Genomic DNA, 72,089 nt, shown 5'->3' with positions numbered 1-72,089 from the left:
GAACGTTGAGAAATAATGACTAGCTCTCCGTCACACACAGGCAAAGCTTCCTGACTCTAAGGCCGACTCTATCCACCATATCAAGGTTGTCTCTTTATCTTGTGTATAGTAGGTGCTTAATAAATTTGTGTTCAATTGATATCAAATCCTTTCTCTTTTCTTTCCTTCCTTTCTGGTAATTCCCTCCTTTTCTTTCTCTCTTCCTTCTGCTTTCTCCCTTTCCCTAATTGACAGGCCCTCCCTCTTTCTGTCCCTGCCTTGACACTCCTCCACCATCCTCCAACCCGTCATGTGAGCTAGGTTTACTGGTTTTTCTTTTGTTTTTGTCTTGCGTGTCTATTTTAATTTTTTAGAAAGGCTTTCCTTGCCTCCAGTGATACCCATTCACCCTTAATGTTCTGTTGAACCGTTTAAAACAGGATGTTTCTTTAAATGCTAAAATTTAGAAGCGGTGGACTTTCCACTCCTTTGTTCAAAAAAGGGAAAGATGTCCGGGTCCCCAGCTTCTGCTGTGTGGGCGGCTAAAGTCGGTGGAACGTAGCTGATGGCTCTTTGCCCTTAGGGATGCTTCCCCCAACCCTGTCCTCTTTGCGCTTCCTGGAAATCAGGGCATGTCATGGGGCAGTCTGCGTGGGTGTCCCTCGGGCACAGGTATGGGGCAAATGAACCGAGAGATCCGTCCTGCCATCTCAACCACACTTCCGCCGTGCCCAGTCTGAGCATATCCCTACAACAACTGCTATCTTGGAGGCATTTCCCTGAGCACCCGCGCCCCCGGAATCCGTTAGTGCCCGGCTGGGCAGATGGAGGCTAGGAAACCGAGCAGATGCGGGGGAGCTAATCAGGCGAAGGCTCAGCAGGGAAACGAGGAGGAGCTCGCATTCCTAGCCCTTCATGGAGCTTAATTAAAGAGCTTTGAGCCTCCTTTTGTTTTATCTGTTGCCAGTGTTTTGTCTCCTATTGTGTCAGTTCTTTTAAATAACCATCAATTTGCTCTGATAATCTGTGAGGAGCGGGGACTAAGGAAGGATGCGATGCGGAGGTGTCTCGGGAAAAAAGGCAGAGAGTGTGGGCGCCAACGAGTTAAAGTGCCGCAGTGGCTGCAATTGTTGCTAGCCATCGGCCCACGGAAGTCGGCCCCCTGCCCTGGACCCCAGCGAGGAAGCTGGGAGCCAGTGAGCGGGGAAAGATCGGGGGAGGAGGGGGGGGAGAAAAAGAAGGAGGGAATGGGGAGGAAGAAGGGGGAGGGGGCGAAGAAGAGGGGAAGAGAGGGACAGGGGCTGAAGGAGAGTGAGGCGAAGGGAAAGGAGGAGGGAGTGAAGAGGGTGCAAAGGGAGAAGACTAGGATGAGGGAAAAGGGGGAGTGTGAAAGGAGGAAATGGGATGAAGGAGAGTGAAGAGAAAAAGAGGGTATGTCAAGAGAGTGACAAAGCGAAGTATGGGAGGAACGGAATGAGGGAGAAGGGAAGGGTGGGGGGCTGGAATCCTGAACATTCTCAGTCCTCATCTCTGAGCTGTCTTACGTGACAGCCCACTGCAACCAAATTTCCTTGAGGGAAAGATAACTAAATTATTGAACAGGCCATTAGCAGCAGGGAAGTGGAACGGGCATCTGCGGATTTCTACTTTGCACCTCAGTAATAAGAGCTGGGGGGTGGGGAGAGGGAAGGAAAGAAACCTGCCCTAGCCCTGACACTGGGGACCAGAAAGGGACTCTTCAGCCCAGGAGTCTTGAGTTTAAAAGCAGAACGCTCAATAAAATGCCATTTCCAAAGAGGAAGGGGGATTGGTAATGAGGAGGAGAATATCAGCACCTATAAATAACCAGGCTTCCTGCAGCTGAGGGATTAACCGTTAAAGCTGAGGAAAAATGCAGTTCCTGGGCATCAAGTATTAAAAGCTTATCTCAATCCCGTCTCTAGGATAAGCCAGAACGTTGCCTTGGTGGTAGCATCTCTAGCCTTTGGGATGTCATAAAATAGCCTAATGTAACCCAGAGATTTTCACAAGCAGTATTTGTGACAATAATAATACTAGCTACTATTAGTATAGTGCTTTAACGTTTGGGAAGTATTTACATGCTATCTCGTTTGTTTCAAAAACTTCAGTGTGTCTCACCTGAAAGCAGTTGAATAGGTTATTGTACTAGAAGGAGGGTAATTAATACTGGCAATCTTCTTTCAATTCAATTTCACAAACTTTTCTTAATTGTCTGCTATGTACCAGGTACTGTGCAGGTGCTGAGAATAAAAAGAAAAAGAAAAGGAAAACATTCCCTGCCTGTCCCTAAAGAACTTATATTTTGCTAAGGGTTACCACAAGTAACAGATGAGTAAATACAAGATAGTTTGAGCACTAACAACCAAGGGGATTATTCACATAATGCATATGAACACACTGTGGAAAGTATAAAGTCATATTAAAATGGGCTGTTGTTATAATCCTTGTAACTTGTGGCCCAGACCCCCCAGCCCTACATTTACATGACTGTTCAATTTTGGGGATGTCCCACAAATCATCCTATTTGGCTTGTGTTCCCATCCAGGATTTTCACAGGGAACACTAGAATACAGTTCATGTTTGGATCTGATATTAACAAAGGGCAAAGTCCAGGCTTCCTTCTCTATAATATATGACATTTTTCTCCTCCTGCTTCTCTGTTCCAGCTGTTGCTCCTGCTTGGTCCTGCTGGCATTGCTCTTAGAAAGTGAAATGAGGAAGGACTACTAAAGATTATGAATTGCAAAAAAATAAATAAGCCAGCAAAAACTACCATAATTTTATACCACTAAAATTTTGGGAATCTAGAGTATAATCCACCATAAAGTCTAGAGTGATAGAGTTAGGAGGCCATTCCAATTTTGGATAGCTCTGTTAGTAAAATTTTTCCCACATCAACCCTAAATTGTCTCCCTAGCAACTCCTACTTAATACTAGTTCTTCCCTTTAAGGTCATGCAGAAGTACTGTAGTGCCCATCCACTGGACACACCTCCTACTACTTAGAGATAGCTCTCCTGACCCTGCATTACCTCCCCCACCCCACTCCAAAGTCTACTGTTACTCTGAGGGCAGTCAGTACAACTTCCTATTCAGTTAGGAATTCCTTCTTGTATCCCTGACAGGTGGTCATCTAGCTTCTATTTTAAGTTACAGGAAGCTCGCTACCTCTTTAGGTGGCCCATTCCATTTTTTGACTTTTCTAATTATAGAGAAGTAATTCCTTATATGGAGCTGAAATCTTATCTTTGCAATTTCCACCCATGGGTCCTAATTCTACTCTTTGGAGTTATAAAGAATAAATCTATTCCCTCTTCCAAGTAAGAACCTTTCACATCTTCGAAGAGAGCTATCGTGTCCTTCAAAAGCTATCTCTTTTCTGGGTAAACATAATTCCTCAACAATTCTTTGTATCACATGGTTTAGTTTCTATTTAGACCCTTGATATCTTTACCATGTTGCTGGTCCTTCATTTTGTCAGTGTCTTTCTTAAAGTATAATCTCCAGAATTTGTAAAATATTCTAGATACTATGCATGACAACTAGCAACTGCAAATTTGACATAGGTATCTTCACCTTCCATAAGAATTATAATGTAGAAAGAACCAAAGAGTTTATGGTGCCTACCATCCTTAGTTCAATCATAATTATATATAGATACAACTATATATAGTCAAATCTTCTTCATTTTCAGGTCGATTATCTATCCAGAGCTTTTTATTTTGGTTGTGCTATGATGTGATCACTTGCTTATTATAATTGTTACTCACGTGCTATATTTCTTTTCCTTTCCTCCTTGCCTTTATGCAGGCAGCCCCCATGCCTGGAATGTACGTCCTCCTCATGTTGACTTTTTCAAATCCTTAACTTTCTTCAAGGCTCAGCTTAAGGGCCACTTCCTACATGAAGCTCTTCCAGATCCTCTCAATACCTAGTGCCTTTTCCTCTTATTTATCTTAAGTCGATTTTGTATCCATTATGCATGGTCCCCTCTGATAGACTAAACTTCTTTGGCGTATGTGTAATGCATGCACTTTTGTTTATGTACCTGAATCCCTTGGCACCATGCCTGGCACAAAGCAGGTGCTTGTGGACAAATTGGTTACTTTGTCAAATTTTATTTCAGTTATGACCATTGTTATTGTCCAGACCTGTGATTTCACTGGTGGAGGGAATCCTCAGGGAAGAAACTTCTGACTATACAATCTGCAACTATTCTTCAAAATTATAGTCTTAGGGAGTAGCCTGGGGCACTAAGATGTTAAGGGATCATGGAGGTACATACAGCCAATATACGACAAAGGCAGAATCTGAACCTAGCTCTTCCTGATTTGCGGGTGACTAGGCCATAGTACCATTACTATTGTTATTAGCTCACCTACTTATATTATATTTACCTGTAAAAGACCTCTGAAACAGTTTACCATTTTCCCTGCATTGAGAAAAGACTGCAATTATCCCTTCCACATCGAGGGGTTAGAGGCTCAGAGCCCTTGCATTCTGGAAAATCGGCATAAAATGTTTTGGCCCTCTCTTCATACCAGATAAGAAGTCTGAATTATTATGGAATTAAAAGATAAAGTAATGTTGATATTATGCAAGACTACGGATATATTTTATGCTTTCCTGAGTTTCTAAACCTTTTCTGTGTCATCTGCTGGCCTTCGAGTATCATCTGTGACTCCTGCAAAACTCCCAAAAAATTCCCATTTAATTTCTTATGCCAACCCTTGATATATCAAAGTCATGATGTGGAAGGGATAACTGTAATTTCAAGCCCATATCCAAGGTGTCCAATATCTTCACACTACACCCTGTATATTCTGGAACCCTAAATGCAGCACCCCACAGGGACCAAGGGCTCATGCTACAGACCTTTCTGCTCTCAGCTGTTCTATTCCAAAAAATCAAAAGTCCTTGTGTTTTATATCCTAGATATCAATTGGTACCAAATGACTGAACTGAAAACCTAATCAGCATTAGGTAATATGCTGAACCTCAGAAGCAAAGGATTAATTTAACCCGGTTAAATGTATTAAAAGTCTCCAGAAGGTTTCTAAGGATTGACTCTAAATGTGGACATTTAAGTTGATATCTGCCATGTGGAGTCTATATTTTTGATCAGATGGGACTACTCTGTCCAAATATAAGGAAACTCTAAGATCAGGGTTATGAGGAATCAATCACAACTGAAATAACCAAACAACAAAAACAATTCTGGATCACAAAATGTATTTCTTGTTTTAGGATCTATCTTATATAGAGAAAGTACAATAAACCCAAAATGATGATAGAAGTGTGTCTTCAACATTCTGGTTATATTGATTTCCAGTTACACCCTTGAGTTTACAGTATGCTAAAACCCCCATAGCATTTTTAGGTGAACTAGAGAGCAGTTCGTCTGTAAAAGATTCCAAGCATTTTAGTGGACTGCAAACTCAAGATGAGTCAAAAGTATGATATGGGAACCAAGAAATTTAATGTAATCTTAGGCTGAATTGAGACACATCCATTATTAGGGAAGTAATAGAACCATTATACTTTGTCCCCATTAGACCATGTCTGGAGTATTAGGTTCACCTCTGGTAAGCAGAAAAGCATTCAGAATAGGGCAGCCAGGATGGTGGAGGGCCTTGAGCCCAAGCCATATGAGGGTCTTTGGAAGGAACTGAGAGTATTTATTTAGCCCACAGAAGTAAAGACTTGGACAGATGTGATAGCTACTTTCAAGTATTTAGAGGGCTGTCATGGGGAAGAGGGAATAGGAATGTTCTGTCTGGCCCCAAAGGACAGAACTAGTAGCATTGGATGGAAATTTTAAGGAGGCAAAGTTAGGCATAGGTAATGAAAAACTCCCTCACAGAGCTATTCAAAATTGGAATGGGCTGCCTTGAAGGAAAGCATGTCCACCTGAATGGAAGTATTCAAGCAAAGGCTAGATGACCTCCCCTATACTGTTTCAAGCTTTGGTGGGGGGAGGAAGCTTATAAATAAGACTTGATATCTGTCCTCAAGTAGCTTACAGTCTAGTAGAGGTAAATAAGAGATGTGTATGTATAGGGAGAGTGTGGGGAGTAGTGTGATTCTTACATATACAACATGTAAGCAACTAAATCACAAAATAAATTGTGAAAAATGCTGAAGAATATTATGACGTTTTATACCTGGAAACATTATTTGCAGCTGGGGAATCAGGAAAGGCTTCATGAAGGAGATGACATTTGATCTGAGTCTGGAAGAAGGATAGCCAATCAATCTTGTTGTAGAATTATTTGTGTGTTCCAAGCATTTGACATTTGTATTCTTCAAGGGGATAAATAATTAGTTTAATTATTTCTTCTATATTTTCTGCCTCTTCTCTAAAGTTCTCTAAAATTATAAAAGAGATTTATTGTTTATTAGCTATTGATAACCTATAAATCACAGAAAATAGATTCATAAAATATACACTGCTAGTCCTGTATGTATTTTTATACATAGTTGTTTAGGCAGGATCGCATTTGGGAAACTGAGTAGTGTTTTCTTTTCTTTCTTTCTTTTTTTTTGTATTAAATGTTTTTTTTAAGATAATTTATTTCGATTTATCAGTAATCACTTCCACATGCTTTTGAGTTTAAAATTTTTCTCCCCCTTCCTCCCCAGCACCCTCCCCAAGATGGTGCACAATCTGATACAGGCTATGTATATGCATTCCTATTAAACATATTTTCACATTAGTGATGTTGTAAGTAAGAATTAGAACCAATAGGAGGAACCACCAGAAAGAGGAAACAAAACTCAACCAAAGAAAAAAAATAGCAAATAGTATGCTTCAATATGCATTCAAACTCCATAGTTCTTTCTTTGGATAGCATTTTCCATCACGAGGCCTTTGGAGATATCTTAGATCCTTGTATTGTAGGGAAGGGCTAAGTTTATCAATATTAGTCATCACACAACGTGGCTGTTATTGTGTACAATGTTCTCCTGGTTCTGCTCACTTCACTCAGCATCAGACCATACAAGTTTTTCTAGGTTTTTCTGAAGTCAGCCTGTTCATCATTCTTATAGCACAATAGTATTCCATTACATTCATAAACCTCAATTGATGGGCATCCTCTCAATTTCCAACTGAATAGTATTTTCAAAGACCCCTAGATACTCCCTGATACAAATACCCATCCTTCCAACATTCTTTTTGTGATTCTGTCAATCACTTAAAAGTGTGGGGTTAACAAGTCCAGAGGATTGAAGAGGAATCATGTCACCTTCCTGCCAAAGAGGTGATTGACTTAAAATCCAGAAAGAATTATGTATTTTTGGATATGGCCAACATGGGGATTTGTTTTGCTGGATTATATGTGTTTCTTGTGAGGTGTTGCTTTTTTTTTCCATGTTCAATGGGGAGCGAAAAGAAATGTTTGCAAAAATAAACAAATTTTTAAAAAGAAAAAGAAACAAATGGTGGAGGGACCCAAAGGACAATGTCGAAGTATCGGGAGGGGATGTAAGGAGGCTGCAATGCATTACCAAAAATGACCCACACAAAAGAAATGGCGTCAAAAGAGATGGGCTGGTCATGCAGCTTCAGTGCTGAATAAAGGACAGCCCTGATACTAAACTGGTGTACTCAGAATATTTAAAAACAAACAAACAAAAAAAGGACCCAAAACCTTTAGTAAGACCTCTTATGTGTTGGGCAGAACTTTTATGGAAGCTTTATCATAGGTTATGGACAAGAATTACACAGGATAAGTAGAGACATGTGGATTACAGTCTCCTCCAGTGGAGAGATTTGCACTCATGGATGAGACTATGGATCCATTAATGTATTTATGTGGGTTGCTAATAAAAAGTTATGTGGCTTCCCATATCCCCTTTACTGTATTTCCTTTTCAGTCTACCTTGTTGGATCATCACCTAGACCTCCAAACTGCAGGTATGCTCCAAAATGCAGTCCTGAACCCTCTTCTCTTATCCCTCTACCCTTTCTGTCTTGGTGACCTCAACAGCTCACATGAGTTTCCTTATCATCTCTATGCTGATGAATCACAGATCCCTTTTCTCCGAGTTCCAATCTTACTGTCCCATCACCAACTACCTATTGGACATATCCAACTGGATGCTCCTTAGTTAGCTTAGTCTTAATATCTCCAAAACAGAACTCAATATTTCCCCTCAAATCCACCTCTCTTCAAGTATCTCTATTTCTGTTAAGGGCACCACTGTCCTAATCCTTCTAGGCTCTCAGGAATCATTCTCAACTTCTGGCTCTTATTTATGTCATCTCTCCAATCAGCTGCTAAATCTTATTTATTCTATTTCTATAATGTCTCACACCTGTCCCCTTTTCTATACTTTACCACCATTCTAGTTCAGGCTTGCTTTTATCATCACTCACCTGGACTATTTCAATGGACTCCCAATTGATCTCTGGGTATTAAGTCTCTCCACCCACTCCAATTTATCCTCCATACAGCTGCCAACATAATTTTCTTTGAGCTCAAATCTGTCCACATTACTCCCTAACTCATAAACTCGTGACCCTCTATTTATTACATCTAAGAAATAGCTTACCCACATGGATTTGGGAAGTCTAGAACTATCCTAAAATGTGACATGAGGACTCAGCAGTCTAGTAGAGATTTTGTTAGACTGTCTGGTATGGCCTCACTGTCTCTCATCCCAGGCCTCATCTCCTGAGCAAATGTATTCTGTCATACCTCTCCACTTCCAAGCTTCTTATTCACAATCAGATTGAATTCAATAAATCTTCCAAAGGTTCCCTGCGCATCATAACAAAGCCCCAGGCTGATAACCAAACTAAGGAAGGGATAAAATATTTCTTCCAAATTAAATTTGATTGATTTGTTTTTAAAACTCCAGCAAACTTGATAGGTCCTGGGTATTTTAGTGTACAAATTCTCATTAAGCTGAGTATATATAATTGTATCGGTTGGTGTTTGTTTTTCTTAGTATTCAGACTTGTCGGTGAACTGGGGTGACCAAGAAGAAAGCAAAGGTGTCTCAAGCAAAGCTCTTTGGAAAGCTCATAGCTTTGGCTGTCACAGAAAGGAGAGATGCTATTTAGCTGCTAACAGGGAGGCGCTGGCACAGTTGCTTCCTGTATAGATATATTTGTGACTTAAATGCTATTGTCCTAATAAAATAATTATTTCACTTTATTATAACTAGGGGAAGCACCAACAGGCGCTTCTCTTGTCCTTGCTCTTTTACTGTATTACAATCCATTGCATGGGATGTTTTATATTAAGCTTAAACCTTACAACCACCCCTGGTGTAGAAGCTGCAGCTTTGATTATCCCCATTACACAGATGAATAAACTGAGGCTCAGAAGGGGGTGAAATGACATGCCGGGAGTCACACTAAGTGTTAAATTAAGGAAGAATTCAAACCCAAGCCTCTGCTGACTCTGTGGCTAGCCCTCCCCCCCCTTTCACACTGCCTCTCAATAGAGGAGCACTATTCAGTTCTTCTGAATCCAAAGTTCACCTTTTTCTTCCAAAATGCAGACACAGATTGGTCATTGCAGGGCAAACCATTTGAATATGTGATTTATCCTAAAGTGAAGAATTATATTAAGAATGAAAGTTTCAACTTTAGCCTTGGCACAGAGCCTGAGTTATGGGGAAAGTGAAATTCACACACACCTTGAAGATAGCATGAGCTTGTCTGGAAGTCTTGGCAGGAGAATGCAGCTGCTTGTGGATACTATAAGGTGTAACTGGGATGTTTTCCCATGAAGCTCTGGGAAGGGCTCATGTGCAAGGGTGAGGGAGTAAGGGGATAACTACTGAGCCATTTCAGATAAATTAACCCTTCTGATCAATGGGGTGACAGATGTCACAGCCAGATCACCCTCATCTCTAGTCTATGGGGCATGATTACAAAGACACCTGCTTCTCCCCCTCAAGACTCTCCAGGGACAGGCCCAGATGGAGTACACCAGAGAGGATATGGCCCCTTTATAGCAAAGGGAGGGGAGAGTGGCCTCAGATGGTGTCTGGAGATTGCAGCCAGGGCAGATTGAAAAAAGGGTGGGCCGTGATTGGTTCTCAGTACTTTCACCCAGAGTCCCTTGGACATAACTTCCAAGACTTCCCATAGCATGGCCCTTCCTGTTTGCAAGGTCAGAAATATTTTATCTGGCTGAACCCAATCTGACCAATTACTATTTATTTGTCTTCTTTCTTAACTAGGTTAAGTGGCAATTGGCACTTTATTTTTGTAAATTAAAGGGTCAAGCCTGTTACTGTTGACATGGCTCCAGCTAAGTCACAGAAGAGTGGAATTTTTTTTTTAAAGTTATTAATGTAGTTCTATGGTTTGCCAAACTTCTGGGCATTCTGCTTCTCTTAAGAGTGATCTGTTCTTAAATTCTGGCTTTACACTTAGGCTTGGCTGGTCCGCTGCTATAAAAATTAGCTGCTGATTATTGCTACTAAGCAAGTTTATTGGTGTAGGTAAAAACCAAGAGAAAAGGTTTGGCAACATGTCTTTCCTGGAGCTGTAGCTAGACATTTTTCCACCTTGAAGAAAAAAAAGATGAGATAGGAAAAGGACAGTGTTAGTAGTCTGACCGTGGGAACAAGAAGAAAGGTCAGTCTGGTTCTTACTCATGAGCTTGAGGTATGAAGGCAGAGGGATGCCACAGAAATGAGAATCTGGAGGTGGGGGACTTGTGCCATGTGGTAGAATAAATCAACAGACCACTTGAAGGTGAAGGGGTAGGACATTTCTCTCTGTAGAAAGGAAATTATGGATATTGACGCCCTGGGACAAAGTCCCATTTTCCCCATATTAGTTATGGCAGTGGTCTTTTCTTCCTCTCTCCTTTCTCCTTCTTTCCCACCTTTTCCCTCTCCTCCTCAACCAACTCAACTTAATGTTACAACTTGAGGAAGAATAAATATTGCACAAATTCTGAGTATTATTAGAGTAAAGTAGAGGTTTGCCCCAAGGAATTTGCTACACTTTTGATTAATTCATGCCCAGCTGGGAAGCAGAAAGGATGATTGGTGCACTCCCTTTGGTAAGTGATTATGTATTATATAGGATGCAAAGTCTCAGGACAATTTTTTGATGGCTTTCTTAGACTATTTGCTTCTCCTATCCATTGGCTTTTGTTTACCTCAAGGTCAAACAGCTCAGTGGCATTCCATTTAAGGGTAGTAGGAAGAAATTATAAACTATGTGTATCTTGTAATACTAGCATATAGGCACACAATGCATTCAAACTCCATGTTTACTAACGTATGATGTTTGGCTTTTCAAGTAATTTTATTTTTAAAATGTTTATACAAAATCCATTTTAAAATACTTATGTAAAATCCATTTTCTCAGTGCACACGATATCTCTGTGTCTGGAGTGGGGAGTGAGTGATATGTAACTACAACATTAAGTTTTAAAATGTATACTCATCCTGGTTATGAAATGCAAAAAGCAAAGTTACTATATTTCCAGACAGAAAAATACAGTATACTGTTTTGGGAGTAATTTTAAGCATTGTGACCACTGAAAAATTTCTACTTAAAGTTTCTCATTGAAACAAGAACGCTAGAGATATTTATTGGTGGTCACACATATACCCCACATAGAGCTGTGATTCTTAAACTGGGGTTCATGGATTGATTCCATGAGGTCCATGAACTTGGGAAAAATTGCATCTTTATTTCAATATAATTGTTTCCTTTGTTTATCCTATGCATTTTATTTTATTCTTTCAAGAACATTATTCTGAAAATAGGTCCATAAGTTTCACCAGACTATCAAAAGGGTCAATGACAGAAAGAAGGTTTAGAACTCCTGCTCTAGACTAACATTATAGCCTCCCTGCCACCCCTCCCCGCCCCCCGCAACCTAACAAAGGGAAGGAGTCAGTGAATGAATGACAGCCAGTGGCCCTAAGTTCTCTGATGGAAAGGATGAAGTAGGTTGGCAGCACCCACTGGTGATAACATTAATAAGTGGTCATCTAGCTTCAAAGTGAGAGGAAACACAGTGTCTTGTGAGGCAGTCTGTCCAACTTTTGGACATCTTAAGTTGTCAGGCAATTAATTTCTCCATGAATTGAGTATCCCCAGTGTCTAGCAAACTGCTTGGCAAATAATAATAAATTTATTGGAGTTTGTTGAATTTGAATTCTTATAAAAATCTTTTATCTGCATAGCACCTTATATAACCTCATCTGATCCTCACAACAATCCTGTTGGGTAACAGGATAGCTATTATTGAGTGGAAGCTCACAGAGTGATTTGCCCCAGGTTACACATCTAGTCAATAGTTGTAGAACAAATATGAAAAAAAAAACCAGTTCCAAAAAGAATGCTTTAAAAAGGCACAGCAGCGGGGGCAGCTAGATGGCACAGTGGATAGAGCACCGGCTCTGAAGTCAGGAGGACCTGAGTTCAAATACGGCCTCAGACCAAACACTTGACACTTACTAGCTGTGTGACCCTGGGCAAGTCACTTAATCCCAATTGCCTAAAAACTAAAAAAAAAAAAATTAAAATTAAAAAAAAAATAAAAATCACAGCAGAAAGAATGACTAGAAAGCAGATTACAGTTGATCTGAATGAGGGCATCCCCATCTGACAAAGTCCTGAGGTTGTAGCCAGCTAGTAACTGCTGAATCAGAATTAGAGTTTCTAGTAACATCATGGCTTGGTGAGTATATTAGACTGTCACAGCAAGCTGTATAATGTGATCTGAGGTTTGGAAACTCCTTAACTGTCATGTTAGATGTTTGTAAGCTTAGTTTTTTAAAAAATAAATAAACACATCAGCCAGGATTTCTTTCCAAGAGTCTAAGCAGAATGGAAATAGCCATGTCAGATTGAAATTAGTGATGGTAGAATTCTGCCACTTTTTTCAAGGCCATCAGGCTAGAGGCTGGTTTCCCCAGTGACTAGAGAGAAAGTTTTCTGTTCTGGCTTTTGGTTCCTCCAGGACTGGACAGAGTACCTCCTGGTTTCTGCTCTCAAATCCAAGGAAGAAATAATATAAAGAAAGAATTAGTTATTTCTTTATGTTTCCTATTTACTGAACCATGTAGTATGGTTTGCATTAAGAAAAGACTTCTCTAAATAGCGTGGAAAGCATTTAAAACAATGCCTTGACTTTTATGAAATAGGAGCCTGTGGCTACATACGGGTCCTCAAGTTGCTTATGAGAGCCGTATTGTAAAATGATCTTTCACTTGCCTAGGTCTTAATGGTGAACTAGGTTGAATCTGCATTTTTTAAAAATGGCACAATATCTTATGTGGAGACTGAGATTTTCTTTGTAACCTCACATAAAAGGAAATCATAGTGACTAAAAGTAGGTACATGTTGGCATGGGAGTGGTGAAATATTATCCATCTTAGACTACAGGTTCATAGAGCTACTTTGGTGATTATAATGTAACACCAGTTCTCTTTTCCTCTCTGACTCTGTCCCTGCCTGTCTCTGCCTCTGTCTCTCTCCTTCCCTCTGTTTCTCTTTCTCTCCTCCTCCCCTTTCTTCTCTCTCTCTCTCTCTCTCTCTCTCTCTCTCTCTCTCTCTCTCTCTCTCTTCTCTCTCTCTCTCCCTCCTTTTATTGAAGCTTTTGTTTTTATTCTTATATCATATTCGTTTCTGGATATATCCCTCCCTATTACTACCCAGCTGACCTTCTCTTGTGACAAAGAGAATTGTTTCTTTAAGTCCAGCAAAACCACTAGACAACATCTATTATGTCAGTACTCTCTCAGTGCTTTACAAACATGGTACAATGAGTGCTCACTGATACAATGGAGTGAAAGATGAAGGAATTATGCCTTGACGGTAACTGATGTGAAAACCACACCAGAGTTTCAGTGTTGTGAGCCAGCAATGTTATCTAGTAGAAGTTTGGGTCAATTCAATATGCATTTATTGGTCATTGCCCTTTGCTCTTGAAGAGGACCAAAATGACAACGCTATGTTAGAGTCAAGTTACAATGTGTCTGACTGTGGCTGATCAGGCCAGTACAAGCTCAGAATGTTCTACCACAGGTCGGGCACAAATAGTCCATATGAACATTTGGGGTGGATTCTCCAAATTTGCACATCTCAAGTTTCTTTTGAGCTACTTCAATTCTGCTTTGCTCATAGAGCACAGTACCTTCTCTGATGAGGGCACATCATGCTGGGCGGTCCTGTGCACTGGCACATGGGACTGTTTCCCATGTCATGCAATCAATTCCAAAGTTCTTAAGAGAGACCTTGAGAGTGTCCTTGCAATGCTTTTTCTGACCATCATGTGAGCATTTGCTCTGTGTGAGTCCTCCATAAATAGTCTTTTTGGCTACATTAGAACAATGTGGCCAGCCCATCAGAGTTGTACTCTCTGCAGTAGAGTTTGAATGCTTGGCAATTTAGTTCAAGAAAGGACCTCAGTATCTGGTATCTTATCTTTCCAGGTGATCTTCAGAATCTTCTTAAGACAATTCAAAATGGAAGTGATTCAGTTTCCTGGCAAGGCACAGACATACTGTCCACATTTCACAGGCATACAACGAAGTCAGCCCAAAGGCTCTGTAGACCTTCAGTTTGGCAGTCAGTCTAATATCTCTTCTCTCCTCAACTTTCCTTTGAAACCTCCCAAACGCTGAGCTAGCTCTGGTAATACGTAAGTCAACCTCATTATCAGTGTGCACATCCCTGGAAAGTACACTGCCAAGATAAGTGAACCCATCCACAGCATTCACAACTTCTCCATTTGCCATAATTGATGGTTTCATGTGTGGATGGTGTGGTGCTGGCTGGTGGAGAACCTGTGTTAATTGTTAGGCCAAAATTAGAACAAGCAGCAGAGAATCAATCCATACTTTCTTGTATCTCAGCTTCAGAAGCTGCACTGAGTGCATAATTGTCAGCAAACAAAAAAATCATGTACCAACACTCCCTCCACTTTCATATTGGCTTGTAGTCTTTTCAAGCTGAAGAGTTTTACCACCTGTGTGCTAGCTGACTTTGATGCCATGTTCATTTACCTACAAAGCATTGAGTGTGCCAAGACAAAACCAAAAAAACACTCTGTGCCCCTAAAGAAAGGAGAAAAGAGGGGACAGCCTCCATTCAAGACAAACAAAAATCTGGCACAAAAAAGTGAAGTATGTCAAAGATTTTAAATAAAAATAATAGTAGCTGTTACCGTGTACATTTCTTTTATCCCATCTTCTACTTGAACCTTTGTATTTAATTCTAGAGATCCTCAGCCAGATACTGAAAACCCTCCACAGTCTGGCTATCGGTATACCTTTCTAGTCAACTACTGCCCTTCACACATCTCTCCATTCCAATTAAATGGTCTGCCAGCTGTTCCCAATACATAGCATTTACATGCATTATTTAATTAAATTCAACAAATATTTATTAACATTTGTAATACCTATAATGGACATGGAGGAAAATGGAGTTTAGATAAGACACAGCTTCTGCCCTTCTCACAATAACTTTTTGAGGTAGACAGCTCAGGCATGATGATCTCCATTTTATAGTTGAGGAAAATGAAGTGCAGGGAGCCCTATACAAAGCCACACAGCTAAGAAGTGGCAGAGCTAATATATGCACCCAGGTTTCTTTCAAAATGTAGTGGATTTTCTACTACAGCTGGGATTCTTAACCTTTGTTGTATCATTGAACCCCTTCTAGTCTGGTGAAGTCTATGTATCCTTTCCCAGAATAATGTGGTTTATTTTTTAATTCATAAAGAAAATGCTAAACTTCAGGTATAGATTAGTGAAATGAAGACGTGATTTTTTTTCCCCTTCCAAATCAATAGACCTCCTGAAATCTTCCATCACCAGCAAAAGATTTCATGGTGTGGGAGGATCTATACCAATCCCTTAAAATTTGTCATTTGTATTAAGCATTACAGCAGGTAAACAAAGGAAGTCAGGAGCACCAAGAGACCAGGGAAGTTGGAATTTGTCCAGTAAGAGTGCTCTCAGAGCTGATATCCAAGGCTATATGGGCACAATAAAATACTTGGATTAATCCAAGATTCTATTCCTGAATCCATGGAAAACTATGTGGGTGAGAAGGGAAGAAACATTTTGTGCTGTTGGTTACCTTTTCATTTGCATGTCCTACATCCCAGTTTGTTGAAACCTCTTTGGGATTTAAAGGCTTTCATAAAAGAGGTCAAAAGTCCTGTGATGCTAAAAGCAATAGACTTTCATTGTGGGCACATTTTAACACACCCAAGGGAGAGCACAGAGAGCATAACTTAAGATATCCCGGGATTAGGGAGCAGGGACAAGCTAAAGGATTGGTTCAGGGCCAAAAATATATCCAGGTCTTAATCACCAGAGAGACAAGACAAGACTATAAACAGATCTCAGTCATTGGAAAAAGGAGGGGTGGAATGGGGAAGGGAGAGGTTATAATCAATGGGCACCAGGTGCACTGCTCTTTGGACTACAACAAGAGGAAGAAGTAGGCAAATCATCCTATTAGTGGTAGCCCTCTAGACTTGCTATTCCCAGGTTCCACCAAGCCTTCATCACTTTACATAATGTTAGGGTGCCTGATTTCTGTCTTTCAAGCTTCAGGGCTGCTTCCCGACTGCAAACAATGACCAAGGGTTTCAGAGGAAGGGTCAGAGTCTCACATGTATGCATATGACTTTTTTTCCGCCACACCTGATTTCACAAGAAGGGAAATTCTGGGGATCAGCCAGGGGAGGTCTCCACTGTCAATTATGGGACATGGAGGTTTCCATTCTGAAAGGTACCAGCTATAGAGGGTTTTAAAAGAAGGGGCGGGGTGGGATGTACCATATTTCACCGTATAATCATAGCTAATTTTATACCAAATTTTTTTTTTTTGCCAAAAAAAGTGTGAAGCTTTTAAAAATTTTATGCTGGTATTACTTAAAAGTCATTTATTACTAAACTGTCTTTAGTGCAAGATTAGGATGCATGGAATACTTGTGAATATATGTCAAAATTGAATTCTGACAATGCACATGTGCTGAGAATTCTAGGCGAGAGAGAAATGCTTATCCACATGCTGCTGATGAATACATTGCTGCTCTGTTTACCTTTTAAGCAGCATGATGAACAGAATTATACCATGCAACAATTATGTGATGAAAGGTTATGAACCAATTTTTGGACTGAAAAGATGGTGTGATGATTATGCAGTGGCAATGATTATGCAGTAAAATACTGTATTGGGCAGTAAGAGATGACATGTCTAGAGTAGAAGCCTTTTGCACACAAGTCATAAAAAGGGGGCCCCTCAAAACTAGAGGATTTTTTTTTATTATACCATATCCTGTCTCCTCAAGTAAATTACAAGCTTCCTGAGGGCAGGGACCATATTTTTTGCCTTTTTGTGTTGCACATTTTAGGTACAATAAATGTTTGCTGATGGATTGATTGATTACTACTACTGGGCTCAGGATTACAGGGAAATAGATTTGAGTAGGACAAATTAAAATGGCACCAGTGGCAGACTAAAACCAGAAATATAGAATTATAGAGCCGGTGTGAACCCCCTCATTTTACAGAAGAGGGAACTGAGGCCAGGAAAGGTTGAGTCACTTGTCCAAGGCAACATAGCTAGGTAGGCTGGTTAGGCTAATCGAGCAAACCAGGAGTGGAACTCAGATCTCTTGCTTCTCAGTCTAGCAGTCCTTTCCTCTATACCTACCATCTTGTCTATTGTGTATTGCCTGAAATTTTCACCATTACAGATTCAGTTCTTTAAGTTAAAGCATTCTTTCTCTATGTTGTGCCTTTTCTCAATGAAATGATTTCTAATGGAGTCTTCTTTTTTTAAATTTCACAGTATTTTTTTCTAATTACATGTAAAGATAGTTTTTAGCATTCATTCTTGTAAAATTTTGAGTTCTAAGTTTTTCTCCCTCCCCTCCCTCCTTTCCAAGACAGCAAGCAATCTGATATAGACCATATATGTATAATCATATCAAACATAGTTCTACATTAGTCATGTTATGAAAGAAGAATCAAAACAAAAGGGAAAAACCACAAGACAGTTAAAACAAAAAAAAGAAAAAAGTGAAAATAGTATGCTGTGATCTACTGTGCAGTTCTTTCTCTGGATGTGGTTAGCATTTTCCATCATGAGTTTTTTGGAATTGTCTTGAATCATTGCATTGCTGAAAAGAGCTAAGTCTGTCCAGGTCAATCATTGCACAGTGTGGCTGCTACTGTGTACAATGTTCTGGTTCTGCTCACTTCACTCAGCATCAGTTCATGTAAGTCTTTCCAGGTTTTTCTGAAGTCTGCCTGCTCATCATTTCTTATAGCACAATAGTATTCCATTATATTACTATAACACAACCTGTTCAGTGGAGTCTTCTTTTTAAAGGTAAATAGGAGAGAGCCTTACATTATCACTTAGTATGTGGATTGGCTTATCAAGAATTAGTTTATCAAATAAGTTACTTCTATACTTATTGAGGAAAGAAAAGACATGGAACATATGAATTTTGATTGGGAGAGCAAAAAAAGTCATAGATTTAGAGCTAGAAGGGGCTTTAAAGGTCATGGAGTCAAACTCCTCATTTTATAGGTGAAAAATCAGAATTTCTAGAGCATGTTGTCTGTGGAGGATACTGGTACACTTGGGGGACAGTGAAAGGGCTAGGTAGCAGAAAAGAGGAGGTGATATAGAAAATGGAAGAAAGGAGTTCAGAAAGGAGAAATGGCAAGTGAAGCGCAACATCCCAGAAACAGTCTCCATCACCTTTTCTCCCACTTTACCTCTTCCTGGCTCTAATCAGCACATCATTATTCACACTAAGCAAGGCTTATTTAGATGTTTCTCCTTTGCTAATGACACTATCTCTGATTCTCTGGCTTCTGGTACAGTTATCCCTGTGACATTATGGGGGTTGGAGATGTGGCACAATCTGAAAAATCCCCATAAATTTCTTTTGGCCCTCACTTCATACCAGAGAAGGTCTGAATTTTTTCTTTTTCTTTTGTGGGGTGTTTACAGTACCTTATTGTAAAATATGGCTTATTTGGTAGTAGGCTATATGTAGGTCAATGTTAAGTAAAAATGCTTTTTCTGCATTGTCTGCTGGCCATCACATGTTGTCTGTGGCTTCCACAAAACTTCCCCAAAATTGCTGTTTTATTTTTTATGCTGACCTGTGATATGATGAAACCTAGATGGAGAAAGTCTCGATGTAGAAGGGATAGCGGTATTCTGAATTCCATCTTTTTCTGCCCTTATTCCTCTGAAACATGACATATATACATATTTATGTGTATATATGTGTGTATGTATGTATGTACATACATATATATTAATTATAGTAATTTATTGATCTTTGTGATTCTGTATAATCTTCCCAGAACTCAACAGCTAGCCTTCTTAACCTGTAACATCTCCCACTCCCCCCCAAGGTTTTGCTTGACTTCCAAGTCTGGCCTTGTCCTGCGGCTGTCTCCATCCCTCAGTCTCGGCCCTGCTTTAAATGAATGAATCAATGGCATTGATTCAAAAGCATTTTTTTAAACCCTGTGTGCCAGGCACTGATCATTTGGATCATCCCTTTGGAGTGGTATCTTTCATCTCTGAAGATCTGTTGAAAGTCGACAAATTTTGGATCGTAAAAAATCAGATGGTGACATTGGGATTCTGTGTGTTTCACTCTTTTGGAATTCACCCTTTTGATCCTCCTCCCCATCAAATAAAATAATATTGCAAACCATTTTGTAAACCCTAAAGGACTATGCAAATGCCAGCTGTTGTTACTGCTTGTCCGTTGTTATTATTATCCTCCAAGCGCAGTTTCGCTTATAGGAAAGTTCCTTTTCAAGTTCAGTACAAAGCTTTAAGATTTACAAATGATTCCTCTCAAAGAAAACCTTTGAGGGAGATAATATATCACCCCCATTTTACAGATGGGAAAACTGAAGCTCAGCTCCCTAAGGAGGGTTTCTGGGGAAGTCAGAGACTTGTCACTTTTTAATACAGGGTGGGAGATGGAGGCTATATCTGAGAGTCTAATTCTTAAGCTATCCTATCCTGGGTCCCACGACCCCTGTTTTTTAAGTTATAGCTCATATGAATTTCATATGTTCTCTAACAGTGTGTTAGAGATATCAGTTTCTCACAGAGAGCAGACATGAATTTAATTTCTTAATAATTCCACCCAGAGCTTCAACAGAGCATAGTGTATCTATGTGGTCACCTGCCTGATAAAGGTCAAGATGAGCTGAGACCACCAAGCCCATTTCAGGGAAGATATTGGATCTCACTGGGATCAGCCTCTCAAAAGTGAGTTATTAGTATTTTGTTTACTATGCCCTCTGGTTCCCTCCTTAATTAGGTGGAACTGATAAGCATGATAAATTCTTTGGCAATAACAAAAGATTACCAGGTTTGAGATGTTAGTTATTTTTATGGGAACCATTATACTTCTGTGAAGATGCAATTTTCCTTCCTATAGACTATTTGTACGTCAGAAAAAGACTTTTTTTTTAACCTGGGTCCCAATCCTAAACCTGTACTGACCACCTCTGTGACCTTGAAGTCTCCCTGGATCACACTTCATTCATTTGTAAAGCTAGTCTGTTATGACTCTAAATTTAAGATCTTATGGTCCTATTTAATTCATTAAAATGACATGGTGACTAATTTACAAAACCCATAGGCTCACCTCTGAATCTGCCTTCCTTCTATCCCCACTTCTCTACGTTTCCAGGATCCCCCTTTCTACTAGACTGAACACAGTAACATACTTTTTTCCCCCTCAGGTTTGATTAGCATATCTTTTGTTCCATGATGTAAAAGTGAGTGAGGAGTAAGGTTCAGATGTCAGTCAATAATCTATAATCTAACCTATAATAATAGTAATTAGCATTTACATAGTACTTTAAAGACTTGCAAAGCAATCTATCTATCTATCTATCTATCTATCTATCTATCTATCTATCTATCTATCTATCTGTAATCTTATTTGATCTTCATAATAACCTTGTAGTCTTGTGAGGTAGGTGCTACTATTATCCCCATTTTACAGGGGAGAAAACTGAGGATTTCAGAATGAATTGCCTACGGATACACACTTATTAAGTGCCTAAGGCAGGATTTAAATTCAAGTTTTGGTGACTCCAAGTCAGATGCTCTATTTGTTGTGCCCTATTTCATTATCTATTGGCCTTCTCAACCAACACCCTTCCCAAGCAGGTCTCCAGACATAAGGTTCATGAGAATTGTGGAAACATGCAAACATGAATTTGTAGAGCAATATTCCTATAGGACATACCATCTGAAATTCTTTCTTCTCTCTATCACCTCTTCATATCTACATTAGGTCATATGCTCCCTGAAAGTCCAATTTGATGACTATCACCCTGCCTGCTATATGATAGGATTTTAAAGAAAGGCATACTGGTGCCAAATGGTGATAGTATTCAGGGCATTATACTTGTGCTAGCTATAATCCTATACTTTTAAAAAGGTTATAGTGATATTTTGGGGGGAACAACACATTTACTTTTATATTGCTCACATTAAACCCTCCCTTGTAACACATAAAAACAATTCAGCAGAATTCAATGATGAAGCAACTTCACCTGATAGCACATGCAACATTCTGCACATGTGTTCTCCCATTTCAAAACTGAGAAGAGGGAGATCTGTTTCATTATCTATTCTTTGGGACCCATGTTAGTTATTGCAGCTAATCCAAGTTTAACTGCCTTTTAATGTTTTCATTTGCATAATTATGGTCTTTATGAATAGTTCTTACTTTGCTCTGCATCAGTTCATATCTTCTCATATTTCTCTGAATTATTGACACTCAAAACCTCTTTCAGTGTGAAAATATTCCATTATATTCTAAAGCCTCAATTTGTTTAGCCAAATGGATAGGCGCTTTTTTTTGCATAGAATTGCTACCTCAAAAAGTGATGCTTATGAATATTTTGATATTCCTGGTGCCCTTCTTTCTGACTTTGACCTTCTTGTACTATGTGCCTTGTAGTGGGTGCTGTGCTCTTCTGATCCTCTCATATTTGGGTCACACCATTTAATGAACCTTTTTTCCTCCTCTTTTTAACGAATAGCTCCAAGGCTTTGTCTAGAGACATGGAAGACCAGATTAACTCCTTCTGGTCCCTTTCTAGTAGTTCCGAGAAGGCTGCTGCCTCTGGCCTAGTCAACAAGTAAGTCCAGCTGGTCAAGACTGGGGTTTCTGATTTGATTGAATAATTGAATGACCTGTATCGGAGACAACATCTGCTTTGAATATGCTAAATATGCATCAATATTTCAGGTACAGGGGAGGAAATGTCAGCTTGGGAATTGGCTGCAAGCTACAGCTGGAAGTGATAGGCAGCTGTTCAATGTGCTCAATATATATGAGGCCACAAGAGCTCTTATCTGGGTTGTGGTATAGGTGATTCTGTCCAAGGATAATTTGGGCTTGATTCAGTCCCTTCTAACTCAAAGATTCTGTGAATCTCAGTCAAGCCTGCAGGAGTCACATGGATAATCTTCTTTTTGATCAGACTACTACTGAGTTAGAGCTGTAAGGGGCCTTGGAGACTACTGAGTCTAACTGCCTTCATTTTACAGAAAAGGAAACTGAAGTCCAGAAAACACCCGAGGTCACACAGTAATTTAAAATCAGGTCTTCTAACTCTAAATCCAGCCTACTTTTTGTTGTGCCTTTCTAAAAAAGGCATGTTACCCAGGACTCCCATCATTTCTAGGCCAGGGTTCTAAAATCTTAAACTGGGGGTTACTCTTCGGGGAACTCCAAAACAGTTTTTTTCTCTGACTTTGTGGCTGGATTGTAGGTCTAAGAGATTCCTATTCCCTGTTCAGAAGGAGATTCTAGGACTGCAGAACCTGATGTTGCTCTTGAGGCAACTCCTAATGCTGGCATTGTCCAAGCTATTCCCTTTCTCAATCTAGGTTAGATTCCAGGATCATACTGCCTAAGAAATAAAAATTTCGTTTTCTAGATACAGAACATTGGAGTTCAAGAATATCATCTTTGAACTCCTCTCTTGGTCAGAGTAAGCAAGTACATGCTGCTTCTGTCATGAAGGCTACTGCCATCTCTTAGGGTTGAATTTTCAGGGAATCCAATGGTTTTTAAATTATCTCTACTTGATTTGTGTTCTAGGCTAGGTTTTAATATCAGACATCTTGCAATTCTGCTTTTTCCAATATTTTTATTTTGTACTAATATTTCTGGCTGTCTCATGGAACAGTGGATTTTTGGGCCTAGTTTTCAAGGAATCTATTACTTGGGTAATGTGCAGTCTAGTATTTTCTTTTTTTTAACCTATTTGTTCTCCTTATAATTCTTTCTTCCGGAATCTTTACTTAATTTTTATCTTTTGTTTAGTTTGTTCTAGGTATTAAAGCAAAATTTGTAGAAAATCCATTTTCTCTTTTTAGTTGTCCCTTGTAGTCACTAGGGAGTTCCTTATTCCTTTTTGGAGATCTTCAAATCTAAAATTAAAAAAAAAGACTGGTTGGTGTCTTCTTTGATTTGCTCTTCTTTTTAGCTTTAGTTCCTGAACTGGGGCTTTGTGCCAGGGCCTAGCTCTGTTGCCTGCTGGACTTTTGATGGGATGATTGGCCCTGCTTGGTCTCACTCTAGGACCTTCACTGACCTCTACTTTCTAGAATTCGGCACTTTGTATCTTTAAGATCAGTGAATCTTCAGGGTCCTCTATAGCATTTCAGAATGTAGTACTGGGGATCCTCTGAGCCATTACTCCCCGAGACTTCCAATGTCCCCACCCTGACACTTTCTGATAATTCTGAGGCTTTCTGATCTCCCTGGGGCTTTCTCAGGTCGGCCTTCCCTCTTGTTACCTCTGGACACAGAGCCCTGGCTTATTTGCCTGTGCTGGTTCTGGTTTTGCTGGTAGCCCTTTCCCTTTGCCAGTGGGTTTCTGGTTGACTTTTTGTACAGTTATGGGGTAGAAGGTTACCATCTGTCTGCACTGGTTAGATCATATCTGGAGTATAAATGAGTCATTTTGAGAAAAAGTTTGAAAAGCTTGAGAGCATTCAGTGGAGGGCAATCAGGATGGTGAGAAGCTGTGGGTGGAAGTTGCAGAGAGACAAATTTCAGCTTATATGAAAGAAAATCTTCTTAACAGTCAGAGCTGTCCAAAAGGAGAAGTGTCTGCTTGGATTGGTGCCGGGTTTCCCATCACTGAGTAAGTAAGTGGTGGGTGGAGGATAGCTTGCCAAGGATGATATGGAAGGGAATCTTGCTTAGGTATGATCGCATTAAAAAACATCCCATATACTTACTCTCCAACTCTATGATTCCATGGTATTACTAAAAGTAGGAAAAAAAATATTACTAAAAAGGTTTTAGCATCCTATCTTTATACATAGAAAGTTCTACAACCAAAAAGATATATTCTAGGAGCTAGCTTGAGAAAATAATGTCAAAGATCGTCCCTGTTAATGTTTATATCATATGTCTGAGTCCACCAGGGTCAGAATATTCCACTGGTTCCAGGCCATTTGGCAGACAAAGGCATGGAGGAGAGGCAAATGGAAGGAATGATGGAAGAAAAGAGTGAAGAGGATGTGTGGGAAGGATCATGATAGAAACATTTACAAATTAGCCTTTCTGTGCCCAGTTTCCTTTCTCTTACTGTCTCTTAAATTTTTTTGCATAGGACTAACACTTACTATACGGTCAACTCATGATTTGTAGAAAATGGCATAGCTGACCAACAACACTTAATCTTTTAGGTTATTGATGATTATGGAACAAATAGAATTGCAATATCTGTCTTCTGCAGAGATTATTTGGGACACATTCCTAGTATCCTTAATGTTATACTGAGATACTTTGACCATTCTGTATTTTGCAAATAGATTTTAGTGAAGTCGGGATATTTTTAGTACCAGAGGAAACTATGTCTAGTGGCTTATTATTGGTTCACTTGCATTCAAAGCACCTCAGAGATAAGGAATTGCTGTGTGGATAGTGACTTTAATTTAGTCATTCTGTGATACTTTGGAAGCCATTCTAGGTTAGGCTAGAAAAAGTATGTTGTAGGAAGCAAATGTAATTGGCCTTCTTCTAAGACTGCATGCCCAGGAGCACGTAAATATGAAAGTGCATGATCAAGTTCCAATTGACATCATTTTCAAGTAATGCAAGGATACAAACTGAGCCAAGGAGATAATTTCTTTTGCATTTTATAGAAGTGCAACCAAATCAAAAGTACTAAACTCTGGGGAAATGAATGTTTTTGCATTTATCATCACTGACTATATCGTCCAGGATTATGATATTCCAGGAACATTCAATTAAGTTAAACTCAAGCCACATATATTATGACATTCTGTGAGGCTTCACAATAGTAGTGACCAGTTTTCCTTAATAAAAAAGGCAGGAATTTAAGAATACCTTGAAGTATCAAACAAAATTTTGCATCAACTGATGTGCCTGGTTCTTGTAGTGTTAAATCCCCTCCTACATGCTACACACATACATTGATCAGAGCAATTTAAGGTAGTTCATCTGTGAATGGTTCAACCCTATCCCTTGCCATAGTGCCGATCTAGTTTGTCAGTAATGTGGCTAGATTATTGATAGAAATACCTTGACCTTTCTGGGCTTGGGTTTCCTCACTGTAAAACAAAACAAAACAAAACAAAACAAAACAAAACAGATTAAATGATTGTTAATGTCCCTTCTGCTTTGACATTCTATGATTCCAGTGTTATCCAAAAGATAAAAGTTAACATAAAAAGCAGAGAGGATGTTTTCCATGAGGACAATGGTTCTGACCCAGGGTTATAGAAATAACATATGGTAGAATAGCAGACCATCTGGGGAGAGGTCAATTGGAAGCGATTCTAGTAACATTTGGATTTTTGTGCCCATGTGACCTGGAGATGAGAATCAGGGTGCCTGCCTCTTTAGCTGAGGATCATCGATCCAGACTTGAAAGGGACCTCAAAAGTCACCTAATCTAACCCCCTCATTTTGCCAATGATCTCTTAACTGAAATCCTCTGATACCTCATCTCATGTAGAGATTCATGTTGAAGTGTGAGTTCGTCATCCATGAAAGTGCATAGCTAACTGTAGTGTGACATGTGAAATTTGCTCACTCAGTACTACATATATATATATATACACACACACACATACATAAATGTATATATACATATGTGTGTGTGTGTGTGTGTGTGTGTGTGTGTGTGTAAAACACATGTAAACCATTGATTATATTCTGTTTTGGTGGAAGGAGTACCCAGTCTGATCAGGGAACTTTTCAAATATTGGAATTATCTCTGTTGTAAATACTGGATCATAATTTTCTTTTTTTGCTTCTTCATTGGACTGGGTTTTCCAATAATGGTTTCTCTTTCTCTTTCTCTGTTGTTGAGGAATGCACCAGCCACTATAGGTTGTGTAACGAGTGATTTGGGTAACTTAGCTTGTGTATTAACCTGTATGTGTCCAGAACATGAATAATCTTAAGTGCCACTTGTCAGCCTTCTTCTATCACAGCTCTTCAACCTTTGATTCCGTGCACACAGAAGGTATTGTCAAATGAGCAGACTAATTTCAGAAAAAAAACCTGGAAAGAATTACACAAACCAGGGCAAAGTGAAGTGAACAGAACCAGGAGAACATTGTCAGCAATATTGTGTGATGATCAACTATGATTGACTTAACTTTTCTCAGGAATATAGTGATCCAAGACAATTCCAAAGGACCCACAGTGAAAAATGCTATCCACCTCCAGAGGGGGGGAAAAAAACGAATGGAGTCTGAATGCAGATTGAAGCATACTATTTTTCACTTTTCTTTGTTTTTTCATGTTTTTTTTGTTTGTGTCTTTCATAACATGACTAATATGGAAATATGTTTTGCATGATTGCACATGTATAACCTGTATCAAATTGCTTACCATCTTGGGTAGGGGGAAAGGAAGGGAAGGAGGGAGAGAATTAGGACCTCAAAGTTTTTTTAAAAATTAATGTTAAAATTGCCTTTATATGTAACTGGGAAAAAATAAAATATTATTTTTTAAAAGGTGTTGTCAAAGATGAAGCTTTAGTTGACCTTTTGTTGGAGTTATAAAATGCTTAACCCTTTTGTTGCTTCTGCCCAGGATTTCTGGCAGTTTGTTGCATTAGTCTGGCACATAAGTCTTCTCCATGGGACAGGTGCAACGTAGAGGAACATTGCAAAATACAGAGGAAGTCACCTAAAAACAAAAGACAGTAGGGCCACACTGCTCTGACCTGAGTTGTCATTTGGCTTTCTTATTTTCCATCTTTGCAAAAAATCAGCCATTCTTCTTCAGTAAAATAGACCAGCTTATAACAAACCCAAATTGAAAGGTCCTGGCACTCCTTGCTTTTATTTTTTGGGGGGTTGGTTTTTTTTAAAAATTATTTTAGGTGCCTGCAGGCACCTAAGAGTGGGAGAGAAACTTGTGCCCTCATCGGGGGTATTGGCAGCAGCTGCTGCCTGTCTTCATCTGTAGAACAATTGCCTTGCCTCTCTGATGGCAGTGACATCTGAAGGAATCAATGGTTAGGTATTGATCGTGACCTTTCTCATTCATATATTTTGAACTCTATATGAGGCTGATACTAGTTTGTCCTGCTCGTCTGGGTGATTAGAATGAATAGCACATGTGGCTGCTAGCTGCTAGTATAGCCTCAATAAGCTGTGTAAGTAGACTTCTTGGGTAACTGTGCTGGTTGATAACTGGAAATTTCCTTTAGCTGTCCTTTCTGTCTTTGGCAGCCCTTTGAAACAACCATCAAGCAATTATGTCAATATGGAGAGAAGAATCTTTTGATGAAATGAAATGCATATTTATATTAAAACATTAAAAAGTTTAAGAACAAATGGACCTTTCCCTAATACTGTAAATAATGTCTATCTGAAACCAAGAGCTAGCGTTATCTGTAACAGAGAAATACCAGAGGCTTTTCTAGTAAGATTAAGGGTAAAACAGAGATGTCCGTGATCACCACTATTGTTTCATATATTTTTAGAAATTCTCCTATAGTAATATGATGAGAAAATTAAATTGAGAGAATATGCATAGCCAAAAAGAGAATAATATTATCACTTTTTGCAGATGATATGAAGGTCTATGTAGGAAGCTCTAGATAGTCAACTAAAAAATCGAAACAGTAACCTTAGTGATGGGTTTCTTACCTCAGCGTCAAAAGCCACTGGTCCACTGTATGCTCTCTATAAAGGTTCTGAGGGTACCTCTGAGGGTATGGGTGGTTCTTCTAATGCTATCAGCTCAAACACCCATTTTGGTTTATTTCCCCTCGATATAAATGACTCAGAGCCAGTGACTAGTGCCCCAATATAACTTAACTCTACATTCATCCCTCCCACATCATGATTTTCCCCATTGTGGTTTTGATATATCCCAGGTTGGCATAAGAAATTAAATGGGATTTTCGGGGAGTTTTGTGGAAGCTGCAGAGAAAGCCAGCAGATGACACAGAGCCTATGACCAAATACTTAACTCAAATTTTACAATAAGACACTGTAAACACTCCAAAAAAGAAAATGAAAATTTAGACTTCTCTGATATGAAGGGAGAGTCAAAATTTTTATGGGAATTTTCCAGATTGTGGGGGTACTGTGCCCCTAACCCCCACAATGTGGAATGGATAACTGTAATATTATTTAACCTAGGGCAGCAAGGTGGTGCAATGGTCAGAGTGCCAGGCCTAGAGTCAGGAAGACCTGAGTTCAAATCTAGTCTCAGACACTTCCTAGCTTTGTGACCCTGGGTAAGTCACTTAACCCTGTTTGCCTCAGTTCCTCATCTATAAAATGAGCTGGAGAAAGAGATGGCCAGCCACTCTAGTATCTTTGCCAAGAAAACCCCACATGGGGTCACAAAGAGTCAAACAAGACTGAAACAACTAAACAACAACAACAAAATTCTTTAACCAGCAGATATCTCCTTGAAATCACTGATTAAATAATTAACATTGATAGTTTTTTGCAATGAGCTATTTACTGAAAAGATATAGTGAGAATCACAGTACCAAAACATCTTTCTGAACCTGGTCATACTCTGCCCTCTACTACCTGGGCCCTGAAGAGAATAGTCTCAAACTTGAAGTGGTTGCTACCAACATTCATGTTATCAAGTTCACTTCCAGATGTAGCGTAATATCAGGAAGAGTCATTTCCTTGCTGTAGAACTACTGGATCCATCCAGGTCTGGGCTTGATATTACAGGTTGTTCCTCAGGGCTTCCCTTCTCACTGGGCCTCGTCACCTAAAAAGTAATTTCTGGACTTTTATGACCTTTCTAAGCTCACAAGGCCTTAACCTAGTCTATTCTGCCTCCAACATCTACTCACCTAGAAGTAAAAAAAAGCAAACACAGAGAGGCCATGAAACAGGTACCCTGTGTTCACAGGCCGTGTGATGGCCGCGGGCGAGAAGATACAGGCCTGAGGCTCAGAGAAGGGCCTAAAGCATGTCTTCCCTTAGTTATCCCCAGGGAAGATAGATGTTTCTTCCTTGAAGCCTTTTGTAGGAACACTCATTTCAATCTCCACAAGCAGCTAAAAGGCTTTTTGTCATCAAGCATTAAGTGGACAGGAAGCAGTCACAGAATACCTGGAAATGTTGTAGGTCTGAAGTAGTGGGTGAGACTCTCCATTGTGTTTGCTCAGGAACAGACTCCCCAAGCATCCATGTGGGTTGGCAGCAGGTAGACCATACCCGTCCAGGATCTGGCCCTCGCCAGGCAGCCCCCAAATACATTGATAATAGAGAAATACTAGAGGCCTTTCCAATAAGATCAGGATCAAACACGGATGTCCATCATCACTATTATTTGATATGGTTCTAGAAAAATTCTGGTAACAATAAGACAAGAAAAATATATTAAGAACATAAGCATAGACAAAGAGGAAACAAATAATGCTACAATGGTCTTCTTAGAGAACCATAGAGTTAAGTAATAAATTAATTGAAAAATTAGTAACTTTCTGTGCAGAAGTAGGGGGTAAAATAAAGCCATGTAAATCATCATTTCTACACTTCACAGGTGGATGGCCTGCTGCTGGACTTAGCGTTACAAAGACTTGAATTTGAATACTGCCTCAGATACTTCCTAGTGGTGTGATCGTGGGGAAGTCATTTAACTTCTTTCATCCTCATTATCTATGAAGTGGAATTTATAATAACACCTACCTTATAGCATTGTCAAATGAGAAAACAGGCAAAGCACTTTTCAAACCTTAACGTTCTATGTAAATGCTAGAATATTATGATTATGATTATATTATCAACAAATCCCAGCATGAAGAGATAAGGCTAGAAGTAGAGATCTAATGCTTATTGGCAAAGAGACATTACCTAAACCCATAGAGTTTCCATGCAAAATAACTATAGAACATATTTGAGAGCTCACTTACCAAGGCACCCAAGAATTACATGAATATAAGATATTATTTATAGAAAAAAGACAGTCTTAAATAATTGGAAAAATATTAATTGCTTGTGATTGGGTTGTGCCAACATAATGAAAATGAAAATACTACTTAGTTTACTTATTCAGTGCTATGCTAATTAAATCACCAAAGGTATATTTTATAGAACTAGAAGAAAGTATAAAATTTATCTTGAGGAACAAGATGAGGTCAAAATCTTTCAAGGGAAATAATTTTAAGCATAGGAAGGAATGGGGTTGGCAGTACCAAATCTCAAACTGAACCACAAAGCAGTAATAATTAAATCTCTTGGATACTTGTTAAAAAAAAGTTGAACAGATTAGGTACATGAGATCCGAAAGCAAACCAATACTGTAGCACAGTGTTCAACAAAACAGAAGACTCCAATTACTGGGGAAAGAAATTAAAATAAAAAAGAAACTTCCAAGAAAAGGGAAAATCAGACTGGCAGAAATTAGGATAAGATCAACATCTCATAATATTTATCATAATAAACTTCAAATGCATAGATGATGTAGATATAAAAAGATCACATCATAAACAATTAAGGAAAGTAGAGAAAGATACTTTTCCCAATTGTGAATGGGGAAAGAGTCCTCTTGAACAGAGGAGAGAGAAATTGTTGTTGTTCAGATGTTCAATTGCATCCAACTCTTCATGTTCTGTGAACCATACTGTCCATGGGGTTTTCTTGGCAAGGATACTGCTGTGGTTTGCCGTCTCCTTCTCCAGTGGATTAAGTCAAACAGAGTTTAAGTGACTTGCCCAGAGTCATACAGCTAGTAAGCATCTCAGGTCAAATTTAAATTCAGGTCTTCCTGACTCCAGGTCCAGCACTCTATTCACTGAAATTAGCTGAAAATAAAATGGACAAGTATGATTAAACAAAGTTCAAGAGTTTTTATGCAAACAAAATTAATTTATTTAAAGTGAGAAGAGAAACAATTAACTTGGGGGAAATTGTTTGCAACAAACTTCTCAGATAAAGTTCTGATATCTAATATATGAGGGGAAGGGAACAAGCACTGATTAAGCACCTACTATATACCAGGCACTGGAACACTGATCGATGCAATGGCCACCCTGGAAAGAAGATGGATGATGAATCATGATTCCTATCTTGTTTTTTTTTTTTTTCAGTGAGGCAACTGGGGTTAAGTGACTTGCCCAGGGTCACACAGCTAGTAAGTGTCAAGTGTATGGTCTGAGACCAGATTGGAGCTCAGTTCTTCCTGACTCTAGGCCCAGTGCTTTATCCCCTGTGCCACCTAGCTGCCTCTGATTCCCATTTTGTGACAAAGAAGTGAGGGACTAGAGGTGCTGAAGAAAGCATATGTATCTAGGCTCAGTCATCGTGTGGATGTTTGTTGTTGTTGTTGTTGTTGTTGTTTTAGCTATCCTTATTAGTTACAAGAGAGGGCTTGTGTGTGTGTGTGTGTGTGTGTGTGTGTGTGTGTGTGTGTGTGTGTGAGTTTTGGGTGAGAAAGCAGGATTAACAATAACTATGCCCCTAAAAGAAGAAAAGAGAGAAGGGCATTCATGTAATTTTTTAAATGCACAGAAGTTAGGAGGAAAATACAGACATGCAGGATAGTTTTTAACTACTGTTAAATTGATTATATATTTTAAGACACAAGTTGTACATAGAAGAGGTTCATGGTTTCAGGATCAATCCTCTTTGTCTTCTTAATTGCATATAGAAATCATCATATTTGTTGATATTTGCAAAGTTCACAACAACAATAAAAAAGCAAGCTGCACAATAGCTAAATTACTTTCACACTCACAGACTGAGGGTTGAGCTCAGCATGAAGAGCACAATTTACTTTCCACCATACATTTACCTCTGAACCTACTAAGCTTCCCTCTCTCTCTCTTTCTCTCTGCCTAGATCTTCTTTCTTCTATCTTTTTCTCTCTCCCCCTTTCCTTTTTCCTTTCGTCCTTTCCTCCTTCTCTTCTTCCTTCTTCTTTCTCCTTTCCCTCTCTCTCTTCTTCTTCTTTTTCTCTGTTCCCTTTTCCCTCTTTCTCTCCCTTCCTCCTTCCTTCCCTGCCCCCTTCCTCCTGCTCTTCATAAAAAGACAGTGCATATGTATATGCACAACATAAACATATATTATATAAATTATAATTCATTATATTTGCTAGTTTTATCTTATTTTAATTATAAAAGTAGATGAGATGTTTTATATTTCTCTCTCCCCCCAAAAGAAGTTGTTTTAGAATTGTGCCTGGCCTTTAACTGGGTTTCTTTAGTGTAATCTAGTGGTACTAGGTTAAAAATCAACAACAAAATCTTCTTCACTTGACTGAGATCATATACTGAGATGATCCAGTAAAGGTGTTGATTAGAAGAATAAAATAAAAATATATGTCTTTTGTGAGGGGACCGAAGGGGTGAGGGTGGGAAGAGGCTGCAGAGAAATGGGGACCCAGAGAGGGAGCAACCTTGTGATTTCCTCCTGAGCCACTACACTATTCCCACCCCACCTCCAATTTTTGCAGGACCCTCAGGCCAGAAACAATATTTCAAAAATAAACTAGGCTTCTTCCAAAGGGTTATACGGAGCCAGATTACCAATTAGAGCCTGGATTTGCTCTCACCAGGAGCCTGCTTTTTCAGAAGCTATGTGACTTGAAAGTGCAGGCCATGGTGCCTGAGAACCTTCACCATACAGTGCTTGCACTCTCTCTTGTCAGTGTAAATGAACCAGAAAATACTCCAAAGTGACAGGAGTGAGCATGAGAAACGCTGGATTTCTTTTGTGTGCATGTGGGTGTTATGCATAAGAAATCACATTTTTCCTAAGACTATGTACACTTTCTTTCCTCTTTTACGACAAAGCTCTAAATTTAATTATTTGGCCACTGCTACTTTAATTAAAAAGTCTTGCTCAGCTTTAGAGGTGTCTCTTTAAAATCCCAGAAATTAGGATTACACATAGCATGTCATTTCATTTTTTTTATATCAGTGCTGTATAGGGTTTCTATAATGATAGAAAAATGAATTACCTCAATAGTGGGAGCTAATCATATTCGGTATTTCTCCCTCAATATTGCCAGATTACATTAATCATAAATGTCAGCAGTGTCTCCAGATGACTTCTTGACTTTTGACAAAAAGCCTTCATCTCGGCCCTTTAAATTCCAAGGTCAAGGAGAATGTAACAGCCAGAATAATTATTAGCATTATTTTACCTTGACATTTCAGCCCTGCTTCCAGTTTAACATTCTACCCAGGCAATGAAGACGAATGTCATCTATCGATTCACTGGAGGGAATTGCCCCAATTAAACCTGACTTTAAGAATATTTGAAATGCTGTATTAATTTGCTGTCCTCTTTTAAAGTCAAAAATACTTCATGGAGGAGAAGAATTTTCATTAAAAGCATTAAGGATTTACAGTGACAAGAACAAGCCATTTTTGAATTAAATTGCAGTTTTTTTTTTCTCCCCAGGCTAGAATAATCATCAGGGTACTTCTGTCAGCCCAGGGTCCTCTTGTCAGTGGATGGCGCATCCTCAGGAGTCTCTGAGTTTCCTGGGAGCCCAGCTAGGATTTTGTTATATCAGGAACTATCAGTTACCTTTTGGAAATTATGCCCTGCTAAGCCTGTGGACCAGACCTCATCCCAATAAAAATCACTCATATACAACAATATTTCTTTGAACTGTTTTTCAATACCAGACCAAGTATGTTGGGATATCCTTAACAGCCTAGAATACTCCACATGAATGAATGAGTATTAAAAAAATGTAATAAGTTTTTACTCAGTGCTAGGCACTGTGCTGAAGGCTGTGCACACAAATAAAAGCAAACATGATAGAACCTGCTTTCAAGAAGCTTGCATTCTTTTTTTAAAAATTAAATTAAATTGAGTTATCTTTTTCACATCGAGACCTCCCCATCACAATTTTGATATATCATAAGTCCACATAAGAAATTAGATGGGAAAGCCAGCAGACAACACAGAAAAAGTATCTTTACTTAACATTGACCTGCATATAGCCTATGACTAAAAACTTAACCCAAATTTTACAATAAGGTATTGTAAACACCCCATAAAAGAAAAAGAAAAAAATTCAGACTTCTTCTCTGGTACAAAGTAAGGGCCAAAACCTTTTACACAGATTTTCTAGGTCGCAGCCTAACTCCTGCGATGTGGAAGGGATAACTTTTTTTTTTGTTACATTTTAAGCTCTGAATTGTCTCCCTCCTCCCCACCCCACTAGAGAAGGCCACCATTTGACACAGATTTCTAATGCATATAAAATAGCTTACATTCTAATAGACAAATATAACACATGAAGAGGAGATACAGTTGGAAAGGGAGGGGTGAAAGATCACATATTAGATCCCAGCGTCCCAGGGGCAGATTTCAGCCGGAGAACAAGAAGGATAAACTTCAGGTATAGTAGTAGCACCTTGCTAAAGGGAGTACTAGTTATCGTATCTGCCTACCTTGGGAACCCAACGCTCTTGTACTCTTTAGTAAAAATATAAAATATAATAACAATAATAACTCATATTTATATATTATCTTATCTGAGGCTCTCAACAACCTTGTGAGATATTATCATCCTCATTTTATGTATGAGGAAACTGAAGCTAAGAGAGATTATGTCATTTGCTTATAATGAGTCATACAGCTAGTAAATGTCAGAGATCATAGGAGAGGACTGGGAGATGGACAGTTGGGGTAATGGTCTGGGAGAGCCTATAGGTGAATGACTAGGGGTCATGGTGAGTATAAAGAACAGGTTAAGAAGGAGTGAGGCTCAGGAAGGGCAGGAAGTTATGATCAGGAAAAGGAATTTCCAAGTTCTTGAACGTGAAGGTGTAACATGCATGGGTGATGATGAAATTAAGGATGTGTGTGACTCTTCCTGTGAGCTGCTTGGGTATAGTGAAGGTCATGGGACATGAGGAGGAGGAGGAAAACTTCTATACATATTGTTGGCAATAGGCTGAAGCCTATGTGCACTTGCAACTTGTCTTTCCATTCTTTTGGGGTACCTACAATGTCTTACTGTTCTGAATCATGGTATTATGAAATTAAATAGTCACAACTTTTAAAATTACGTGGCCCCAGCTACCTGTCTCAGATACTATTCTTGGTCTCCTTTCTGCTTGTTTTCTGACTATTCCCTCATTCTTTGTTTGAATTGGAGGACCTGAGTTTGAATCCTGAAACTGCCCTTTACTCATTATGTGGCCTTGGGCCCATGATTTCACTTCTGTGGGCCTCAGTTTCTTCAGCTGTAAAATGAGGTAGTGAGACTACAAGATCCCTTTCAACTCTACATCCCATGATTCAGTGATGGTCCTCCTGCTAAGTCCACGTCTCCAGATCCTGAATTCTGCCAGTATTTCTTAGAATACAGAACTACCTGTGCCTTTTCACCCTATTTGGATTTCTGGACATTGACATGACTTACCCACCCAATCAAATCCAACAAACACTTATTAAGTGTCTCTCTATGTACAAAGTACCCTGCTAGATACTGGGGACACAGAGTTAAATTTAAAATTACCCCTGCCCTCAGAGAATTTACATTCTTGTCACCTACTTAATCCCTGCGCCTTGTCTATTCCCTTTTGTTTAGCCTTGTTACTTAGATTCTTCCCTTTGGATTTATGCCTACTTCATAAAGGTCTCCTCTTTTTTTTTTCTTTGGCAATTCACATCTCTCACCTTAATTTTTGTGGCTTCTTCCCTGTGTGCTATATAGGCATATATTGTTTTATTGCACTTTGCTTTATTGGCTTCATAGATATTGCATTTTTAACAAATTGAATATTTGTGGCAACCATGGGTTGAAAAGGTCTATCAGTGCCATTCTTCTGACAGTATGTGCTCGCATCATGTCTCTGTGTCACATTTTGATAATCTTTACAATATTTCAAATCTCTTCATCATTATTTTATCTGTTATAGTGATCTGGGATCAGTGATCTTTGATGTTACTATTGTAATTGTTTTAGGGTACCATAAACCGTGCCCATATAAGACAGCCCATTTAATTGATAAATGTTATTTTCTGACTGCTCCTCCAACCAGCCACTTCCCTCTCTCTCTCCTTCTTCTCAAGTCTCCCTATTCCCTGAAATACAACAATATTTAAATTAGTCCAATTAATAACTCTACAATGGCCTTTAAGTGTTCAAGTGAAAGGAAGAGTCAATCCATGCTGCAAAGTTCATTGCTGTCTTAAGAAATTGCCACAGCCATCCCAACCTTCAGCAACCACCACCCTGATCAGTCAGCAGCCATCAGCATTGAGGTAAGACCTTCTGCCACCAAAAAGATTATGATTCACTGAAGGCTCAGATGATCTTTCAGCAATAAAATATTTTTTTTTAAATTAAGGTACATACATTGCTTTTTTATAGAAATAATACTATTACGTACTTAATTGACTACAGCATAGCACATATGCACTTTTATATGCACTCGGAAACAAAAAAAATTGCATGACTCACTTTATTGCAATATTCGCTTTATTGTGGTGGTCTGGAACCAAGCCTGCCATATCTCCGAGGTATGCCTGTACTATCTACCATGCCCAGTAGGTCTAGCCTGGCTGTTGGGTTCTGACTGGCATGTATTGCCACTTACAATTCAACAATGACAGGTTCCCTGGATTCCTTGATGCCTTTAGCTTATGTGCTGATAATACCTTATTTCTGGTTTTGTCCTGTCTTCTAACAACAAGGCCAGTGAGTATTCTACTGTGCTATACTATTCTTGGCTTGTCACGCCTTGATATAAAAACCTAGCTTTTCCCATTTCAATTGAGTTGGGTCATAAGTCTATACCTTAATCTTTAGGGGTTCCAAGCCCTTCCAGGAAGGTCCATAGTAATAGACTGAAGTAGAACTTTCTGCAGCTACCCAACCCTAAACAAATTGCTTGTTCCTCTGGATTCCATGACTGTTAACTTCTGAGTCCTTTTCACCCCTTTTCACCTTTCTTTTCACCCCAAGCCTGGGTCAAGTTGCAAAGAATTACTCTTCCATCTCTGTCCTTGACAATCAACCTTCCTTGAGTCTTATTATCTGCCACATTCTGGGCTATTCACTATAGATGGCTCTTACTGTTGGTTCTATCCATTTCAAATCAGTTTCACATCTTCTTCCTTTTTCCAACAGCCACCCCTCTTCTGGAACCCATTTCCATTCTGAATTCAAGATATCTGCTTTCCCACTGTACCACTTTGGTCAGTCAACTAACATCTGTAAAACCTGTATTAACATCAAAAGGACATTGCAATAGAGAAAGTGAAAGTGGTGGCAGTAAGGATAGGAGAGGTAGAAAAGTTAGGACAGGGCCTGTAGGTGGCTAAGGGTCCATATAGCACCTTGCACATGTAGATCATTCTTCTGGGATGTCTCCAGTGCCCTGGGACTGAAGGGAGCAGTTGAATAGAATGAGGTTGAAACATACTTTTGCTAGGGTATTTTAGGGAGGGCAGATAGTGGAAAAGGAGCTGGTGCCCAATGGATCAGGTCAGCCCATGCATGAGGGTGAGCAGCACATGTAACAAAAGCAAGTGGTGTGAGTGTGGAGGGTGGGGCAGAGGGGTACAGAGCCACAGGATCTGAAGTGTTGGGGTCTGAGGTTGCACTGGAGTGGGCCTGGGGCCATCCATGGATATTTTTGTAACTCTAGAGTTGGGTTTGTGTTATTCCAGAGCAGACATGTAGAGTTTACCAGATCTGGAGGGGAAAATAATGATGAAGCTAAAGAAAGCCTGGAGCAATCTTTCTGAATTATCCAAATAGACATTGATGTAAAGGTGTGTGCGCATATGTTGCCCGTGGAGTTTATGTGAATTCACATGAGTATGTCTAGATGTGGTTCAAAGGGAGGTATGAGCTGCTATCTGTCTATCTTTAGAGCCTGTTTTTCTAGTCATCTTTCTCCAAGTGAGACCCTGATTGCTGCCAGGTGGGGGGGGCAAGATTGAGGTGACAAGGCTGGGCACTCAGCTATACTTAGAAAAGCAGGATTGGGCTAGAATTTATACCTATCCACCTCTGTAAATAATGTTGGTCTAGAAGGAATAATCTAGAAATGAGAAATAAATGAAATATGAACCTAATTTTAGGTTCAAGCTAAGCTTCTGATTGCTATTCCTTAACAAGGAAGGAGAACCCCGAGTTATACATCCAAGGCTTGACTCCCCACAAAATAAAATGCCAGTTATACCAAGACCACACATAGAGAACAGCAAATGAACTCATTTATCTGAAGCTGGTAGCAAGAAGAAATCAGAGAAGTTACATAGATGAGAATATGCCAGATAATAGACAGAGCTCACCCACTGGGAGTGAGCTAATCTCATCTCAACAAGTAAAGAGAATCTCAAATTTCATCCAAGGGGAAATTCCCCAAAGTCCCTAATGTAGTAAGCTATAGATACAGACATGATTGAGGTGCTGGCTCCTTTACATGTTCAAGTGTTTTTTCCAGAGTTTTTCTCTCCCTTCTGGGGCCTCTCCCTGAAGAAAATCCGGAACCATGTGTCTTGCCCCTCAGAGCAGAACCATGATTTCTCTTCTCTTGAGCTTTCACCAACTCCCCTACTCCTCATGGCAAACCTAGACCATTGAGCAATCAAATCTCACCAATGAGGAGAGTCTTATGCAAATGAACTTTGAGCCCCTAGTTACGCTTACTTGGTCTCTATCCCCAGAAAAGGCTGCTTTGCTACAGACACTGGGACTCTGACATTTCTTGCTCTTTGGTTCTATAATTAACCAATTACAAACCTTTACTATAGTAAACTACCTGCTATAAATACGCAGGGAGAAAGGAGAGGATTTGGGAGCAACTTATCCTTTATCTCTGTTTCCTCCTAAGGTATGAAATATGTGAAGACAAGGTCAAAACCTGTAAAAACAACACTGGATTTGGAGACTTGGGCTGAAATTCTTTCTCTGAAATGTGATAGCTACATGACCCCAGGCAAGTCATTTGACCTCCCCAGGCCTCAGTTTCTTCATCTGTAAAATAAGGAGTTTGGACTGGATGGCCTCTGATGTCCCTTTCAGCTCTAGAAGTATGATTCTATAATATAATGACTTATATAACTTGAATATATAAATACATACATACATATATGTATGTATGTATATATGAAAACTTGAACGTGTAAAGGAGCCAGCACCTCAATCATGTCCATATTTATAGCTTATTACATTAGAGACTTTGGGGAATTTCCCTTTGGGTGAAATTTGAGATTCTCTTTATTTGTTGAGATGAGATAGGTCACTCCCAGTGGGTGAGCTCATTCTCTCTGTGCATTATCTTGTATATTCTAATCTATATAATGTCTCTGATTTCTGCTTGCTCAGTTTCCTCATCTTTAAAAAGCGAATAATAACATGTGCACTTTCTACTACATGGGAGTTGCGAGGATCAAATGAAACACTGTATTTAAGTGCTTTGTAACCATAAAGTGTTGTGGAAATATCAACTATTATTAACTTAACTACATAACAAGCTGGTCAGCAAAAGAAGAACTCCAACAACTAGTTCAACTGGACTTTAAAAAACATGCCCCTAGCTTATTATTAGTTTAACAAACATCAAAAAATGAACATTTCCCTATACAAAGAAGAAAATAAAAAGAGGATTATATATGCAGCCATAAACATCTATTACAGACACGGTACAGCTTTAAAAAGTATATGTTAAATTTATCTGTCCCATTTATCTGTGTCTCATTCTGAACTTCTTTCTGCTCTCTTCTACGAAGTTTTCAAATGTTTCATTTATTCCCCTTTCTTTCTTTCTTTCTTTCTTTCTTTCTTTCTTTCTTTCTTTCTTTCTTTCTCTCTCTCTCTCTCTCTTTCTTTCTCTCTCTCTCTCTCTTTCTTTCTTTCTCTCTCTCTCTCTTTCTTTCTTTCTTTCTTTCTTTCTTTCTTTCTTTCTTTCTTTCTTTCTTTCTTTCTTTCTTTCTTTCCTTCTTTCTTTCTTTCCTTCTTTCTTTCCATTATTATCACTACCTGTCCTCCCCTACGATTCTTCCCACCCTACATGTCCCATATAGAAGCCCTCCTTTGTAACAAAAATTGTGTGGTGAAGCAAAATAAATTTATACCATGAGTGTGTCTGAAAATAATTATATGTTTTATTCTGCACCTCTTATATCCATCATCTCTCTGCTAGGAGGTTGGCAACATGATTCATCCCCATTTTTTCTAGAGTCATAACTGATTTCACCATTGATCAGAAATCTCAAGTCTTTCATAGTTGCTTTCCCTTACAATATTGTAAAAATTTTCCTGGTTCTGTTCACTGTACTCTGCATCAGTTCATACATGTCTTCCCAGGTTTCTCTGAATTTGTTCCTTAAGTAATTTCTTATAGTACAAAAAAATTCCGTTATATTCATATATCATAATTTTTCAGGATTCCCACTTGATTACATGTGGTTTCCTTTTTTTTTTTGCTATAACAAAAAGTGTTGCCATGATTTTCTTTAAAAATATGGCTCCTTTGCATATGTTTCTGGTCTCTTTCGATTTTGCTGGGACAAATATACCCTGTACTGTAATTCACTTATGACTCTTTTTAGGTTTAGTTCTAAATTGTTTTTCAGAATCGTTGGACTAGTTTGCAACTCCATCAATTGAATTAGTTTTCCTGTTCTTCCATAGCTCCTCTAATAATTATAATTTTTCTTTTTGTCATCTTTACTAGTAAGGTGGTCCTGAGATAGAACTTCAAAGATGCATTTTTTTTCATTATTAGTTATTGGGAGAATTAAAAACAATTTTTGATAGTATGCATGTCTTCTTTTGAAAACTACATGGTCATCATATCCTTTGATCATTTATCTATTGGGGAGCACTTTCCTTATATAATAGACCTTTATCAGTAAAAATTGCCGTAGAGATTTCCCTACAGTGACTGTTTCCCTTTTGTTTCTAACTGCATTGAATTTGTTTGTGCAAGACTTTTCAATTTTTTATGTAAAGGATATTGTTCATTTTTATCTTTTGTGATCAGATATTATTTAAACCATTTATTAGTGCCTTTTGTTTTCCTAACAGTCATTTCCTATTGATGCTCCCCACCCATCCTGAGCCACTGAACCTTTCCTTGTAACAAAGGAAAATATTTAAGCGCAGACAAGCAAAATAGTAACCATTTCTGGCAGCATATACTGTATTCCACATCCCTAGTCACCACCTCTCTATTGAGAGAAAGGTGTGTTCTCCAGGATGGAGGTTGTACATCCCAGTTCAGAGTTCAACTGCTTTTTAGTGTTATCAGTTATGTAATTAGTCATGTTTATGTTGTCCACTTGGTTCTTCTAGGGGTATTACTAAAGCATGTCTGAAAGATGACATTTTCTAAAAAGAAGATAAGAAGGAGGAGGAGGAAGAGAAGAGGAAAAAGAGGAGGAGGGGAAGAAGAAGAGGAGGAAGAGAAGGAGAAAGAGAAAGAGAAGGAGGAGGAGGAGGAGAAGAAGAAGAAGAAGGAGAAGGAGAAAGAGAAGAAGAAGGAGAAGAAGAAGAAGAAGAAGAAGAAGAAGAAGAAGAAGAAGAAGAAGAAGAAGAAGAAGAAGAAGAAGCAGCAGCCAAATGATATCACTCAACATTTGTGGACATCCTTATATCTGGATTATTTTCCTCATTATGTTGTACCAGCTAATTGCAACCCTGATAATGCTGAACACAGTCCAGGGGCTAAAGCCTAAAATATTTGGGAAATGATTTAATCACTTGCTATTCTTTTCCTGAAATCATTGAGTAAATTCTACAGCTCTTTACAGAAGGTAAGAAAGGAAAAAAAACCCCACTAGAAATTAAGCAATATTTGGATCATACTCTGAAGTATCTATTTTGTTTTGTAACTAAGGTCAAAATATATGTGACAAAGACTGTTACTGAGGTTTTGATGACCTACTTCATGGAGAGAGAAAGGAGAAAGCAGGTGTCTCAGGATGGGAAGAAGAATGTGAGAAATTGAATCTTTTCCCTCAAAGACAGCAAGGCATGCCTGCGATTGGAGGGCTAACCTTGGTGTCAGGAAGACCTGGGTTCGAATGATGTTTCTGACACACCAATCAATATGCACTTATTAAGTGCCTAATGTGTTCCAAGCACTGTGCTAGATACTGAGGATGCAAGTGTAGCATTATGTACAGCACGTTCATGGCTGAGTGCATATTGCTCTAAGGACTGATTTCATATAGGAAACTCCCAGTTAACTCCCATTGGTAAAGGAAGTTTACCCCTTTACCAATATAGGTAAGTACCTCTGCAACTTGGAGAAGGTTTCCTGAGAAGTTAAGTGACTTACTCAAGGTATCATTGCCAGTATGTGTCAGAAATAGGACTTAAATGGAGATCTTCCCAGCTTCAGGGCCAACACTTTGTCCCTGGTACTACTCTACTTCTCTAAATATAGGTTATATACAAAATAAATAATTATGGTGGAGAAGGGGCATTAATAATTGGGGGGAAATCAGGAAAAGCCTCTTGAAGGAGGCAGAACTTCAGCTGAGTTTTAAAGGGTGTCAGGGGGCCCAAGGTTGTGAAGGAGGGAGACCATTCTAGACATGGGAGATGAGCTAAGTGACCTGGCCTAGAAGGTGAAGGATGTTTCCCTCACAGCACTGAGAAAGGAAAATGGGGGAAATCATAAGCAGCTTTTTCTCAAGGGTTGCTATTTTAGAGAAAGACTTTGAAGATTTTTCTTGCTATTTTATGTCCCAGCTCAAAGCTGGTGAAATTACGTGGGGAACCCTTGGTGGAGTGCGGAATTGCTTCATGATGGATCTATGTGGGCACGTTGTATGTGGGCAAGCAGAAGTCTGGCCACAGACACAAGTCGAGATTTGGGCACAGACATGGAAAAGCTTGTAGGCTCACAGAGATTTTCCCCAGTTCTTCCACACTTGTCATTTTAATGGGATCTTACATCTGATGGCAGTAAACAAGCGTAGTACAGTAAAACAGTTCTCATCATGGGAATTTCATTGTGGATTTTGAGGCTGTCTTACTACTCCCGACAGCCTGGGTTCTTTTAGGCCTTGCTTAATCACTTCAGGCTTTGGCATTGATGCTCATTTGCATGGTTCACTTTGAAAAGCTGAAACTCCTATGAGGCTTTGAATAATCACAGCTGAACCCTGAAATTGATTTGCTCTGAGTCACCAGTTTTGAGCAGTGATTATATGCAGCCAAGAGATAAAGACACTCAGAGAGAGGGGCCTGTGAGCAGGCTTGAGACTGCCTTCATAAATTCTCAGGATGTTAGGCAAGGTTTCCAGGGACGGCAGACTATGGCTGCTCCTGACCCCTGGTTTCCAGATGGCCTAGCTTATTTCCTCCTGGGATAGTAGTGGCAGTGAGCAATCTGCACGCCTTTATCAGCATAGCAGTATTCTGTGAGTCAATTCCATTTAACAAGCATTAATTGTGCCAGGCACTGTGGCTGGGATACAAAGCTAGGATGAAAAACAGTCCCTTCCCTCAAAGGTCTTACAATCTGCTGTGAGAGACAACATTTACTCAGAGAAGTACTTTATAATTTCAAGAGGGAAGGAACAGTAAGGGGAATCAGGAAAAGTATCCTACAGGAGATAGCACCCGAGTTGAAACTTGAAGTATGCTAAGTATTTTAGGAGATGGAAGTGATGAGACAAAGATCTGCTCTAAGAAATTATACTTCTATCGAGTCAGTAATATTTAAAGCCAGAAAGTGTAATTTATATTGTCAAATAAACACTAAGGTGAAAGAAGGGAGACTATCTCTTTGTAGAGAATGAATATACGCAAACCAAGAAGGATAAACTTGTCGGAGAGAAAGACCCATAGTACTGACAGAGGATATTAGTGAATAGATAGTCAATGCCTTCATTTTGAAGAGGAGGAAAATTCAAAAGGAAGGCCCAGGGAGGATAAATGACTAGTTGAAAGTTATGCAACTAGTTAATGGTGAAGCTAGAACTAGAACCCAGGTGTCCTGAGAAATTAATCTGTGGGATAGGAACAGGAATGAGGAATCTGAGGAATTTTGAGAGATGTAGGGACCTGATGAGCTGACCCTGGGAAATTAAAACTATCTTGAGAACTCTAAAGAGAGACTACTTCTTAAACTGAGAACTTATCAACAAAAGGGCATAACTTACGCAGTTTTCAAATCTTGGATGAGGACTTCATTCTGTTCTGATTCGCTGGGGAGAAACCTTGCCCCTTAAGCACTGAGTCTCAATAAAATCTGCCTAGTCTCACTCAGCATGGGCTTGGTGTGACAAAATCCAGCCAAATCCCTGTAAATACAAGTGGGAGGGTCTCTTCTGACTTGTCATCTCTCTCTGCTAATATTCTTGGCAGCTGTCAGAGGAAGGAGGAGGTACTAACAGCTCATGGTATTGTAGTGCTTTGTGGTTTTATAAAACACTTCCCCACCTCCACTCCCCACATCCCTGTGAGGTGAGGACTACAAATAGAAAGTAAGCTCTGTGAGGGAAGGGAAGTTTTGTTTTTTGCCTTTGTATGCCTGACAGATAGCACAGTGCCTTGCACAGAGTAAGTACTTATTGAATTGAATTTTCTTCTTTATTCTGTAGATGAAGAAACCAAGATTCAGAGCCAAGGGTCAGATAATAAACTCAGAATTTCAGATCCCAAGTCTCACTTGTCCCCTGTTGCTCTATACTACTTTGTCACCATGTTGGTGTTTTTTACTGTGTGCTATTCCAACCCTGGCTTCAGTTTTCTTTCAGAGAATCATTACTGTTTCTTTATCATGTCAGGGGGAAATGAGCTATCTGGGGAAAGATTCTTCACATGAAAAAATGAATGGCTTTTCAGGCAAACCTTAGGTATCTTAAAAGACAAATGAACCTTGGTCACAATCAAATATACCTTAGAAAATATTTTTTTAAAAATATGAGATGGTCAATGAGCTATTTAGTTGGGTGAATCTTTGGAGAATATTTCATTTCATTTAAAAAAATACTAAGTGCATTTTGTTTTTTAAAGCATTAAATAGTTTTGGTATCCTTAGGAACCAGCTTTCCAAAGGTAGGCAGGAAACAGAAAAGTCACTATACACACACACACACACACACACACACACACACACACACATGCTGTAGCTATATTGAAAGTTCTTCCCCCCCCCTTATTGAACCTTGATGTAGTAATGTGGCACCATTCTAATTAATTGGGCTGTCAGTCACTCTTTCTTGTCCCCATACTTGTATGGGCCAAGCTCTTTCTCCCCTTGGGATTGATTCCTCCCCTCTGGGAGGGACTTTCTTGTCAAACCAAGCCAAAGCAGTAGCTCAGGGCCAGTCCAACTTGCCAGGCTATCCTAGAAAATGCTTTATATTCGTTGCCTAGAAGGATTCTGGCAAAAGTAATCTCTCTGCCTTAGGAAGTTATAAAAATGCCCTTTCTGTAATGCAAATTGTCAAAACTATCAGTTATATTGAAATATATGAAATGTGATGATATTTTCTTTACAAACTTTAAAGCATTATGTCAATGCTAGCTCTTACTGTTATTTTTGTTGTCATTATTTGGAATGCTATTTTTGATACATGTAGAATGATATAGTAAAAAAAAAAAATTGAGTGCCTGTGGTGCACCAAGGGGGTACTGGTAAACATTTAACAACTGGCTCTCTGGGAAGAAAATATGCATGGCAAACTTTTAAGTTTAATGTATTTTATTAATATTTTATCTATCATTATCTTAAATCTGGACAATCAACAAAATAATAAATCAAGTGCTGATTTCTAGCATTTGCCAATGTATGAAGTATAAATGTTCACAACGAAAATTTAACAATCAGTTCTCATGAGCCAATTTGAACTGGCTCCATCACACTGCTATACGTGATCCTGATATCAATCCCTAGGGAACATATGACCTTGGAAGAGGAAGACTTGATGAAAGAAAATTCAAGAACCCTAGGATGGTTACTGTTACTGACCTTTGGGGGCCATTTAAAACCAAGAAGCCCTCTTGGAGGAGGGATTAGTGTTAAAAATATATTTTTTTCATTATGAACTTGATAAACATCAACAAACATGGACTTTTCCCAATACAAAGAAGAATGGAAAAAGATTTTATATGACATTTTTATATGCAGCCTGGGTTTTTTTAACAACACATATTAAATAGACAACTCCCTTGTTTGTGCCCCCTTTTGAATTTCCTTCTGCTTTCTTCTATAGATTTTTAAATGTTTCTTTTATAGTCATCTCTTTTCTTTTTTTGTTTTTTTTCTTGTTATAACTTTCACTACCACATCCTTCCCCATAACTTTTTCTACTTTCACAAGAATAAGAGCCCTCTCTTGCAATAAATAAATAAGTATAGTCAAGCAAAACAGATCCAGACATTGGTAGTGCCTGCAAATGTATTTTTTATTATTCACCTTTAGTCTGTTGCTTCTGGATTAAGAGATGAGAAACATAATTTATCCTCAGTATTCTGGAGTTTTAACTGGTCATGCCAAATTCTTTCATTTGTTCTTTTTCTCTTTTGTTGAGGAAAATATTTAGAAATGTAAATTTTCACCCAAGTATTGCTTTGGCTGAATCCCAAAAGTTTTGATATGTTGTCTTATTGCTATCTTCTCCTTTTTCTTCTTCTTCTTCTTCTTCTTGTCACAGTAATAGTAGTGTTAGTAGTTTACATGTATATAATGGTTTAAGGTGTGTAAAGTGTTTACATATGGTAAGTCATTTGATCTTTTTAATGAAAGTATCTCTTGTTTCTATGGTTTCCTCTTTGATTTACATATTCTTTAGGATTAAATTATTTAATCTTCACTTGAGTTTGAATCTTTTCTCCAAGTGCTCATATTGTGTATAATTTTATGGAATATTGAGCAGTAAAGATTGTTTAAACCTATATCATTACTGCTTTTCTGCATTTGTTTATGAAGTTTCTAATGACTTACATTAATACATGGTAAGTTTTTATAAAGGTGCCACACATAGCTCAATAATATACATCTTTTTCATTCAGTAATTAGCAGCGATCTCCAATACTGAAACTTTCAAAAAATTCTTTTAAAGTTCTTAACTTATTTCATGTTACCTTTTGGTTAGATTTGTCTAGGTTGGAAAAGGACACATTGAAGGCCCCAACTATTGTGAATTCTATAATTTTCCCCTAAATATATATATATGTATATATGTTATGTATACATATATATACATACATACATACATATATATATACATATATATAAAGTACTTCATGTATATTAAGTACTGCTATTATTTCATTTTCTGTGGCACCTTTGAGCATGATGTAATTTCCCTGATTATTTTTTAAAACTATATCTATTTTATGTTTAATAAGAATGTATCTATATAGCCTATATCAGATTGTGCGCCATCTTGGGAAGAGTGGTGGGGAGGAAGGGGGAGAAAAATTTTAAACTCAAAAGCATATGGAAGTGATTGTTGATATATCAAAATAAGTTAATAAAAAAACAATTTAATTTCAATGAAAAAAAAACTATGGCTATTTTTACTGTTGCCTTGTCTGACATGAAGATTGCTATACTGCTTTTTAAATTTTCCTGAAGTTTAATAAATTCTGCTCCATCCATTCACTTTAACTCTGTGTTAATTTTTTGTTTCAAATGTGCTTCTTATAAATGACATATTGGATTTTCCTTTTTAATCCATTCTATTACCCTCTTCTGTTTTATCATTATGTTTGCATTCACAATTATGGTAATTATTGATATATTTCCCTCCATTATATTCTCTTGCATTTTCCCCTCTCCCCCCCCCCCATTCTCTCTTTTCAAAGAAGGGGGTAGAAAAAAAGATGTAATCTGATAAACACTAGTATTCCAAAACTGAAGTAGTCTGTTCCTATTCTTCTGCCCCTCCACACTTTGAAAACCAAATCCAGACCCTGACTACCTTTTACTTTATCAAGTTAACTGTAATTGGAGGCATCTACTTTTGACATCACAGAACCAGATGGGGAATAATGACCTCTCTCATCAAAGTACCTTATATTAACTTTTTTTACACTTTGTATGTACTTAGTTACTTAGACTCTGGACTTACTCTCTCAATTCACATCACACTAGCAGGTTGGATTCTGAAAGCAAGGCTGCATCTACCCCGAAGAGTTATTAGAGTATGATGCCTCTGAGGGATTGAGATGTCCCTTTCTAATGCTATCAGCTCAACCTTCCATTCTGTTCTCCTTGATAGCAGACACCAATGATTTATCCCTGTATCATTTAGCCAGTTAACATCAATAACTTTTACAAAGGGATATCTACAAAGAATAGATAGCAAGAACAGAATTACACATATTTTCCACCCCTGAACACCTGGAGGCATATTATTTTCTATACAAGAGTGTGCTGGTAAATGTTTAACAACCAGCTGGGGGAAGGGGAAGGGAGGAGTATATATGACACACTTTTAAACTTACTTTGCATTATCAATGTCACTTACTTAATTCTAGACAATTAAAAAAACCAAGCTCTAATTTGTGGCATTTGCTGATTCTAGAGGTACATACATTCATACTAAACATTCAGCAATTGGCCAGCTTGAGTTGCCTCCTGCACACCTCTCCCCATACAGCACTTTATTCTTTGGTGAGAGTGGGCTTGAACTTTTTGTAGCGAAGCAATCACTACAAAGCATTCACCACCACCCTCAACAAGTTCACTTCTGAAGGTAGCATAGATGACGGATGACTTGTTTGCTCTTGGCTGCCACAGATCCACTGCAACAGCAGATGAAGCAGATTGCTCAGGGCTTTGCCACTCGTTAGGAAACAATTGCTTACAAACTCTGGTATGGATTCTTGTCACTGGACCTCTGGCAGCTTATTCCTCTGACCTTTAGAAGCTCACAAGGTTGAAATCTATCCCATTTCAGCTCTAATACCCTTCACCTAAGACACAACAGGAATAGAAACAACAGTATGGCCATGCACTGTTGAAGCATAAGGGATGTGAGATAGCATGGTTTCATGTTAACCTGGGTGGGGAGAACAGGCTGCTGGAGTCCTCTGTCTCAATCTCTGTCTCTGTCTCTGTCTCTGTCTTCCTCTCTGTCTCTCTGTCTCTCTGTCTCTTTCTGTCACTCTCTGTCTCTGTTTCCCTCTATCTCTATCTCTCTGTTTCTGTCTCTCTCTGTCTTTCTGCCTCTCTCTGTCTCTTTCTCTGTCTCTCTCTTTGTTTCTGTTTCTGTCTCTGTATCTCTTTGCCTCTGTCTCCATCTGTCTGTCTCTTTGTCTTTGTCTGTCTTTCTGATTCTCTCTGTGTCTGTTTCTCTCTATCTCTGTCTCTTTGTCTCTGTCTCTGCCTCTCTCTGTCTCTGTCTCTGTTTCTCTCTCTCTCTCTCTGCATCAGAGGCTTACAGCCATCCTTGGTCCTCACTTGAATGCAACCAGGCAGCTAAGAGAGTAGTAGAGTGTGCTTTGGCTATTTAATGCTTTTGAATGCATACAATTTCCAGCTCAGCAACCAATTGAAAGTCTGTTTCTTTGAAGAATACTTGACTGTGTTCTAAATTGGAGCACAGACCCCTACATTCAGTGTCACTAGGAACTTCTAGAAGCAGGCCCACCAAGACTGAACACTCCTAGACCTGAGTCTTTATTGGCCAGTTACCTATAACTTATTTATGTGAATGTTGCCTCCCCTGTTAGCATGATATCTCCCTTAGTGAAGGCACTATTACGTTTCTGCCATTGTATTCCCAGCACTAAGTATAGTGCCTGGCATAGAATAAACCCTTTAAAAAATGCTTGTTGATTTACTAACTGACTGATTGAATAGGTACAAAATGGCTCATCTGCTTTAGTCTAGTTGGAACATCAATGGAAGTTGGAATATCAGTGCTACACGTGGGCCTGACTCCTGACCAGAATTTTCAACCTTCCTCATCCCTCAAAGCCTGCCTTGCTTCCTGAAATTACTTAACCTGCAACAATGACTGCAGGTGTCAGCTAGCATTCCTAAATGCCCAGGTAGGCCTTTGTCTACATTCAGCAAGTACTCCTGCTCTGTTCAGGTCCTGGCCCATTAACCTGGTTCCCTTCATACTATCCAAGTGATTCCCACCCCCCCAAATGTTATATTTATACCTTACATATGACATATAAAACCTAGTATCTAACCATGATGTAAAGTCCTAAGTATCAGTAAACCTTGGGTAAGCAACTCTGCCTGTTTCCTGGTTGCTCACTTATAAAATGAGAATCCTAGTAGAACTTAATTTGTGACTTCACTGGTACAGGAACTCTGTGGTGAAGAAATTGCCTCTAACACTGTAGGTTAGCACTTTCTGGATAACATATGGTCTTAGAGATTTGCCTAGAGCACTGAAAAGTGAAGTGACTTACTCAGGGTCATACAGTCAGGATGTGTCAGGGGTAGGATGTGAACTCAAGTTATCCTGGCTGTGGGACTGGCTCTATTCTCTATACCATGAATATTACCTGCCCCATTTGCCTCACAGGATTATTGTGAGGATAACAGATAGTGTTGAGTGAGAGGGCATTTTGAAAAGAGTGGGACAATAGGAAAAACCTCTGGGTTTGGAGTTAGAGGATATTAATTGTGGCTTTTCTCTTTGCTTACTTGTGTGGCTTTAGATAAAACATGGCTCCTCTCTGGCCCTCAGTTTCCTCATATGTAAAATGCAGGGCTTGGACTAGGTCCTTTTAAATTCTAAATCCTAATGTGCTCAAGATGAAGTGCTTTACGAATGGGAGGGATTAATAAAGTCAGAGGAAGAACCCAAATATTACTACAGCACTCCAGTTTTCTCCTTTTGTGTCCTCTCTAATATTGTAGATTCAGGTGCCTCGAGCTTACATTGTTACCTCACCAGGTTTAACCAAGTTCAAGAGACTGGATTACACCTCCAAAGGCCAGGAGAGTGAGGAACTGGATGAGATGAAGACAGCACGAAAGGAATTCCTGGCAAAGAGTCCTGATTTCTAGAACTTTCCAGTGCTGGCAGGTGTGAGAATATGCAGTTACCGAGAGCTTTGCCAAGAAGATTCAGTGCTAACGGCTGAACATGCAAGGGAAAGTCCCTTGGTGGGCTGTGCGTGTGCTGTGCCGGGCAAGTACAGAATAGGGTACAATAAACATTGGTTCCAGAAACACTTTGCAGGCAATGAAGGCTGGCCAGTTTTGGAGTGAGTTTCTTGGCTAGCTCTGAAGTGTGGAAAAAATTGAAAAGGCAAAACTTGTATCCTAGCATCCTTTTTATGTTACACTATGTGTACCAAGTATCTCACAAGTCAGAGTTAAAATGGGTAGAGAGAAACAGAGAGACAGACAGACAGAGAAACAGAGACAGAAAGATAAAGACAGAGGGACGGAGACAGAGACAGAGACAAAGACAGAGAGACAGATGGAGAGAGACAGACAGAGACTGAGAGAAACAGAGAAAAACAGAGAGAAAGAGAGACAAAGAGACAGAGAAAGACAGAGAATCACATAGAAAGACAGAGACAAGTCTTGAATGGTCCTCAGGTCATTTGAAGGTACATTTCCTAGTCCCTTCCCCCAGCATCCATCAAAAATGTAGGGATGTAAATTAATTTGAGATCTTTTCAAATCCTACCATATTTAAGCTTAAAGTTTTTATTTAGTGAAGAGTGAACAGAGGGAGAAGGAGTTGAAAATCTGCTTCTAAACTCTCCACAGTCCCTGTCCTTCCTTGGCAGCAAAGCAATAGAGCATCTTACACTAGTCTGTCTTACACATTCGTCGTTCATTTCATATGAAGATTTGCTGTCGTTCCACCCAAGTGGCAGAGAGTGAATCTGAAAGTGTTAATGTTATGATGAGTAGTCATGTCAAGATAAGGTCATCCAGCACATGCAGGAAAGAAGTACTTTGGCGTTCTAAGTTTTCAGGTTATAAACTTTTCCTAACTGCTCCAATTGTCTTTCTCCCCCATCCTTCTTCATCTGATCTTTGCTCAATGGTCCAGTCAAATTAGCCCATCTTCTGTTTCTTATGTACAACATTCCATCTCTCACCTCAGTACCTTGGCATAGGCTATCCCCCATAACCTAGAATACTATACTTTCTCACCTCCCCTTCAGAGAATCCTCAGACCCCTTCAAAGGACACTTTTATATGTTATCTCCTTCAGTAGTCCTTTCCTGATCCTTTCAGTGACTCTACCTTCCCCTTAATTGACTTGTTTTTTTATGAGGTGTATATATGTGTATACATATATATATATATATATTTTGTATACAATGATCTATTAGATATTGATTTCCCCCTTGTTAAAGGCATGCTCTTTTTTGTTGTGATACAGTTGTTTTTCAGTTATGTCCAACTCTTTGTGACTCCATTTGGGGTTTTCTTGGCAAAGATACTAGAGTGTCTTGCCATTTTCTTCTCTAGCTCATTTTTATAGATGAGGAAACTGAGGCAAACAGGGCTAAGTGACTTGCCCAGGGTCACAATTCCAGTATCTGAGGCCAGATTTGAACTCAGGGAGAGGAGTCTTCCTGATTCCAGGCCTGGTGTTCTATTCACTGTGCCACTTAGAGGCCCAGAGGATCTAGGAGGTTCAAATCCTGCCTCTGCCATGTGCTACATGTGAGACTGGATTTAAGTCACTGAATGGGTGTTGCCTCAGACAAAACAAAGAGGCCTGGGAAAGACCCTAATTTGGAAAGGCCAAAGTCACTCACTGCATCCTGGGCCATCATCAGTTGTCTTGACCTTTGTCTTAACACTGGACTTAGATGACTCTGGGGGAGAGAGTGAGGCTAACAACTTTGCACAGCTCTGCTTCACTGAAACACAATTTATCACGAGCAAAACACCCCTGTGATGTCCTCAGTCCCCTTTGAGATGGAAGGACTAACCACAACAGCCTATGAGACTTTAGGAAAGGAAGCATCTATGAAGCTCCTAGAATATGCTGGGCACTGTGCAAATATTATCTCTTTTGGTCCTCACACCAACTCTGAGAGAAGCTGTTATCATGATCCCCATTTTACAGTTGAGAAAACTGAAGCAGCTAACGGTTAAGTGACTTGCCCAGGGTCACAAAGCTAATAAGTGCCTGAGGCCATGTTTGGTCTTCCTGGGCTACAGGTCCAGTTCTCTCTCCACTCTATTACCTAGCTGCATTTAAATAAGTCAATTTATCTCTCTAGGCCTTGGTTTTTTAATTTGTGAAATAAGGGGGTTGGATTAGGTGACCAATAAGATCCTTTCCAACTCTAAAATCCATGATCCTATGACCAAATGATCTCTAAAGTCCTTTCCATATCAAAAAATATCATTGATCATATGAATCTTTTCAGCTCAGTAGAAAAAGTAAAGATATTCTAAACTGTAGAGCTGACATTCCTTCCTCCAGGGAGCAGGATGGAAGCCAAAAGGAGGCTTCAGAGGTGAGACTCCTCTATGGTACATTGGTTCACAGGGCTTAAGAGTGGGACAATCCTCCATAGTGGGTGAAGTGCATTAGCTTCAGGAAATGCCAAACTAATCTCTTCAGCCTTATTTGGAGAGAAAAAGCTTAATATTGTGTTGGTTTTGGCCCCATTTCCAGTGAGCAAAGGTTTTTCTAAAACTTCTCACACTTTCCCTAGAGAATCAAAGCTTCCTGGGCAGAGCACTGTGCTAGGAGGAGACCTGGCTTCTACTCCCACGTCTGCCACTCCCTGGCTGTGTAATCATGGGCAAGTCACCTATTTAGTGGCCTCTGTGGGGCATTGAAAAGGTCAGTGCCAAGGTCTTTTTGGGCTTGAGGACCATTAGAGTGTCGCAAGCCTTGGGCCAACTTCCTTCCTGTTTCACCATTTGGACTAGAGTCAGAAAGATGTTGGTTCAATCCTTACACACTTAACTAGTTTTGTGGCCCTGGGAAAAAAATCACACAGCCTCTCTGTTTCCTCATCTGCAAAATGAGAGGGTTGGAATTGATAACCTCCAAGGTCTCTTTCTACAAGCTTATGATTCTATGCACCTGTGATCTTTTCATGAGGAAGCATCTTGTGAAGATACAGTTCCCCAGTGAACTCTTTAATAATAAACAATAACAGCAACAATAATAATACTAATTAGCATTTAAATAGAGCTTTAAGATTTGCAAAGCACTTCATATATTACCTGATTTGAAACTCACAACAACCCTGTGAGATATTGGACCCATTTTACAGATGAAGAAATTGAGAGTGAGAGAAGTGATCTGCCCAGGATCACATAGTATTTGAACTCAGGTTTGTTTTCTTTTCTAATTCCAGGTTCAGCACCATCTAGCTAAAAGGTATGCAGAGAATGGAAAATTATGAAATCTTGCTTTGAGATGTTGCCCACTAGAAGTCAGGAAGCAGGGTCATTGTGAGGATCGTATTATCTCAAATAAGATAATATTTGTAAAGCATTTAGCACAGTGCCTGGCACAAAGAAAGCAATGTATAAATGCTTATTCCCTCCCCTCCCCTAAATTCTAGTCTTGGCTCTTTCTTTCTTTCTTTCTTTCTTTCTTTCTTTCTTTCTTTCTTTCTTTCTTTCTTTCTTTCTTTCTTTCTTCCTTCCTTCCTTCCTTCCTTCTCTTTCTTTCTTTCTTTCTTTCTCTCTTTCTTTCTTTCTTTCTTTCATCTTTTTTCTTTTCCTTCCTTCCTTCCTTCCTTCCTTCCTTCCTTCCTTCCTTCCTTCCTTCCTTCCTTCCTTCCTTCCTTCCTTCCTTCTTTCCCTCCTTCGTTGTATGCTTATGAAATCTAGGCAGTATATACATGCGCCATGCCAGGAAACTGAATTGCTTCCATTTGAATTGTCTTAGAAAGATTCTGAAGATCACCTGGCAGGATAAGATACCAGACACAGACGTCCTTTCTCAAACTAAACTGTGAAGCATTCAAACTCTACTGCAAAGGGTACAACTCCAAGGGGCTGGCCACGTTGTTCCAATGCAAAATGTATGCTTGCCTAAAATACTATTTTATGGGGAACTCATAGAAGGCAAGCACTCACATGGTGGTCAGAAAAAGCGATACAAGGACACTCTCAAGGTCTCTCTTATGAACTTTGGAATTTATTGTATGACATGGGAGACACTGGCACAGGGGCGACACTGGTACAGGACCACCCAGCATGGCTTGCCCTCCTCAAAGAAGGTTCTGTGCTGTATCAGCAAAACAGAATTGAAGTAGCTCAAAAGAAATGAAAGATGTGCAAATTTAGAGGATCCGCTCCAAATGCTCATGTGGACTATGTGTGCTAGACCTGTGGTGGAGCCTTCCAAGCTCGTATTGGTCTGATCAGCCACAGGCAGGCACACTGTAACTTGACTCTAACATAGTAATGTCATTTTGGTCCTCTTTGAGGACAAGGGACAGCAACCAATCAACCTTCCTTCCTTCTCAGGCTAGACATATAGCAGCCATTCACTTTCAGGGGCTCACTCTATTGGTACCAAATTTAACATGATGGACACCAATTCAGCTTTAGTTCACTGCAGCTCTCAGGCATGCACCAATACTCTTGGGGATAGCTGTATTTCATTATATTTTATGCATTTGAAAACATTATTCTAAGGAGTCCATAGGTTTCACCAGTCTGCCAAAGAGGTCCATGACACAATTGGCCAAATTCTTTTCTCTAGGAATCCCTAGGTAGATTGCCAAGAACCCATTCTATTTGTTAGATGTACCAGGGGAAATAAAAGGCACCTGTGCTGCTCTGAAAAACATGCATATCTCTTTAAGGGTCCTGAATACTAAAGAACAATGCTTTATTGACAGGGCTAGGTCAATAAAAAGTATTTCCTGATTGCATTAAAAAAGTCTATACTGCTAGTGGACTGGGCTGTATAGCACATTCAATTAGGTCTCTTAAGCGTGTACAAAACCAAGCTCTTTCCCTTCCCCTCTACTGCTGTTATAAATAGTGATGCTAATTATAATTCTTTTAATAGGTCACTCATGGGAGGAAGTGAAAAAAATACAAAAATCTCTATTTGGCAAATAGCTTTTTAAAAAAATCTTCGCTTCCCAAGCCTTCGTCTCCAAGGCTCCCTACACAACCAGACCATTTCATCTCTTCCTACTGTTGACAAACAACATGCATTTACATAATCGAGATAATTAAGGGCAGTGCCAGGTAGTGTTATCTTCTCGGCTCCTGGAATTCAGGGGCTGCCAATTTCCTCTCCCCTCTTATGCCTGGAGGTGTGGAGATTAACACCTACAAAATGTGGTGGCTTGAATTTCGATGAGAGGCGAGAGACAGGCTGCTTTCTTTGATTAAAACATTAGAAGAATAATTATTACAATGGGAAAGTAGCTTTAGCCTTCTGCTAAGATGCCCCCCAATTTATTAAATGTCTCCCAAACTTTTTTCACTCCTCCATATGGCAAATTACTGTCATTGAAAACCTTGTGCTTGAAGCTGAGAACATTTGGGGATGGATTGAGTTAGTGGCCCCAAAGCCTGGGTAATTATCCTTGCTGCTGAGGAGAGAGAATATTATTTCTGGAGACCCAGCAGGCATTTTATTAAACGATTGTACCAGCTGGAAACAAACGATTGCCTTTATATGAAACATTTAGAATGGGAATGCTTTCATTGCAATGGAAAGCAAGTGTTGGGAAAGATTAGGGCTCCCCTGTCAGCGTGGGTCTTAGCAGGGCACCCAGCCTTAAAGAGTTATCCAAGTCTGTGTTACTGGCCTCTGTTTTAAGGCCCAAACTGTGATTACATAGAAGTGGAAATCTTGTCCTACTGTTACTCCTTCCTCTGAATATGGCTCTGGAATATAAATGGAGGCAAGGAGCACTTATTTAAAATACAGTAGGTTGGTAGCCAGATCTGTCCATGTCCACCATGACATAAAGATTATGAATGAATGAATGAAAACACTTTTATCAGGTGCTTCCCACATGCAAAGTAAAGCACTTGCTTTGCTATGTAAGATTTTACTCTTCTTCCTGGTGGGGAGAAGAAAGTGGTGGGTGCCAACATTTTCCTAATGGCCAAGAAATTAACTGTAGACAACTGAATATCACCAGGAAAGACTGTAGGATCCAAATGTAAAAGGACCCAAATGTATAAAATTATTTATAGCAGTTATTTTTGTAGTACTAAAGCAGGTAGGTGGTGCAGTGGATAGAGTGCTGGTCCTGGAGTCAGGAAGACTCATCTTTGTGAGGTCAAATCTGGCATCAGACACTTACTAGCTGTGTGACCCTGGACAAGTCACTTAACTCAGTTTGCCTCAGTTTCCTCTTCTGTAAGATGAGCAGGAGAAGGAAATGGCAAACCACTCCAGTATCGTTGCCAAGAAAACCCCAAAACGGTGTCACAAAGAGTCAGACATCACTGAAGATTGAAATGATTGAACAACAGCAAAAGAAATGTAAACCAAGGGGCAGCTAGGTGGTGCAGTGGATAGAGCACTGGCCCTGGAGTCAGGAGGACCTGAGCTCAAATCCAGCCTCAGATACCTGGTACTTATTAGCTGTGTGACTCTGGGCAAGTCACTTAACCCCAATTGCCTCATCAAAAGAAAAAAAAAAGAAATGTAAACCAAGAAAGTACCCATCAATATAAGAATGGCTAAAGAAATTATAATATATGATTGTAATATCCCTGTGGCATTTAGTAGGACTTCAAGTGTTGAAGTGAATGAAGAATGGTATCTAGAACAGTGTTTGTTCCATATTTGATGCTTAATAAATGTTTATTAATTGATTGATTGACAGCAGTGAGGTTCAATTGAGTGGATGGAGAGGGAGACTCATAGTTTTCAGTTATTTCGGGCAAAATAACTCTCTTTGATAGAGTTTTGGTGCAACTGATCTGTCCTGGCAGCAACTTTTGTTCTCTCACTTTTTTTTTTTCCTTTTTGGTCCCCTTGTGTATTCTTTTTGTAATGGAAAAATACAGTGTTAAACCCTGAAAATTGAGAAGTGACCTCTGGGAACATTTCGGTAGGAACTCTGCCTATTCTTTTCCTGTCATAGACTTTTGTCTGTTGGGCATTTCCAGCTGGATACCTGTTCATTAGAAAAAAAACAAATGCTTTCCTGTCTGATGTCTATTTGAAATAAGGCTTTTCTGAGTCCTGAGGGGGTGGGGCAGGGGAACGGAAGGTGTTTGTAGGAAAAGACGTATTTCCTGACCCTGCTCACTTCATCACTAAGAAACTGCTGCCCTGACACTCCCTGTCTGACCTGATCAGGACCCTTCCTATGGTGTTCCCCCCACCCCCATAAATGAAGGGCCTCCCTGAAATAAAGTGAATCAGGAGTCTAGAAAACTTTCCCAACTAACTCAACCAAAAGGACCTTTGGATACTGTTCTTATCTGGAAATCGAAGAGGACAGACATCAACTTTGGATAAACCATCTCTCCTCCCAAAAAAAGGAAATGGAAAAGAAAATTAAAGCACTCTCGTGGGTAAAATTTAGATGAAATTCATAATTTAGAAGGTTTTTTTTCTTTTTAAATGTTGTATTCAGAGGAGAACCCTCAGGAAACTAAAACTGGTTCTAGCAATTCTAAGGCTAATATGATGACTGGGGTGCTTCCATTGCTTTCAGAGGGATAGATAGGTGGATAGGAAGGGGGAAAGACGCAAGACTCTTGTAGCAACTCCTGGAATATATCAAAATGGAAGCGTATTAGTGAATACAATGTGTCCCTTCTCCCTTTTAGTTTGCTTGGTTCAAATTCGATAAACATATGTGGAGCCCTGACAACTGGTTGGCATATTCCTGAGCATGCCTTGATACATTTAACCCCATTAGGACCAAGTGAAAGGATCCTTATTGGCTCTTTCTTGAGAACAGGAGGGTAGAAAAAGACAGGTAATCTGTCCTCACTATGAACTTGGCATACAGTGGTAATCAAGATCAAAAATGCCCAGCTGCCCACAGAGGAGAGGATTTTAGATGCATGAAAGTAGCAGTCAGAAAGCAAAGAACAGTAGTTCTAAGGAGATTTAGTATAGAGGCCCCAGTGTGAGTTATTCATGCCAGGGACCATGATAGCCCAGAGGAAACCTTGTGTTCCAGACTGTACCTCTGGGAGTTTTGGAGAGTTGGACTTGAAATCAGAAAGACCTGAATTCTAATCTTGTCTCTCAGCCTTCCTAGATGTGTGACCCCGGCCAAGTCACTTCAACTTCTTTCAAGCTCAATTTCCTCATCTGTAAAATCAAAAGAGGTAATGTATACAGAGTGCTGTACAAATCTTAAGCTGTTACACAAATATTAATAATATCATCATCACCATCTTTTTTTGCTATGGATTACTCTAAGGTTATTTTGTTTTTTTCTCCTTTTAATAAAAATTTCCCTAATAATATTGTGAAATGAGTGCTTGCAAGTCCAAAGACAGTCTCAGAATATTAGGGAGGGGTTATACCACGTATTCATTTCCCCAGTTTTCCTGAATAGTGCAGGACTGAGGAAAAATTCCCCCAAAGGTTACTTGCATTGCTCATGTCATGATAGACACTGATGTAAGGGTTTATGAATGTATATGATTGGTTGGTGGGTGGGCACATTCACTGGTTCCCGTAAACTCTGAAAATGTACTAGTTGTAACCACTGCTCTCAGAGTGCCAAGGACTGGGATGATCCAATCCCACCAACCAATCATATACATTCATAAACCCTTACATCAGTGTCTATCATGACATGAGCAATGCAAGTAACCTTTGGGGGCATTTTTCTCAGCCCTGCACTATTCGTCTTGATTGCATTTGCTATTGTCCACAAATATTTCAAGGAGGTCCCTTTCTTCCCAACTGTTCTTGCTTTTGCTGTTCAGTCATTTTTCAGTCACGTCTGACTCTTCCTGACTCCATTTGGGATTTTCTTGGCAAAGATAATGGAGTGGTTTGCCATTTGCTTCTCCAGTTCATTTTATCGTTGAGGAAACAGAGGCAAACGTGATTAAGTGACTGGTCCAGGGTCACACAGTTAGTATGTGTGTGAAGCTAGATTTGAACTCAGGAAGATGTCTTTCTGACTCCAGGTCCAGCATTCTATCCACTATACCATCTACCTTGATTCATTCACAAGCTTGTTACAGTTTGATTCATTCAAAAATTATTTATACATTACCTCTTGTGTACAGAACACTATTCTATGCAGGTAGTTTGTGGGCAAAGATAAATAAAATAGGGTTCTTGACCTCAAGGTGCATAATACATTCTAGTAGGAGCTATGGGAACTATACAGAGATAAATAAGATGCAAATACTAGAATATAAGTGTCTAAGAGGAGAACAACATCCTATGAGATCAGACACAAGGTTCTGCAAACCCAGTAATTAACCACCTACTTGAAGTTGTAGACATTGATTTATAAATGTTTGTTGACAAAGGTCTTTTAAGTACAGGTCTTATCATGTCATTCTTCTATTTAATAAATTTCAACGGTTTCCTTTGGAGTCAAACACAAAAACTATTGTGTTTGGTACATAAAGCCATAGCAGGCCCCCAGCTACCTTTCCAGCCTTATTGTACAGCCTCTTCCTCCCACACACCGGGGTCCAGTTAAACTGTTGCTCCTCACACACAACACTCCATCTCCCACCTCCGTACCTTGCTACGGCCTGTCTCCTCTACTTTCTGGAATCCCTGGCTTCCTTCAAGCTTTAGCTCAAGCGCTGCCTTCTGTTGGAGGCATTTCAGTCAACAACCAGTGAATATTTCTTAAGTGCCTACTGTGTGCCAAGCACTATGCTAAGTGCCAGAGATACGAAAAGGGGCAAAAATCATCTCCTGCCTTCATTTCTCCAGCTGCTAATGCCCTCCCCTGCCACAAACGAAATTATCTTGTATTTCTGTACTTTTTTATATACCCATACATACATATATATGTATGCCCACGTATACACATATCTTTATATATGTAATGAAATGAAACTGTCCCTCCCCTCAAGTATCATATACACACATATGTAAACTCCTCAGATAGAATTTGAGCTACATATACGTACACGCCTCTGATAGAATTTGGCAGCTAGGTGGTACAATGGATAGTGCTGGCCTTGGAGTCAGGAGGACCAGAGTTCAAATTTGACCTCAAACATTTACTAGTTGCATGACCCTGGGCAAGTTGTTTAACCCTGATACACACACATGCACATATGTGTGCACATATATATGTATATGCATGTATGTGTGTATATGTATATGCATGTATATATTTAAACCACATGTCTAAGCTTCAATTCTATAAGAGGACTATACAAATATGCAGTTTAATTTTTATCAGAGGAAATTATATATATATATATATATATATATATATGTATATATTATATTAGTCACCTTGGGTAGAATTTAAGGGGGGTGTGTGTGTGTGTGCGTGTGTGTGTGCACTCTCAAGGTTCTCTAGTAGAATTCAAGCTACTTGAGGGAAGAGAGAGTTTTATTTTTGTCTTTATATTCCCAGTTCCTGGCACACAATAATGATTAATAAATACTTCATTGATTGTATTATTTAATCAACCTAGATAAGAGGCACAATAGTAGGAGACTAGCTACTGAGGCTTCAGGAACAGGGGCAGGTGTTGGTTCTTCCTCTGGGCTCCCAGGAATCACTGTGCCTGTCAAGAAGCAGCCTTCAGAATATAAATCATTTATGCCATCAACAGCCTATAGGTAACCTTTACATCAGAAGTTCTCATAACATGAAGGACCCAATCAACCTTCAAGGGCCCTAATCCAGGCAGCAGTAAAACTGACCTACATAGTGTTCTATGTATCTGACATTCCATCTCCTGACGACATCACAGCTCTGACAAATCACAATAAATATAAAGATATAGAGGTACACATCGGTAGCTATACATGTATCTTTCTCTCTCTCTCTCTATGCCTATATATGTATTATATGTGCACACAAGCATATCTACAGATTATTTATCAACATATTATATATCATATAGATATACATGTACATATCTATACACATATGTGTATGTATGAATAGATATATATACATGTAGGTGTACCTATGTGATAGATAGATAGCCTGTATTTTCTTATCTGCGAATATGTTTTATCCCCCAACGTAAGTTCCATGAACACAGGGAAAATCTTGAATGTCTTCACTTGCGCATTTGTATCCTGGCATATGTTGAATTGAATTGAATTGAATTGTCTACTGGCTTACCAACAATCACTTGTTTCATGTTTGTACTCAGAGTTCTGTCATGTTGAGGCCCACAGGTGTCTTCTTGGTTTTTTTTAGGCTCAAACCTCCATCACATTTCCACTCCAAGGCCAACAGAAGGACTTGAAACCTTGAGCTCTAACGTCTCTCCCCCCAGGATTAAAAAACTCTGCACCTCCCACTTTGAGCAGGAATGCCAATAATGGGGGGCAGATCTAATGGCCAGTTCCTGGAAGGAGGAATGTTTTCTGCCTAAGAGATGGGCAAGTGGGTGTGATAAGAGACTCAATGTCAATTATGATAGGACATTAAGAAGTCTATTTCTGGTTGCCTCGGTCAGGAGACACTATCAGCATCTGGCATTTGAAGCCTTTCTATGAAGAATGTTGGTCTGGGAGGCTATTTGTGGAGCCTTTCTGTTAGTGCACACTTAAGGCATCTCATACATTTCAAACCTTCTTCCTGACAAAGTGTCTGGGTGATATCTGTGATGATGTGTATGACTAGGAAGAGTAGAGCATTTGGGAGAGGCAGAGATTGTCCATAAATACTCTAAGTCTTTTTCAGAACTGTTTTAGTAAGTAAATGCTCTTCTATTACCATTGGGGATTTTAGAAAAAGAGAAAGAAAAATAGTCAGAATCCTAACCTTGGCATGAAGTAGCTGAGCATCGTTTTGTCTGCACCCTGGCATACTTACCCTAGTGACCAAGAAACCAATGAACTCTTCTGCCTGGCTTTCAAATCCCTCTATAATCTTCCCTCTCTTTCCTGTCCAGCCTTACTCCTTCTCCCCTCCCACCTCCCCCAGATATTGGTTTCAATAATACAAGTAATTACTTTTTACCAATGCAGGCAAACATTGTCTCCAGAAGTTAAAGTCTTAGGGGTGGGGGACTTGTGGCCTCAAGGCCACATGTGGCCTTCTAGGTCTCAGGTTCCTTACCGCTGGTCTTGGAGAATTTCCTAGGACAGGCAATTTAAGTGGCTTAGCCATGGTCACATATCCAGTAAGCATCAGGGGTAGGACTTGTAACCGGCCCTTCCTGTATTCCAGGCTAGGTCACTATCCCCTCCGCGAGGCTACCTCTCCTACTAAGCTCTATTTCCCATCATTCCTCCAGCACAGACCCTCTTGCTCAAATCAGGGTGGTCTCCTCACTGTCCCACAAGCCCACGTTTCTCCTCTCACTCCCTTTTATTCTTTTCATTCCAACTTGGAATAGTCTCCTCTGTTGCCTCTTTCCTCAAGTCCCTCTTCTTTGGTGAAGGCTTCTTAGGCTCCTTCAGATCCTCATGATGTCTCCTGGTGACTCATATCAAACTTATTTCCTTTTCCACAATTTAGCCCTTCTTTATATTTATACTCCACAAACTTAACATAATGGGAATAGCAGTCCCAGTCCGAGCAGCATGTCTTTTTTGGACCTCTATACAAATCTTCTCTCCCTTGATACCTCTGCCTCTGAGGATTTCCAAGACCCTCTTCTGCCCTGATGCCTCTTCTGAGGCATCTCTGATGGTATCCACGAATGAGGATTCCTTTCCCTCTCCTCCCAAGTACCACTGCTGCAGGTGTATGGCCCTGCTGCCTGCTACTGCTTCCTGCTTTGATTTCTACTTGTTTGTTCAACTGGTTAGCTGGCTATGAGCTCACCTCTACCTCCAGCCCCAATATTCCCACCCTCTCCATTCAGTAGTGGGAAAAACAAAACAAAACAAACATTGGGGTTTCAAGTTAGCGAACCCCACATTTGAATCTTAGCTTTGTCACTTCTAGCTGTGTGATGAACACCTCTCTGGGCCTCAATTTTCTCATCCATCATGGAGGTTGGACTAAGTGTCCTTTAAAACCACTTTCCAGCTCTAAATCTTATGATCCTTTAATTAGAAGGGAAGCACGCTAGCCCTCCTGGAAGCAGTCAGGTAGAGACTAGGATTCCCTCCTGGACTGAGGTTGCTTATTCACCTTGCCTTGCTCAAAATGTTCTCACTTGCCCTTTGGGGCCAGGTCATTTTCATCTCCTTTGCCTTTCCAACTTCTGCTGGTTTGTCTTGAGAATCATAGTGCCCAAGGCCCAACTTAAGCATCAGGCCTGCTTTAGGGCAGATAATTTATCACGAGGGCATTATGGGCTGTGTCTCTCTTTTAAAGTGCTTTGAATCATTCCAATGTATTTTATGGTGTTTAAAGGAGAAAGATTACTCCTCAAAATTGTTTTCTACTGCTTTTTTATTGCAAATGTAGGTTTCTGTGGATTGGATAGGGAACCTAACTATTATTTCTAATACCATTTCTGGAGGAAATGCATTTTGGGTTCTAAACGATCGGTGTATGAACAGATTTTGCATTGTTTGCACTCTATGTTCTAACCAGAATGGCACAGAGATGTCCTTTGGTCTTTTGTCTTCTCCCACCTCTGCTCATTTTGCTCAAGCTCTCTCACATGCCTATGGTATATTCTTCCTTCAGATTTGCCTGTTGATACCCTTCTCTTCATAGAGTCACCAGATGGTGGAGAGACACTGGGCCTGGAGTCAAGAAGACTCATCTTCCTGAGTTCAAATCTGGCCTCAGACACCCAACTGTATTTACGGTAAATTATCAAACTTGAAAAAGACTGCAAGCCAAGACTAAAGTAGAGGGGAAAGTTGGCAAGTGTTTTTTTTGTTCACAAATGATTATGATCCATTGTCTGCTGCTTGTGTTAATTTTGGCCTAACAATTAACACCAAGAAAACATAGGTTCTCCATCAGCCAGCACAACACCATCCATACATGGAACCATCAGTTACAGCAAATGGAAAAATATTGGATACTGTGGATAAGTTCATTTACCTTGGCAATATGCTTTCCAGGGATGTACACAAGGATGATAAGGTTGACACATGCATTGCCAGAGTTAACTCAGTGTATGGAAGAATCCAAAAGAAAGTTTTGGGAGAGAAGTGGCATTAGATTGCCGACCAAACTGAAAGTCTACAGAGCCATTGTGCTGACGTCATAGTTGCATGCCTATGAAACGTGAACAGTATACCAGTGCTATGCCAGGAAACGGAATGGCTTCCATTTGAATTGTCTTAGGAAGATTCTTAAGATAAGGCAAGATAAGGTACCTGGATACTGAGGTCCTTTCTCTGGCTAAAATGCTAAGCGTTCAAACTCTACTGCAGAGAGCACAAGTCAGATGAGAGGGCTATGTTGTTTGAACGTCAAATATACATTTGCCTAAAAGACTATTTTACAGAGAACTCACACAAGGCAAATACTCACATGGAGGTCAGAAGAAGAAATACAAGAACACTCTCAAGGTCTCTCTGAAGAACTTGGAATTGATTATGTGACATAAGAGACAATGGTAAGGGTAAGCATGGCATGCCCATATCAAAGAAGGTACTGTGCTCTATGAGTGAAACAAAATTTCACTAGCTCAAAAAAAAAAAAGATGTGCAAATTTCGAGACACTCCCACTCCCATTGTTCATATGGACTACTTGTGCCTGACCTGTGGTAGAGCCTTCATTCCTAGATTGTATTGGTTTGAGCAGCCACAATCAGACACACTGTACCTTGACTCCAACATAGTGATGCCATTTTGGTCTTCTTTGGGAATGAAGGACAACTACTAGCTTTTAGCTATGTGACCCTGGACAAATCACTCAAACCTGTTTGCCTCAGTTTCTTTATCTGTAAAAGGAACTGGAGAAGGAAATAGTAAACCTCTCTAACACCTTTGCTAAGAAAACCTCAAATGGGGTCATGAAGAGTCAGATACAACTGAAACAAGCAAATAAACAAACAAAAAAAAAGACTAACTTCCTAACTCCAGGTCAAGCACTCTATCTCCTCTACCACCTAGCTATATCATCCACATGACTGTTAATTCCTTCATGGGCCTAATCTCTGTCATTTTTCATCTCCATAGCCCCAACTGCTAGCTCAGAGCAATAACGCATAGCAAACACTTTATAGATGTGGATGAAATTGGACAGAGCTGAGAACTCCATGCAGATGACCTACGGACCTTTCCCACTCCTTATCAAGCATCCTATGAGCCTCTAATCACTCCCATCCTCTCCACTCCTGGGATGGAGGGATCCTGGTGGGATGCTGGCAGAAGAGGGATAGACCCAGAGAATCTAGAGACCTGTATTCTATTTCTGCCCTGACTCTGTGTGACTGTGAGCAAGTCACTTCACTCTGGTGAGGCAGAAGTCATCCTGCTGAGAATCCTGGAGAATCAGGGTTCAAATCCTAACCCCAGCATTTGCTGCCTGTGTGACCTTAGGTAAGTCAGCTGAAATGAGGGGAATGGCCTAGATGGCCCCTGAGGTCTGTTCTGGTTCTGAATCTATGCTCCTAAGTTTCTTCATCTAAGAAATGGGGATAATAATGCCTCCACTGCCTTCCTCCTAGGAGTATGATGAAGACCAATTGTAATGACATATGTCACGTGCTTTGTAATCCATAAAGACCTACAAGAATGAGCCTATTATAATTAGTCCCATTTTTGTCCCTCACTATGTGACTTTGGGTAAGCCAATTCACATCCTCCTCTGTTACATAAGGGCACTGGACTACATGACTTCTAAGGTCCCTTTCAGCTCTAGAGGTAGCTGGGTGGTGCAGTGGAGAGCATGTACAGTCTGGGAGCTAGGAGGACCTGAGTTCAAATCCAGCCTCAGACACTAGCTCAGTGACCTTGGGCCTCAGTCTCTGCAACCGTAAAATGGGGATAATAGCACCTATCCTGAAGGGTTATGATGAAGATAAATGAGATAATATTTGTAAAGCACTCAGCACAATGCCTGACACATAGGAGGTGCTTAATAAATGTTAGCTATTATTATTATTAATTATTATTACCCTCAATCACCTGTATCCATTGTATTTGCTGCTGGGGCCACTGAACTTTCTACCTCTAGCATCTGACATCTCATGACCTATCAGTTCCTCACCTGAGAAGACTGATTTTTTACAAAGACCATGGGTATAAGGATGATAGAGGAAACAGATTTGTTCCTTGTTTCTATTATTCTGTGTTTTAAAAGATTTTTATTGAAATATTTTGTTATTTATTTTGCCTAGATTTCCCCCTATGCATATGTGTCCTTTAATGCAATTTTATGGGCCTGAATACATTTGTATTTCCATATTGACTTAGCTGAGGAGCAGCCAGGAATAGCGGGTAGAGAACAGGGGCGTAAGAGTCAGGGAGACTTAGATTGAAGTTCTGCCTCTTAAACACACTGGCTGCAGGGGTCAGAAATGCTGGACAAGTGCTTTAACCTCTGTGCCCCACAATAACTGTCTAAGAATGTCCTTGTAAAGGGGATCAGGAAGTTTTCTCACTGAGAGCTCTCTGTGCCAGTGAAATCAGGGGTCTGGTCCAAAAAAAATTCCACTTAATGATCATATTTCCTTATCTCCTAAAGATGTTGCCTGTGACAACAAGCCTCTTTTCATGAACTATGACACAGTAAAAACCTCACATGACGGGAAGGATATTGTGAGGCTGTGTGAAGGACCTTTGTGAAAAGGTCTGGGTCAACATGAATGCAAGTGTAATAGCTTTGTTGATGTGTGGTCATTTCAGCCATGTCCAATTTTTCATGACCCCATTTGGGGTTTTCTTGGCAAAGATACTAGAGTGGTTTGCCATTCCTTCTCCAGCTCCTTTTACAGATGAGGAAACTGAGGCAAACAGGGTTAAGTGACTTGCTCAGGGTCACATAGCCAGTGAGTGTCTGAGGCCAGATTTGAACTCAGGAATATGAGTCTTCCTGGCTTCAGGCTGGACACTCTATCTAATTGCTACCTAGGTGTCCAAATCATATCAACATAGGAAAAATAGAAGATATACATAGGAGAACATATACCAGACAATGTGGAATGAAGGATCTCTCCCATTGGGAGTGAGATAACAGCTCAACTAAGAGAAAGAATCTTAGATCTCACCCATGAGGAATCTCTCTGAAATCTCTAGTGTAGCACTGGGGATAGGGACATGATGGAGACTACCATCTCTTCCTATATCTTCCCAGAGCCTTTTCCTTCAGCAGGGTAGTCCTCTTTCATCTTTTCTTTTGAAGCAGGAAGCCAGAAATGTCCTAAGTGACTTGATACTTACAGAATCCCCAAAGCTTGATGAATCCTGAAGGGAGACTCAGAAGGGACTGGTAAAGGCTGAAGAGCTTTCTCACCTCTCACCCCAGAGAGGATGCCATTCATGTCCTCCAAAAAAGGAGAGAGGCTCACAAATGGGCCTTAGGATAGCAGTTATGCTGCTATTATTATAATGAGTGTTGTTATTGTTGTTATCTGAGTCAGTCAGTAAACATTGAAGCACCTACTCTGTGCCAGACACTATAGGTCACTGAGCAGCTGTGATGAAACTAAGTATGAAGGTTCTTGGTAATTTACAATTCCTAATATTGCAAACAGTATGCTGTCTAACCACAAAGTAAATAACTTTTTTAAAAAATAATGAGGCTCCCAAACAAGACTAGGGCAATTGTCTCAGTTTCAGGTTTCTGTGAGAAACGAGGCTTCCCTCAGAACTGATAGAAGACTTAAATGATTAGAGAATATTGTGATTTTTTTTTGGTCCCCTTTCCAGTTGGCTTTTCTACAATGGTTAAAGGTTAATTATGATGTAAAAACATCATATCACCTTCCCTTCTGATTTCATTTCATTTTTTCAAAAGATAAAGCTTGAACCCCAAATATTACTTTAATCTTTTTTAAAAAAAAACTTGGGATCTTACAATGCTAATTGGAACACCACCATATTATAGTTCCTATGCTACAGAGCAGAAAAATCATGTTGTTGAAAGAAGAGCTGGCCTTGAGTCAGGAAGATTGGGTTCAGATCCCACCTTTGACCATACTGGCTGTGTGACCTTGGGCAAATTAGTTAACCTCTCTGTGTGACAGGCAACATTCTAAACCTTTAAAAACTGATGAATCCTGAAGGGAGACTCAGAAGGAACTGGTAAAGGCTGAAGCTTTCTCACCTCTCACTGATAGAGGAAGTGCTCACACTCAGGATGTCATTATACATTAACAGTAAATTAAGGATTAAAGCATCTCAAGGACCAGTAGCTTAAAAAAAGGTGTCACCATTTCCATTTTTATGAATGGGGGAAATGAAACTGAGATTGGCTAATCAATTTTTTTAGGACTTAGACTCTAGTGGTCACTCCCAACCTGTTTTTGTTTTTATTTTTCTTTGCTATACTGTCATGCTGGGGCAGCTAAGTTGTGCAGTGGATAGAGCAGTGGGCAATTCACTTAACCCTGTTTGCCTCAGTTTCCTCATCTGTAAAATGAGCAGGGGAAGGAAATGGCAAACCACTCCAATATCTTTACCAAGAAAACCCAAATGGGGTCACAAAGAGTCAGACACAACTGAAAAATGACTTAACAACAACAAATGATTTGGATAATTGGGAGGTTTGGGTTGTTTGGTTTTTTGCTATTGGTTATGTATGTTCATTATGGAAACAGTAGTTGGTGGGAAATGGGTAAAGCCCTGGATGTATAGCTTGAGGTCTTCCTTCCCCTCTAAATGATCAAGTGATCAGATGTAAATTGAATCCAATAATATCCCCTAGATTAATAATGTTTAAAGGAGCAGACAGATATAATTCTAGCCTGGTACAGTGGCTCCTGTCCTGAACCTCCTGCTTTCCCTCCTGACAGGAATGAAAGTCTCTGTGAAGAAGTGGGAAGGGAGGGGAGAAAAGATGAGAGATGTCTATTCCACCTCCCTTCAAGCCGCACACAACAATAGCTCTCACTTCACATGGGGCCTCTCTACACATGTGGGAACCCCTCTTCTGTTACAATAATGATAATGATGATGATAATGATGATAATGATGGTGGTGGTGGTGGTGGTGGTGATGAAAATCTGAGATGTTAAGTGACTTGCCCATGGTCACAGAGCTAATAAGTACCTAAGGCAGGATTTGAACTCATGTCTTTGGCTATCCAACTCCTATGCTTTATCCATTTTACCACTTGAGACCTTTTAATAATCATAGCCAAGTCAGAGATTTGGAAATATTTGTTTTTGAGTTAGAAGCAACCAAACTATTTATCATTTCACAGAACCAGAGTCTCTTGGTTTGGAATTAATAAAATAATGATTATGATAATAATACAAAGTAAATCAGGAGTCATCTAGACCAGGGCTTCTTAAACTTTTTCCTTTTATGACTGCTTTAGCACTTTTTAAACTATGAGTCATGATCCAGACTGATTTCTCCATTCTTCTGCCTCCTGCACCACCCTTACCCAGTTACAGGAATTCTCTCTATTATATTCCAGTAAGGTAACACAATGGATGGGCCTGGAGTCCGAAAGACCTAAATTCAAATTCAGCCTCAGACATTCACTAGCAGTGTGATTCTAGGCAAGTCACTTAACCCCCGTTTGCCTGTGTCCTTATCTGTAAAATGAGGATAAGAATAGCGCTGGTCTCCCAGCGTTGTTATGATGATCAAATGAGGCAGTAGTCGTAAAGCATTTAGCATAGTGCCTGGCACAGAGTAAGCACTATATAAGTGTCAGTAGTAGTAGTAATAGTATTCCTGACACATGCTCATGAATCCTTTAACTGAAGAAGACCTCTGTGAAAGAAAACTTTCAATCCATTTTTTAAACAACTCTAATCAGTAGGAAACTTTCTCATACTGTGCTCTTATCTGCCTCTTTTTTTCCTTTAATTTTTTTTCTTTTTTATTATGGACTTCTTAATTATCAACAAAACCAAAAGCATTTCAATATACTGAGAACAAAAAGATTATATTTGGAGCCATGGAATTCCTCTTATGTACAGCCTGGTTTTTTAAAAGGGTATGTTAAATTTAACAACGTTGTAGAAAAATTGCTCTATTTGTGTCCCCTTCTGAGTTTTTTCCTCCATATTTTTAATGTTTTATTGATTATTTTTTCTTTTGTTCCTCTATCTCTGTCACCATTCACTCATTTCTCCTTCCAAAATGGAAGCCCTACCTTATAACCAGTAAGTGGAGTTAAGTAAAACTCTTTGACCATGTCTAAAACCCATCTCTTATTCTGCATCTCTAGTCCCTCACCTTTCTCCCAAGAGGTGAGAGAGACATTTTGTCATCGGTCTTCTGTAGGCATGCTTGGTGACCACGTAGAAAGGTGTGCTGACATTTTTTGAAGTTGCTTTCCTTTACTTTAGTGTTCTCATATAAATTGTTCCTCTGGTTCTGCTCATTTCACTTTGCATCAGTTCATATGAGTCATCTCAAATTTTTCTGAATTCTTCACATATATCACTTCTTACTGCACAATAACATTGCTTTACCAATCTACCACTATTTGTTCAGCCACTCTCCAGCTGAGGGACTATTTCTTTGTTTCCAATTCCTTATTGCAACAAAAAGTGTTGCTATGAATATTTTAGCACACATGGGTCCATTTTCTCTGTCTTTGGCTTCTCTG

This window comes from Phascolarctos cinereus, unplaced genomic scaffold (assembly GCF_003287225.1).
Source record: "Phascolarctos cinereus isolate Bilbo 61053 unplaced genomic scaffold, phaCin_HiC Scaffold_4;HRSCAF=312, whole genome shotgun sequence".
Taxonomy (NCBI): domain Eukaryota; kingdom Metazoa; phylum Chordata; class Mammalia; order Diprotodontia; family Phascolarctidae; genus Phascolarctos; species Phascolarctos cinereus.
Note: the sequence above shows the minus strand (reverse complement) of the source record.